Below are 72,089 nucleotides of genomic sequence, written 5' to 3'. Positions count from 1 at the left end.
AGATAATTTTATCATTCTCTTGTTGTATGTGAATGATATGTTAATTGTGGGAAGAAATACTTTTATGATTGACGAGTTTAAGAAAGAGTTGTGTAAGTCTTTTTCTATGAAAGACTTGGGTCATGCCAAATAAATTTTAGGCATAAAAATTACTAGTCATAGAGATGAAAGGAAGATTCGAAGAAGTAAATTGAACGTGTATTAAAGCATTTCAATATGACGAATGTTAATTTTGTTAACACACATATTGTTGGTCACATGAAGTTGACCAAGAAGATGTGTCCTACATCAAGGGAGGAAAAAGATAACATGGTCAAAGTTTCATAGTCCTCAATCATTGGAAGTCTGATGTATGCAATATTATGCACTACACCTGGTATTGTTCATGCAGTTGGTGTTGTCAATAGATTTTTTGACAATTTCGAGAAGATCATTGGAAAAATATGAAGTGGATACTCAAGTATCTTATAGAAAGCTTAGGTTAATGTTTGTATTTTGGAGCACCAAATCCCAATCTTAAAGGTCTATACAAATGTTGATATGGCAGGTGACCTTGATAATAGAAAATTCATTACCGGATATTTGTTTACTTTTTTAGGGGGGGCTATATCATGACAACCGAAGTTGTAGAAGTGTGTTGCACTATCTACAAAGTTGAATATATTGTTGCTACTGAAGCCGTCAAGGAGATGATATGGATCAAGCGATTTCTTCAAGAACTTGGATAGCAACAGATGAAGTATGTTATCTATTGTGATAGTCAGTGTGCAATAGACTTAAGCAAGAAATCCATGTACAATGCAAGGACAAATTACATAGATGACAAATATCATTAAATTTATGAGCAACTAAAGAGTGAATCTCTTACATCAAAAATATTCGTACAAGAAAAGAATCCAACAGATATGTTGTCCAAGACAATACCGAAAGAAAAATTAGAGTTATGCAAAGAAATTATTTGTATGATCTCTCTTTACAGAAAATGAAAATAGTTCCTTCTTGTGAATGGGTCTGGATAGGTTAAAACTTACTCGCAATGATTTCAATATCTGGATATTTGTAGGGTCAAAACACATTATAGATAAACTAAAAGGAAGTTGAGGCAGCAAATGGTGAAATGATAGATTTGGTAGTTGATAAATCGGTAAAATTTGCAACCTTTCTGAAAGTTGCTACATTTGCCTATGTCATCACTAGCATGGATTTGATTTTCTCTTCTTATAAATAGAGTGTTCTTGCTCATTAGATAGAGGGAAAAAAATATTTGAGAGCAACGTGACGTATTCCACAAACTATTATGACAAAAATAGTATTGTGAAGAAAAAATAGAGTGTGTATAATATTTTAGTAAGGTAGTAAATCAAAAGAGTGTTATTCTTTTTGAGTGTGTTGTAGTCACTTTGAATATTCTATTTGTGACTACATAGTGTAAAATTCCTTGTTATAGGGTGTGTTTGGTACCAACGAAAATGTTTTCTTGGAAAACAAGTGAATTCTAACTTATTTTCTCATATTTTGGTTGGTGAGTAGAAAATATTTTTAATGTTTGGTTGATGAATGAAAAATATTTTCTAGGAAATATCTATTACTTTGTTTTCTTGAGACTAAATAATACTCTTTAGGAAAGTAAAATCTGATATGAAAATCAACCCTGTTAATTAGTTTAGGACCCGATCTCGGTCGTTCTGAAAACTAGCCTTGATATTTGACCCAATTCTTTTTTCAATTATTTTTTTTAAAAAAAAATTGACGAGGTCAGCGGGAGCACGAGTGGGATTGGCGTAAATTTTTTTAAAAAAAGATTCAAATATTTTCCAAAAACGTTATTTTCTTAAACAATTTTTTTACGGGAATGACCTGGGTAGGGGGTGATTAGGGTAGGGGATGGCATGAAAATGCAAAAAAAAAAAATTAAAAATAGTTTCCAAGAAAATTGACGGGATGGACTGGGGTGAAGGGGGAGGGGGTAGAAATGACGTAAAAATGATTTTTTAAAAAAATGAAATATTTCCATAAAAATATTTTTAAAAAGTTAGACCAGGGTGGCGAGAGAGGTGGTGGCCTTGTTCGGAGGGAAAAATTGGCGTAAAAATTAATTTTTTTAATGAGCTAATAAGACACTGACTCAAACAACATTCCCCAAAAATAAGGGCCCATTTGGCCATAGATTTTTCAAATAATATTTGTGGAAAAAAATAGATAAATAGTGTTTATCCATAAAATTTGCCATTATTTGAAAAATATTTCAAATTCTCAAATACTAGTTTTTTTTTTTAGTTTTTGGGTCAATCTCATTATTTGGGATGTTTTAAAAATTAAAAATTTACACCAAATTTTAATCTTTTACAAGAACACCCTATAAAGTAGTTGTTTGTGTTGTATTACATATTTTTTTTACGTGAACACCAAAGTAGTTATGAAATAGTTAATTAATATAAAAGTGATTATATGGTGGTTGGCGAAATTGATGAACAATTGGCTCAGGATAATAAAAAGTAATGTGTTTTGTCTACTTCAAAATGTATGGAATGATAGTTGTTGGACTCACTCCAAACTACTAGTATCATGTACACTACTTGTTACTTGTTGCAACAAAGATCAAATTGACTTATAATACAAACTTATGGTTCGTTTTGATAGTTTTTAAAACTTATGAGCATAAATCATATTTTTCTAAAAAATGACTATGACCAAAAAAGAATATTTACAAATATAGAGAAATGGCATAGATTCCCCCTTGAACTTGTACCGAAAAGTCATTTACACGCTTCAACTATCATGACGACCTAATACACACTTTTAATATTCAAAAGTGAATTTAATACCACCATGTTGTGTGCAACACCACTCTCACAGTATATGGTGTGTTACACTCGCTGACACGTCAGCGCCATGTCAGAAATTCTATTTTTTATTTTTTATTTTACTTTCTTTTCTTTGTTACTTAAATTTTATTTTATTAATTACTGTTTACACTAATTAATTTCTAATCAATTATCAAAATTTTCTAATAATTCTATCTTCTTCATTGTAAGATGGGAAAGAATAACTTTTAGCAATGACCACCAAGGAAATTACCCGCAATCTGGGGTTTATTTCGGAGTGAAAGAATTTTTTTCATTTCAAAATGTACCTTCAAGAAGGTTACTTCAGGTTCTTCCATTGATTGTCCATGAAAACTAAGTTTTCATTGTTATTTGTTGCGGATTTTAGTTGTAAATATTTTTCAACTTGTTATTATTTCATGTTTTTTCTGGAGATTTTTAAAAAAAATAGAGATAATAGAAAAATAAGTTTGAAAGAGTTGGTTTGGTTCTTGTGGAATCAAACTAGATGGAAGATGAATTAACATGAATATTTGGTAGGAAGATAATTAGTATAAAATAAAAGTCAAAGATAGTATCTTGGTAGGTGAAGTTTAGGCAAACCATAAAATGGTTTCATATTTTTAACCTTGACATTTTTGACATATAGTGATGTCATGGATGACATCAATAGGATGAATTCATTCCTATAAATAAGTAGCTCTTAATTCATTTTCAAATCATCCTCTCACTTGCCTTCTCACCTTCTAAAGTATTTGTGTTCTCTCTCTTGTAGTATTTCACTTGTATTCTTTGTAGAGTGAAACAAATATTGGTGTAGTTGTTCTTTGGTGGACGTAGAATCATTTTGATCCGAACCACGTTAAATATTGTTGTTCTTACTTGTTCTTTAATTTCACGTTTCCGCCAACAAAGTTTATTTCCATTTTCAATGGATCACTCAATAATTAAAAAATGTTCGCCAAAGCTCAATCAATTGAAACCTTTTGAAATTTAACTCCTTTTTAAAGTAATTTATTTCTTGGTTGTTTCTTGTTAATGGAGTGTGAAGAAAATGAAAGGGCGGGGTTGAAGAAGAAGAGGTGTGGGGTTGGGTTTAAGAAATATTTTGATTTTTCATTTTCTTTTTATTTCAATAATAATGCTCTGACGCGCTGATTTTTTTAAAAATTATTATTATTTTGTCATGTCAGCTTTAGGGGGTTAATAAAATCACTTTTAAATAGCAGAGATGTGTAAGAGGTCGTCATGATAATATAAGCGTATAACTGACTTTTCAGTACAAATTAAAGGAAAAATCTATGCCTTTTCCCAAAAATATATGACTAAGCGCTAGTTAAAGTTGGCCACCGCCTAATTGATTCACGTTTCTTTAACTTAGAACCCTAACCCCACCCCTTCAAGAGATGATATCCAAATAAATAAATTAAGTAGAAATTGTCCCATCCCGCCACATGACAATTAAATTTTGCGTCCGGATGGGAGCGGAAGGGTCTAAAGTTGTGAGAGATTTGCAGAGAACTCTAGAACCTGCTAGACTAATATAGAAGGCTAGAGAATTCCTTAGAATTCTCTGGAATAACTTTGATATTTTCTTGAAAAGATTTAGAAATTCCAAGAATGTGTAGAATTTTCTAGAGAGGGACTAAAGTGTAAATAAAGAGGGACTTGTAAAGTAAATAATATTTACACGTAGGTCCTTAGGAGGTAGTATAAATAGAGGGTGACATTCATTTGCAAGGTATCCAATCTTGAAACAAGCAAACCAAGAAAGTTGTAAGCAATGTTCCAAGCAATAAAAACCTTCTTTCAAAAATTCTCTAAGTCTTCCTTTCATTCTCTTAGCGATCTTAGTATAAAAGGGCTTACTTGAGCTTACAATATCGTGAAAGATTCGTGAGTAAGTTTTCAAATGTCGCACGGATTCTTAGCAAATACTCTAAGTCCGTGATAAAGTGGTATCAGAGTAGGTTTTAGACTAAGGGAATGGCTACTGAAGGAGACATAAACAGCACTAGCACCACCAACGTCCGTATGGATGGTGGAATGAAGAACCGAAAGGGGAAAAACATCAAAAGGGTAATGAGGAGGTGTTGCCCGATCCCACACCTAGCGAAGCGCTAACATCTCATCCATCATCGACGAACGAAGCAAGTGACGATGAATTGGGCGAAGATGTCATAGACGTCACTACTGGAGAAGAATGGGTCGAAAGGGTGGAAGTGGCAAGGCAGGCCGTGGAGATATTAGTCCAGTGCATGAATGTGGCCGACGGCAAGTTCAAGACCCTTGAGGAGAGCAAGAGCATACGAAAGGAGTTGGAGGGTCGCAAGCGGTCCGAGTTTGAGATGAAGAAGGCTATCACTTCCTTGGAGTGTAGGCTTGTGGATGTGCTTAACGCAAAAGAGACCATCACTTCCCTGGAGCGTCAGCTTACAGAAGCGCTTAGAACGATCGAGACCCTGAATGATGAAGTAAAAGCACTCAAAGAAGGCACGGAAGTTAGAGGATCTTCGTCGTTCGATCGAGATAGAAAGACCAGGGTCGAGGCTCCCAGGCCACGTATATTCAAGGGCGTCCGTGACGCTCAAAAGGTGAAAAACATTCTATGGCACTTGGAGAATTACTTTAAGTGTATTCGGGTAAGAAGCAACGAGAACAAGATCAACACTGTCGTGTTGTACTTGTCCGAGATGGCTATGCTATGGTAGAGGCGTAAAGAGTCCGAGATAGGGAAGGTGCGTTGCACCATCAACACTTGGGAGCAATTCCAAGAGGATTTCAAGAAGGCATTCTTATGTAACAACGTCATCTATGAGGCGAAGCGCAAGCTTAGGGAGCTAAAGCAAACGGGTAGCATTCTCGTATATGTCCAAGAGTTCACCACCCTTACGCTTCAGATCCCCAACCTCACAGATGAATATATGTTGTTCCACTTCATGGATGGGCTGCAAAGTTGGTCCAGGACAGAGTTGGAACGTCGACAGATCAGGACTATTGACGAAAACATCACACGGGTCGAAGCGTTGACAGACATCAGGCACGAGAAGACCGAAAGAGCCAAAGGAGATGAGATGAGAGATAGTCATGACCATGGTGGGAGAGATCGTGGCAAAGGCGAGGAACATCGGCCACATCCTAAGAAGCATGATACCTATGAGTCTGATGGCAAGAAGTCTGGATGTCATCGCAACACGGAGAGAAAGACAGAGGTTGCCAAAAGAGGTGGTTGCTACATATGTGGTGGACAGCATGGCTATGCGAGATGCCCCGAGCTGAAGAGCCTTGGTGCTATCCTGCGAGAGCGGAAAGAAAAGGAAGCATATGACCAAGAACAAGGAGCGGAGACGATGCGATTGGGATTGATAGAACTATGCGGAGCTATCACCAAGCAGTCAAAGAAGCCGAGAATATGTAACGTAAAGTATGTCGACATCACGATCAATGGAAGACCTGCTCGCGCTATGGTCGACATAGGTGCAGAGGTCAATATCATGACCAAGACGGAAGTGACAAGGTTGGGGCTGCGTTATAGTCCAAGTAACGCCAAACTTAGGACGGTCAATGCACAACCGACTCCCGTGAGCGAAGTCACTCATGGAGTAAGCATCACGCTAGGTGAGTGTCACTATAAAACTAACTTCATTGTCGCTCCTTTAGATCTCTTTGATATAATTCTTAGGCACGAGTTCTTCCAGGAGTGACACACGGTGACTGATCCTTACCTCCAACAACTTCTTGTCATGGAGAAAGAAGGAACATGCATGGTTCCCATGGTTAAGGCACTGAAGACAGAAGGGCAGATCCGACTAACGGTCATGCAGCTCAAGAAAAATACTAAGAAGGAGAGTTCGACATTTTTAGCCACCATTACAAGTTTGAAAGAAGACAATAGTGCTAAGACGTCCTTTCCACCAGGCAAGAAGACGCTTCCAAGAGGGAACAACGTCGTGATGCCAAAGAAGCCGTCGAGGCGCTTGTCTCCTAGGAAGGAGGTAGATCGTAAGGCCGAGTTTAAAGAGGTAAAGAAGCAATTGAATGAGTTCCGTGAGGGCATTGATCAAGTCAATGGACTATTGGTCGCGCGTACGAGAAGACAAGATTCGGTCGCCGATGAAGTGGCGATGCAACGCGGTCGTCGCATCCATAGGTGGGGGGAGAGTGTCACGTCCCTCCACATGACAATTAAATTTTGCGTCAGGATGGGAGCGAAAGGGTCTAGAATTGTGGAGAGGTTTGCAGAGAACTCTAGAACCTTCTAGACTAATATAGAAGACTAGAGAATTCCTTAGAATTCTCAAGAATAACTTAGATATTTTCTTGAAAAGATTTAGAAATTCCAAGAATGTGTAGATTTTTCTAGAGAGAGACTAAAGTGTAAATAAAGAGGGACTTGTAAAGTAAATAATATTTACACTTAGGTCCTTAGGAGGTAGTATAAATAGGGGGTGACATTCATTTGCAAGGTATCCAAGCTTGAAACAAGCAAACCAAGAAAGTTGTAAGCAATTACCAAGCAATAAAAGTCTTCTTCCGAAAATTTTCAAAGTCTTTCTTTTTTTCTCTTAGCGATCTTAGTATAAAAGGGCTTACTTGAGCTTACAAGATCGTGAAAAAATCGTGAGTAAGTTTTCAAATGCCGCACAGAGTCTTGGCAAATACTCTAAGCCTGTGACGGTAATCCTCCATAAAAACTTGTTCTGCTACCTAAAAGGAAAAGTTTGTACCACCTATGGTATTCCTAACTAGTGATCCATAAAGAGACAACTTTCTACCACTGGAATTTGAGTTGAGTATTACCACTTGCAAGTAGCTTATTTTTGTAAAATAATAATAATAAAAAAAATCACATATGTATTTGGCTATTTTAGATTGCCTGTCAGCCTAGATTTAAATAGAATACAAAAATTACATTCTAGCAAACCACAAGAAAGGTCAACTCAATGTTCAAGAACAAGTCTTCCTTTTTACATTGAGGGGCAGTGTCATAATATAAAAAAGAATGATTTGTTTTGATTTAGCATAAAAAAATTAAAAAAAAGATTTTGAATATTATAATTTTAAATTAAAGTTATGTCAGATATGTCAAAATATCTTTTAATCTTGATTCTTGTGATCTTAAATATATCACGTGAAAAGTTAAATTTTAAAGTAATGCCAAAAAAACATTTGTTTAGAAAAGACAAAGAAAAAAGTAGATGATTTTTTAATCGGAGGGAGTACTCCCTCTATCCCTTTTTATTTGTCTATTTTTTCTTTTATAATTATCTCTAATTACTTGTCTATTTTGACAAATTAAGAAAGGATAATTTTTTTAACCTATTATAGCCTCATTAAATCACTAATGACATTCAAAAATATAAAAAAAAATTATCCACTTCGTAATTAATAAAAATAAAATGATAAACTCATTATATCATTAATTATTTTTTAATAAGTATATCAATCTCAGCAAATAAAAAGGAATGAGGAAGTATTAGTTTACAAATGTTTAACTTTCATCAAATTCTTTCAATTTTTGCTCCCTAGACTCGGGCATCCTCCCCCAAAAAGAAGTAAAAAGTCAAATCTACCACTATCTAATGGCATTTCCAAATTATATTATACGCATTCCAGTAAAGACAAATCTTTGCACAAAATCTGAAGCTAACAACAATGTAGTAAATTAAGAGGAGCTTGTCCATACAAATATTTACTCACGTTCAATATTTATATTATGTATTTGCAATTTTCAAATGTTATTATTTTATTTAAACATATTATAAACATGTATTTTTATTTCATTACAATCATATAATCATCATAAACTATATTAATTTGATACGAACAATTGATCGTCTGCATTCTTAGAAAACTTGTTGGAATTCAGCCTTGGATGCGAAAGGGAAAGGAGAAAAAGTTTCCGATATTCTCCTTTTCTCCTCCATTAATTTCGCTTTACTAGACACAATATTTGTACTCACTCTGATTCTTTTTACAAAGACATTAATTTTTAATTTATTTTATAAAATGATACTACCTTTTTAGCATTTAAATTATTAACTTGGAATTTTTTATTTAATTAACTAATGTGATTAGTGATGGCAAATGAGCGAATTGGGTTAAATGTGCGCGGATTGAAAATGGATAAACATAAAATGGCAATCATTCAACCCATCCATATTTGATATGGGTAAAAATAAATTGGATAATAAATGGGTTGGGTAAACCCATATTTCATGAATAGATAATTCTTTACTTAAGAATTCATTACAGAGGAAATAATTTAGTCTTTTGTTTAGATGCAATTTGTTGAAAATGTTCATTTAGTTTTATTTTATTATAAAAGTAAAAAACAAAACTTTAAAAAATTTCGGGATTAGGGGGGGGGGGGGTCAAGGGGGGGGGGACGATGGCTGGGTAGGGTGTGTCCACGGTAGGGTGAAAAAATAAATATTTGAAGTTGAAAATATTTTTTTAAAATAAACTTAATTTTTTTTATGGGGGTGGGGGTGGGGGTGGAGGTGGGGTTGATGGGGGACGATGATAGGGATGAAAAAATAAAATTTTGAAGTTGAAAATATTTTTTAAAAATAAACTTTATTTTTTATTTTTTGGGAGTGGGGGCGTGAGGGGCTGGTGTGGGGGTGGGTTGGGGTTGAAGGTAGGGGTTAAAAAAATTAAATTTTTTGAATTCAAAATATATTTTTAAAATAAACTTTAAATTTCTTTTTGGAAAGCATGGGGTTAAGGTCGAGAGTTGAAATATTAATAGGATACATATATGAAAGTTTTGAAAAATTGTTTCTAAAACTTGGTAACACAAAATTTTTTGAAATTTTGAAGAAAACTTGTAATATCCATATTTGACCCGTAGTTTATCCATAATATACCCATATTTTAATGGATAAAATATGGGTATAGTTTTAAATATTATCTATATTTAAAATTATTCTTTCAATCCATATTTGATGGACTATTTGAGGGGGGTCAGTATAAAATAGACTTAAATTGACAGCACTGGATGTGATATATAATACTAGAAAAACTCATGACATATTTATATTGTAAATTCTAAGAATATTTTTATGTATTAAAAAAAATTGAAAGTCGTATCCAATAAAACAATGTTTATATAATACGAAACCAAAAGAGTTATTTTATATAGTACTAAATCAAAGTCGTTTTTTATTTAATATGCATTGTTGAAAAAAATAATCAAGTTATCTTTATATGTTATAATAATTATGTTATAATAATAGGCAATCATACTATATTTGATAGTATTAATTAACTTATTCTTTACTTTTATTATTACTCTTATTATTTTAGTCTGATTATCTTCCCTATTTTTTTTAAATCACTAGTTCTGCTTATTTACTTCTTTTTTTCCCAAACATGTTCTAAAAATTAATTGCAGTGTATGTGAAATAAATGTTGTAATCTTGATAGTACAATAAACGGCTACATGTCATTTTCACAACATATGCGAAGGCTAATTCAAGAGGCGAAAGAGACGGTTTATAAGTTCGAACGAATTTCATAAAAAAAAATTAGATTTTGTATTTTTAATTTAAAAAATAATTAAACATATATATATAAATGTCAATTTATGAATTCCTAAAAAAATTAAATGATAATTTTTTTAAAAAAAAAAAAATTAAGCTTTTTATCCTACTCCGTTTCTAAAGTCCGTAGCTTTTAGGTCCTAAAAGCAAGTTACTATATCTTTTTCTGTGCTTCCTCGAAATTGTTCATCAGAAAGTGAAGTGACCATCTCCTCCATTCCTTGTGCACTCGGGGGAACAAAAGATATCTTCTTAAATACACTCTCTTTGCTTTTCTACGTGTAATTTCTTAGGATAATTGTTCGTGTTTGAAAAATTATTTAGTATTATCATTTATGTTTGTTTTAAGATTAAAATTATTTAATTTTATTTATATTTTTTAAAATATATTTGACGCAAAAAAATATTCTCTCTCCTATTAAAACGTTATGTCACATTTTTTAGTTTATTAAAAAAAAAAATTAGATTTTTAATTGTTTGTGCCCATGCTTTTCAATATTATTTATACAATGTTTTGTGTTTTTGTTTGTATTTCTCTGATTTGAAATTTTTTTTAGCTTATTCTATTTTAACTTAATTAGTGGATAATTTTTTCTACAATTATAAAATTTGTTTTGGTTATATCTTTTAGTTTTAAATTCATATTCTTTAGTAATATCTTTTTTAATTTGGATGTCGGTAGTATCTTCTAACTACTTTGAGTATGAAATCAACAATCGATGAAGAAAAGTACTTTAATTATGGACATCTAAATGGACCTCCTTACATTAAATTTGTGCAAACAAAAAGTAACGAACAACTTAAAATATCTATAATCATATTAAAATTTAATGAACTTTCTAAATTCTAACTTAGACATCAGTAGTTTTAAACCTACATGTAAGTTTTAAATTTTACTTCTTTAAAGTTGAGAGTTCCAAATCAATTGACATGATTTTATCTTTACGATTAACAACGAGATTTTTTGTGCAAAGAAAATCACGCACGTAATAAATATCATGTAGTACTAATTAATTACTTTTATAATATATTATTTTTCAAGTTAATAATAAAATCACTTAATTAAATATTACTATCCACGAACTTTGTATTTCAGTTATCTATTATTTTCTTTATCTATCTAAATTATTTTTTTCTTTGTATTAAAATAAACTTCGATTTATAATGGTTGTTAAATTTTTGAAATAAATTAGTATCAGGAGTCTTCATACATTTAAAGAATTAAAAAAATATAATTAATATATCTAAAAACTGTGAAATGACATTTCATTACGAGAGAAATAATTAATATATTTAAAATAATTTTTTTCGCATTTGTTAACTTATAGATATTAAATTAAAAGAGTAAAATTTTAAAATAAAATAAAATAATATAATATGAAATATGTTATTTTACCATTTGGACTAATTTTTAACCAAAATTTCTCACTAAATTCTTTTTCCCAAAGGTTAAAATGACAATATTACATTTATCACTTTCACCTGATTACTTTCTTTTTCTACCTAATTAAAGAACTATTTTGATTTAAATACAAAGTAATAGAAGGAAAATTACAAAGTTACAGAAGAAAATGGTATAATTGTAAAAAGGTATTTTAATTTAGAAATATTTTTAATTTTACTAATTTTTAATATAAAAGAACAACACTTAAAAGGAATAATTTATGCATTACTAAACTTCCATAATTAAATCCTACATAGATAATATTTGCATAATTAATAATCATATATCACATTATTAATATTGGTTATTGCATAATTAATAACCACAACACTAATACTTGTATAACTAATAATCACAATACTAATATCTGTAAAGCTAATACTCACATTACTTATACATGTATTGTTATTCTTACAATAACCTGTATTTATAAGGTTAATAAACAGAAACAGAAATAAGATGAAGCAGAAAAAATATAAAATATAAGAATTAATCCGAGTCCACAGAAACTACTGTGTAACCTTAAGAAATTTAATCCCCTCACTGTACCCAAGGTTATGGATTAATTTCTCCCAAGATAAAACAGATTAAACCTGTTAAAGAAATAGCGGTACCTTAAACTTCTTTAACTTCAACGAACTTAAGAACAACAACAAGTCACACAGACTCAGTCGATCGACACTTTGATTTTATTTGAGAGAAAAATAAATGCAGAGAAAGAAAAATTTCCAGTGTTTGAAAAATCAAAAATTGACTTCCTTTTATAGCCATTTTCAGCAAGGAACATGTCTGTTCAGTGAAATCTGTTCATACCCATTTTATCCTGAAAGTTGTGTCTTTTGAAAAAAATAACAACTTTTCAAAAAAATGTGTCTGTTAGGAAAATAACTACTTTTTGGAAAGTAACGACTTTTCGAAAACGTAACGACTTTTCAGAATGTTACCGTTACCCGCAAATTTATAAGAGATAATATTAACAGGATTTATTTGATTTAACAAAAACTGATTAAATAAATTTTGTCCAAAAAAATTTATCAATCAATCACATCATTTGCCAAATCCAAATCCAAAGTCGAGTCGAGCGAGCGACGACGACGACGGCGCGATGGGGCATCTTCTTCTTAGCTCTTTTAAGAAGTAATGGAAGTGTTTCCTTCTATAAGGACAACAATTTCCATTTCTTTTGCCGATATGGGAGAAATGACTTTTCATTTGCACTTTGCAAATGACTTTTCATTTTCCCTCCAAAGTAGTTCCTCACTTTTCATATTCTCTCTTTTGTTTTCCCATTCACACTTGATAAAACCCAACAATCCCCCACATGAATGGGGAAGGCATATGCATGAAAAAACTTGTGTGTCTTGTAGGTAAAGGTTAATCGCATCTGGATAAGTAGGTTTCCCTTTAAACTTTCCGTAGTGAACATATATCGGATATACTTGGTCAATCGGTAAATTTGATATCTTTGAACCGTCGAGCTTTGGTGTATACCTCGAAAACATATGTCACACAATCAACCCTTGAACTGTTCTTAGTTCTCATTGTTTTGTTCGTTTCATCCATGAACACATCTTGGATAGTAAGGGCTTAAAGAACTGGCCTTACCGGATTCTCCTTGAAGCGGCTTACACTTCACACTTACATAGGTGATTTCTAAATGTGTTATCCCATAGATACACCATTTGATATTCCCTGTATCAAACTTAGAAACCATTAAAAAGTCCTTATGTCTTTATCCTAGTTACTAAACATTGTCTCATCATGAGAATGGACCATAAAATAATAATAATAATTTTTTTTCCTTTGACAATGTTGAACCGTCATCAATGACTTTGTTTTATCTCCTTGAACCTAGATCTTGGTATCTCTAGTCTTCTAGGTAGAGTTACCACCACGATGACTTGTTCTCGGCTATAGTCTCATTCCCGTCGATGATTTCTCAACTCCCTCTCTATTTAGGTCTTTTGTAAGTGGATCTGACACATTATCTTTTGACTTCACATAGTCAATTGTGATAATTCCACTAGAGAGTAGTTGTCTCACAGAGTTATGTCTTCGTCTTATGTGACGAGACTTGTCGTTATACATAATGCTTGCAGCCCTTCCTATTGCAGTTTGACTATCACAATGTATGCATATAGGGTCCATTGATTTGGGCCAAAATGGAATATCTTCTAAGAAATTCCGGAGCCATTCAGCTTCTTCACCTGCCTTGTCTAAATCAATGAATTCAGACTCCATTGTAGAGCGAGCTATACATGTTTGTTTGGATGATTTCCAACATATTGCTCCTCCACCAATAGTAAAAACGTATCCACTTGTGGATTTTGTTTCAGTTTTTGACCCAGTAATCTAATTTGCATCATTATATCCTTCAAGAACGGCTGGATATCTGTTGTAATGTAAAGCATAGTTTTGAGTGTCATCTAAGTATCCCAAAACTCTCTTCATTGCCAACCAATGATTATGATTAGGATTACTTGTGTATCGACTCAGTTTACTGATAGCGCAAGTTATGTCTGGTCGTGTACAATTCATGATATACATTAAGTTTCCCAATACGCTAGCATAGTCCAATTGAGACTGACTTTCGCCTTTATTCTTTGCAAGATGAAGATTTACATCAATTGGAGTCTTCGCCCTTTTAAAATTCAAAAAATTGAATTTTTCAAGTATCTTTTCAATATAATGAGTTTGAGACAATGCTAGACCGTTAGGAGTTTTAAGAATTTTAATTCCTAATATCACATCAGCAACTCCTAAATCTTTCATATCAAACTTACTAGCAAGCATACGCTTTGTAGCTTTTATATTAGCAATATCTTTGCTCATTATAAGCATATCATCTACATATAGGCATAAAATAACTTTCTGATTTGGAGTATCTTTAATGTAAACACATTTATCACATTCATTGATCTTAAATCCATTTGACAACATGGTTTGATCAAACTTTGCATGCCATTGTTTTGGTGCTTGTTTTAGCCCATAAAGTGACTTAATAAGTTTGCACACTTTCTTTTCTTTACCAGGAACTACAAAACCCTCAGGTTGTTCTATGTAAATTTCCTCTTCAAGCTCTCCATTTAAGAAGGCTGTTTTCACACCCATTTGATGAATTTCAAGACCGTATACTGCAGCTAGTGCAATTAACATTCGAATTGATGTAATCCTTGTCACTGGCGAATATGTGTTAAAATAATCAAGACCTTCTTTTTGTCTAAAACCTTTGACAACAAGTCTTGCTGTATATTTGTCAATAGTTCCATCGTCTTTCATCTTCCTTTTAAAGATCCATTTTGAACCCAAGGGTTTGTTCCCTGGAGGAAGATCAATCAACTCGCAAGTATGATTGCTTAAGATTGATTCAATTTCACTATTAACAGCCTCCTTCCAAGAGGTTGAGTCGATAGACAACATTGCTTCCTTGAATGTTTGAGGCTCACTTTCAAGAAGAAATGTTACAAAATCTGATCCAAATGAAGTAGATGTCTTTTGACGTTTACTGCGTCTTGGACTTTCTTCATTTTGTTCATTCTCTTTTGGTTCTTCTCTGGGTTGTTTAGTTCCCCCACTAGATGACTCAAGTCTAGTTTTATACGGATAGATATGTTCAAAAAATTCAACACTATCTGATTCCATTACCGTATTATCATGAATATCCGGATGTTCGGACTTATGAACCAAAAAACGACATGCCTTACTGTTTGTGGCATATCCAATGAATACACAATCCACAGTCTTAGGTTCTATTTTTACCCTCTTAGGTATAGGAACTTGGACTTTGGCTAGACACCCCCACACTTTGAAATATTTCAAATTGGGTTTTCTACCTTTCCATTTCTCATATGGAATTACATTTGTCTTTGAGTGAGGCACTCTGTTAAGTATCTGATTTGCTGTAAGGATAGCTTCCCCCCACAAGTTCTGTGGTAAACCTGAACTTATAAGTAATGCATTCATCATTTCTTTTAAAGTTCAGTTTTTTGTTTCTGCAATTCCATTAGACTGAGGAGTGTAGGGAGCAGTAGTTTGATGGATTATTCCATTTTCTAAACATACTTCTGCAAATGGAGATTCATATTCTCCACCTCTATCACTTCTGATCATTTTGATCTTTTTATCTAACTGATTTTCAACTTCAGTTTTATATTGCCTAAATGCATCTATTGCTTCATCCTTACTATTTAGCAAATAGACATAACAATATCTAGTGCAATCGTCTATAAAAGTTATGAAATATTTTTTCCCACCACGTGATGGTGTTGACTTCATGTCACAAATATCAGTGTGAATCAATTCTAAAGGATTTGAATTTCTTTCAACAAATTTATAAGAATGCTTAGCATACTTAGATTCAACACAAATTTGATATTTTAATTTATTGCACTCAAATTTTGACAAAATATTTAAGTTAATCAGTTTTCGCAAGGTTTTGTTATTAACGTGTCCGAAACGTTCATGCCATAAACATTTAGACTCAAGCAAGTAAGAAGAAGCAAAATCTTTATTCATATCAACTGCAATTACATTGAGTTTGAAAAGGCCATCACTAAGGTAGCCTTTTCCTACATACATATCATTTTTGCTTACTACTACTTTATCAGAAACAAATACATGTTTAAATCCATTCTTGGTCAGAAATGAAATTGAAACTAAATTCTTTCTCAATTCTGAAACATATGAGACCCTATTCAAAGTCACCACCTTGCCTGATGTCATCTTTAATATGACTTTGCCAGTTCCTTCCACCTTTGCAATAGCGGAGTTTGCCATAAACAATTTTTCATCTGTAAGTGCTGGAGTATATGATGAAAATAATTCTTTGTTGGCACAAACATCTCATGAGGCACCAGAATCTATCCACCATTCTCTTGGATTTCCAACCAAGTTACATTCTGAAAGCATTGCACAGAGATCATCCATTTCTCCTTTGGATTCAACCAAGTTTGCTTGATCTTTCTTTTTCTTGTCCTTCTTAGGACCCCACATTCATTAGCCCTATGACCATGTTTACCACAATTAAAGCAGTTTTCATTGAATTTCTTCTTAGGAGGATTGCTTTTTGGACCAGATGCTTTCTTTCTTTTCTTTAATTTTGTGGAATCTTCTTCAACAAAATTTACTCCAGATATTGCTGAATTACCACGTGACCTCTTTTCTGCAGCCTTATTATCCTCTTCGATTCTCAACCTTACTATGAGATCTTCAACAGTCATCTCCTTGCATTTGTGTTTCAAGTAATTTTTAAAGTCCTTCCACAATGGAGGTAACTTTTCAATAATTGCAGCCACTTGAAAAGCATCATTCACAATCAATCCTACATTAAAGGTTATGTGAGTATTAAGGGAAAACTTAATATTTCTAACATAGGCATTAAATAAATTTATACCTTCAGGAAGGAGATCATGGATTATGACCTGCAATTCTTGAACTTGGGTGACGACAGTCTTACTGTCTATCATCTTATAGTCCAGAAAATTTGCCACAATGAATTTCTTCATTCCAGCATCTTCTGTTTTGTACTTCTTTTCTAAAGCATCCCAGAGTTCTTTTGAGGTTTTGACATTGATGTACACATTGTACAGATCATCTTGCAGACCACTCAAAATATAATTTTTACACAAAAAATTTGAGTGTGTCCATGCTTCTGTTACCAAGAATCGTTCATCAGTCGGAGTTTCATCTGGCATAACAGGAACATTCTCATTGATGAACTTCTGCAGACTCAACGTAGTGAGATAGAAGAACATCTTTTGCTGCCATCTCTTAAAGTCGACTGCAGAAAACTTTGCAGGTTTCTCAGCCGGTGCTAAGGCAGCATTTGAACGATTATGTGCAACCGTTGTTGCAGCACTTACTGTTCCAGCATTTGTTTGACTTGAATTAGTCTTTTTTTTCTGTCACAAATGGCAGATAAATTAAGTATTTAAAATACTAACAGTAAAGAACAAATCTTTACACAAACTGTTTCTGATTTAACGATAAAGTTTTATGTTCTTTTAATCGTTAATCGAATGAATTTTAAAAATTCAAGCAGAGTAGAAAACCATAAAGATTTTAATCTCCAGAAACCTCAAATATAGAAACTGTTAAATTTTTTAAGATTGTTATTCTTACAATAACGTGTATTTATATGGTTAATAAGCAGAAACAGAAATAAGATGAAGCAGAAAAAATATAAAATACAAGAATTAATCCGAGTCCACAGAAACTACTGTGTGTCCTTAAGAAATTTAATCCCCTCACTGTACCCAATGTTATGGATTAATTTCTCCCAAGATAAAACGGATTAAACCTGTTAAAGAAATAGCGGTACCTCAAACTTCTTTAACTTCAACGAACTTAAGAACAACAACAAGTCACACAGACTCAGTCGATCGACACTTTGATTTTACTTGAGAGAAAAATAAATGCAGAGAAAGAAAAATTTCCAGTGTTTGAAAAATAAAAAATTGACTTCCTTCTATAGCATTTTCAGCAAGGAACATGTCTGTTTAGTGAAATCTGTTCAGACCCATTTTATACAGAAAGTTGTGTCTTTTGAAAAAAAATAATAACTTTTCGAAAAAATGTGTCTGTAGGGAAAATAACTACTTTTTGGAAAGTAACGACTTTTCGGAAAAGTAACGACTTTTCAGAATGTTACCGTTACCCGCAAATTTATAAGAGATAATATTAATAGGATTTATTTGATTTAACAAAAACTGATTAAATAAATTTATCAATCAATCACACCCGCAAATTTATAAGAGATAATATTAACAGGATTTATTTGATTTAACAAAAACTGATTAAATAAATTTATCAATCAATTAGATCATTTGCCAAATTCAAAGCCAAATCCAAAGCCGAGCCGAGCGAGCAACGACGGCGGCGCGAGGGGGCATCTTCTTCTTAGCTCTTTTAAGAAGTAATGGAAGTGTTTCCTTCTATAAGGACAACAATTTCCATTTCTGTTGCCGATATAGGAGAAATGACTTTTCATTTGCACTTTGCAAATGACTTTTCATTTTCCCTCCAAAGTAGTTTCCTCACTTTTCATATTCTCTTTTTTTTTTCTCATTCACATTTGCTTAAACCCAACATGTATACCTCTATCCTACTACCAAACGACCTCTAAGTTTATTATTTTAATCCTATTAATTGATTGGGTCCTAAATATTTTTACTCACTATATTTTTCAAAGATATTAGCTCAATATTAGTAATAAATTAAGGATATAATAGAAAAAAGAAAATTGTCGTTTGTTGATTTGTCAAAAATGATAAGAAATAAAAATCAAATTAGAAAGGGAAAAATGACATATACACCCCCGAATTAATTGGTATGCAAATACCCTCCTTCATGTTTTTGGATAGTAATGCTCCTAATATCAAAAAACTAGAGCATATATGTCATTCACTCTAACGAAAGACTAAATAGGAACACGTGACATAATCTTATCTGTCGAGAATATTTAATAAATGTCGGTCAGTGGATAAGATTGTGACACGTTTATAACCTTTCGTATAAAGGATATATATGCTCTAATTTTTGGACGAAAGATTTCTGCATATTATTTACGATAGTTCACAAATATATATTTTTTCCCCAATTAGAAAAGATTTGACAAGTTAATATCTAATCATTAAAATTTATTTATTTTAATTTAATTTTATTTATAAAATAAATGATTAGACATGACTTTATTTATTTTCATCTTCGATTTTATTTTAGAAAATAAGTATCAATTTTAGGGGTCATTTGATAGAATATATAAAAATAATACTCCCCCTTATTTTATATTAAGTGAATTTGTGAATCCACATATATTAAGTAAAATATTCAAGGGCTACTATAAATTATATTTTTCATTTTTTTTTTTTTTGAAATGATAAATATAATTTTGTCAATAGTGTGATTCATTTGCTAGAAAAAAAATTGAACTTCAACAAAAAAAAGAACAAATATGAAAAAATTTGCAAAAATCCATTAAGAAATTTGAATATTCATTTGTTTTGAACAATAAAAAATCCTCAAAAATTTAATTGATATAAAATAAAAAACATACTGCTATAAAATAAAGGAAGTACTAAATAAAGTTATAACAATACTCAAATTAATTATGTTGAGACTATATTTTATTCACTTTCTGATTTGATTTATTGAGAGTAATGCTATATAAATTTGTTATAGTTATCCTATAATATTGGACATGTATATAACATGTTAGGTTCAAAAACCTTCCGAATGAAATATTAAATAGTAGTACTATTATTAAAAAATATATTAAATTTTGTAAATACAATACAACCAAACTCCTACTTTTGTATTTCTCTCATAGCATCTTACAAAGGAATTGATTCTCCTCCTTTTATAGAATCTCCCTTTTCATCTTTTCTTCATTATCTAAAGGTAAATACGAAGTGGTCACCCACCTCCGAAGAAAGCATACTTGTTTCTATTTATTTATTTATTTTTATTTACATATTTAATTAAAAAATAATAGAAATAAATGAAGAGAGATTAATTTATAGCAACTCGAAAAAGAAAATTTAAGTTTCTCATTTTTTTATTCGGTGTTTGAAGTTCACATTAGAGATTCAATTAAATTTAAATTGCAGAATGCACGACCCTCTTGAAAGTGACACTTTCAATAAAAAAAATTTCATGTCCAAGACTTGAATCCAAAACTTCTAGTTAAAATGAAACTAGGAGTGTTAAAAATGAATCCAAACAGAGGTAACCTGTCCAAAATCTTAAGGGTTATGTTCAAGATAATTTGAATTGGGTTCAATCTCAATCAATTTAAGCCTAACGCATATTAGAAATTTTTTTAATTAAGTACAATTCAATCTTCAATTTAATCCTGTTTTAAAATTATTTACTAAGTTATCTTCTTATATTAAATGTATGAATAATTATCTATTTAATGTATTTTAGAATTTAATCAATTTATCACTTTTTTTAAAAAAAAAACAATTTTAAACTGAAATTCATATTTTGATTATAAAAGTTAAATATAACTTTATTAAAATTATTGAGATTAATCGAATCAAATTGAACGGATCAAAGCCTAACCAATTTTTAATTCATTTGAGCCAAAGTAAATTTTGACGAATCTAAATCCAACCTAATTTTTTATTCAACTTATTTCATTTCAACTCAACCCGACCATTTAACACAAAACACTGCCCTTTGTCACTACAACCCATGTCGGTAGTTCACTTGGATTTTACTTCTCCGTTTCAGTCCTGCACTTACCCCTATATATGAACACATTTTGTACCTAAAGACATCCTCACTCCTTTACAAAGATCAAAGATGGGTTGTTTATCTACTCTGCTTCTGCTATTTACTCTTGCTTCTTCTTCATTTTCCAGTAAGTTGAATTTAACCACTTATTTCTTTTAGTTAATTATTCTCTACAAAGCTGAATCTGTCGTACTTGTTGTAAATTTCAGGTGCAGAAATCTCATCTCAACTAGGAATATGCTACGGACAACTTGGAAACAATCTCCCAATTCCAAAAAATTCAGTTGACTTAATCAAAGGTCTCAAAGCCAAAAGAGTCAAGATCTATGATACAAATCCACAAATCCTTGATGCTCTTAAAGGCACCAACCTTCAAGTTTCAGTCATGGTACCAAATGAACTCATCAACAATATCTCTACTAATCAAACCTTAGCTGACCAATGGGTAAAAAATAATATTGTACCTTTTTATCCACACACAATGATCCGTTACCTCCTTGTTGGAAATGAAATCCTTAGTAGCCCACCCAATACCACTTGGTTCAACCTTGTGCCTACTATTCGCAAAATTAGATTCTCCGTCAAGAAATTTGGTTTAGGAAAAATTAAAGTCGGTACTCCATTAGCTATCGATATGCTTGAATCGTCTTTTCCACCTTCAAATGGTACATTTAGATCGGACATTTCCGAAAAAGTTATGAAACCATTGTTGCATTTTCTGAATCGAACTAAATCTTTTTTTTTCATTGATGTTTATCCTTATTTTGCTTGGGCTTCTCAACCTACAGTGATTAATCTTGATTACGCCTTGTTAAATTCCAAGAACATTACTGTTTCGGATCCGGGTACGGGTTTGGTTTATACAAATTTACTGGATCAGATGATTGATGCAGTGTATTACGCTATGAAAAGAGTCGGGTACCCGGATGTTCGGTTATTTATTGCAGAAACGGGTTGGCCTAATGCCGGTGGGGTGGATCAAATTGGAGCGAACATCTACAATGCAGCAACGTACAATCGTAATGTGATAAAGAAGTTTACAGTTAAGCCACCTATTGGAACCCCAGCTAAACCTGGAGTTGTTGTGCCGACATTATTATTTGCATTGTATAATGAGAATCAAAAACCGGGTCCAGGTACAGAGAGGCATTTCGGGTTATTGTATCCTAATGGAACAAACATATACGGGATAGACTTGTCTGGTAAGACGCCTGAATCTGAATATAAAGCGTTGCCGAGAGCAAGGAACAATGAACCGTACACAGGGAAAATTTGGTGTGTTGTTAGTAGAAGTGCAAATGCATCGGAGTTGGGTGGAGCAATGTCGTATGCTTGTGGGCAGGGTAATCGGACTTGTGATGAGATCCAACCCGGAGGCAAATGTTACAATCCGAATTCTTTGGTGTCGCATGCTAATTATGCATTCAGTTCCTATTGGTCTCAATTTAAGTCTTCTGGTGGAACTTGTTATTTCAATGGGCTTACCATTCCTACGAAAAAAGATCCAAGTAAGTTATTTAATGAATTTTCAAATATCTAACTCGAGGCTTGAATTGTTATTTATAGATTGATATATAGTCATTTAATAATTTATGGCTGTTATTATATTTAATAATAATATGGGTTCTTGTATTTTTGCAGGTTACGGATCTTGCAAGTTTCCAAGCGTCACACTTTAAAAATGGGTCAAATGGAAGCTACGGTGGCAGATGCGTACATTAATTGCATTCTTTTCTATATACGGTAGAATAGAGTTACACAAAATTGTCTAATTGTGGAACTCAAGATTGTTATTTATTTTTCTAAATTATTTTTCCATTAGATTTGTGTTCTTCCGTTATAGAAGAAAAGAACCTAACATATTTAATTAGAAGAATGTTACATTTTAATAAGTTTCCTTTTTCTAACGCTAGTTGTCCATTTTAATAGTACTCTCTTCGTTTAAAAAAAGATAATTTTATTTGATCTGAAACGAAGTTTAAGAAACTTTTAATTTTGTGATTCTAAATTAAAATTATGCGATATCAAAATGTTATTTTATTTTGTGGTCTTAAATATGCCACGTGAATAATTAAAATTAAAAGTGTTGCCAAAAAAAGAAAAGAGTCGTTCTTTTTTAAACGGAGAGAATATTATATTACTCACATCGTCGGGTATTGTTTGTACCGATATCTATTTATTGAGTCAAAATTTAAGAATTTTGACTAATATTTTAAGATATATTTTTTATAATATTAATGCAAAATATTGCAATTATACCACTTTTCATATAATTTTTGAATATCTAAATTTTTTATTTAAAATGTCAAATTAATGTTATCTATTTAACTTTTAAAGTTAATCAAATTGACTTTCAAAAAGCAACATAACAAATAAAAGGGGATATAGAAAGTATCTTTTAACTTTATTAAATTTAATATTTTGAAAAATGTGTAAGATAATACTAAATAGTATTTTCTCTATTCCATTTTATTCTACATTATTTTTATTTAATATTTTCTTAAATCAACTTTATTAATAAATGATAAGATTAATTAACTATCATGTCAACGATATAATAGGCAAAACATGATGATTCATACATAAGTTTTAAAAAAACAAATATTATGGTCTAACTATTTATAGATAAAATATAGAATAAAGAACAAAAAGAATACTACTATTCAACAAGAATAAAATAGATCAAAATTATTTCTTCACTTTTTAAATTAAACAAATATTATTAAATAAATATTTTTAATATAAAATTATAATAATTATTGAACGAAGAGAATAATAAACAATAATTATGTACACTGAAGGGGATTCAATACATAAATGCTGTTATTATTTTCAATGGGCCGCAAATCCACTTGTCATAAAATTTGTACTTTAGCATTTCATTAATTTACACAATACTCCATTTTTTGCTAATTTTTATTTGTCCACTTCCGATTTGGTACTTCCCTTGGAAAAGCAACTAATATGAATATTTTTATGATAATAATTAATTGGGGTATACTCTTATTTCTTGGGAATGATAAAATAATGTCAAGAGAGTAATACATGAAAAAGTATTGTTATTTTTATATATAAAACATGTAAAGGTAAAAATATGTTATCTTTTGGCATATTTTTTTAAGAGTTAGACAACGGTTATATGATGTTTTCACTGAAAAGTGTTGCTGGCACATGCAATTATTTGCTGCTTTCTATATGAAAAAAGGAAAATCTCACCCCACTATCTGTAACGGCTATCTTTTCTTCAGTATCACCCGGTGAAAAATTTTATGGTGTATATGAGTTAATGCCATGTAATAGTTATATAAGAAAATATTTTAATGGAAAAAAAGTATATTTTTAAGTTTTATGTCTTTTCAATCTCTCTTTTTTTTTCCTCACTCCTTTACCCCACCTTTTATTTACCCCCTCTCTTTGATATGAAGTACTACTTGATGTTATTATTTTTTAATCTTAATATATTTCATTATATAAATTTAAATTAATACAATAAAAAGATCAAAGAAACGTAGAGTACTATATTAAAAGAAAAAATAACTTAAATATACAACTATAATTTTTATATTCTTCAATTTTCTCTACTTTTTTAAATATTACATAATTCTTTTTTTTTATTTTAGTGTAAATTTTTAGATAAATTACATTCTCTCTCTTATAATACACATTTACTCATTTTAATGTCTATTTTTTCTCCATTAAAACACTCAACCTCTTAAATCAGTTTTTGAATTTTAAATTATATCCATTTAAACACTCAAAACCTTTTAATCAGCTTTTTGATTTTGAATTAAATTTAATTAATTTTAAATAATAGACCAAATTTTGAAATTTTGAATTCAAAATTCGAAAAATTTGAAGTTTAAAAAAGTAAAAATATCAGGAAGCAGGACAACTTCCATTAACTCCTACCGTCTTCTTCTTACTCCATCAAGTTTCAATTCTTTTTTTTCCTTAATCAGCTTCATTTATCTTAACCCATTACATTTTTTTCTTTTCTTCTTTTTATTCTTAATTCATCATCGTCTATTTCTTCCTAATCTGTAATTGTTTGAAACCAACATCTTTTTATTATTAACCCATCATCAATTCATATATTCTTCTCTTTTTTATTTTTGTTAATTGTTCTATTACATCATAGTAATGGATCCGTTAATTAATAGAAGGATATATGATTCTGACGATGAAAATTGAAAAGAAAATAGTAAAAAGTCTTTGCATGATCCTATTAATCTTCAGAAGGATTCAAACAAAGACTCTAGCGAAATATCAAAATCAAAAGGTTGTCAAAATACAACAAAAAAGAAAAAAAGAAGCAGCAAACATTGTTGTTAGGCCTACATTGTCTCGGGTTAGTATTTTGGTACTTAAAAATGTTGTTTAAGTTAGTAAAAATTTTAAGGAATCAAGTGTGCTTGCTGATACATTTGAATAAGTGTGTATAGTGCTTTAGATGGTGAATTGATACATGAATTTGTTGTGTATCATAATATTTTATATGTATCATGAAGTTTTTGAAAATTATTATAATGTATCATTCAATAAGATTATTAAATGCGTCATCAACTGTGCTTAATGATACATATAAAATCTGTGTGTATAGTGTTTAGTCAATGCACTGATACATGTAGTAGATATGTATCACATGTTTTGTATGTAGTATGAATCCCTGAAAAATGATATCATGTATCAGTAAGGTATTAGTTGTTTAGTTGATGTACTGATACATGTTTTGAAATTTGTTATAATGTATCATTCATTAAGTTTAATAAATGCTTCATCAGCTGTACTTGATGATACATATAGAATCAGTCTGTATGTTGTTTAGTCGATGTTTATGATACATGTATTAGACATGTATCACATGTTATAATGTTCTATTTAATTCACTGATACATGTTGTAGACATGTATCACATGTTTTTCATGTAGTATGAAATTCTGAAAACTGAAACCATATATCAGTAAGTTATTAGTTGTTTATTTAGTATTTATATTTCTATATCGTTTTAATTTGCTGTTTTATTTTCAAATTGCAGCCACTAAAGTACAAGATTAAAAAGATACCAACACATCCCATAAGGTTTGCTGTCAATTTTAACAACAATTTCCTAAAGGACTTTGAAAAATACATAGGGGAGAATGTTATCCAAATGTTTAAGGATACAATTTTTGGACCCTTTTTAGACATTTCTAAATGTAATTTTCAGGGCTAAATAACTAAGTGCTTATTGCTTTTAGAATTGGAACAAAGCAACCCTAATGTGTTGCATATTAGACATTCCAACGAGTGTGTCCTGAAATTTGGTATAGATGAATTTGCATTATTAACAGGACGTAAGGTCAGAGGAAATACCAATGATTTCAAATACCCAGAACAAACTAATTGTATGCTTTTTCAAAAGTATTTCCCTGGTGCAGTCACTAGTGTTACAAAACATCAACTAGTTCAACGGTTTAAGATGGGTAATTGGGAGAACAATCAGGATGCACTCCAAATGTCTATACTGTTCTTTATTCATACATTTGTATTAGCGACTCTTGATAATACAACTATATCTATTGTCGACTTTCTAATGGTTGAAGATGGTAGATATCAACATTTTCCTTGGGGTTAGCTATCATTTTCCAAACTAATTGGTTCACTTACACAGGGTTTTGACGTTAGTAAAAAGTTGTGATGCCATATGCACTAAATTTTTGGATATACGAATGTGCATCCAATTTAAATTCTGAAATAGCTGTGAGAGAACACAATGTCATCCCAAGAATATGCAATTGGAGAGTTGTGTCTAAAAAGGCAAAGTTTTAAATGCTTATGTCTACCATTTTCCAAGAGGTAAAATTTTATTTTTGTATATGGAATATCGTTATTTATGTCTTTGTGATACATTATGAAATATTACTGTATCTAACAGTTAAATTATCTTATGTGTTTGTGATACATTCAGAATGCATGTTCAAACATTGTCCCAACAGCAGAGGAAATTGAAGCTTTTGATCTTGCTCAAGTTGAACATGCTTATTCTACATCAATACCATTAGTACAACCAAACGAGGAAGATGATTTAGATAATTTCTCCACAAAACCGCCCGAACAGTTATTGAGGACATATTCTAGAGTGTCTGATACATCCACCACCACCAAAAAGAAGAAAATAATTGATTATTCAAAAAAAGAAGGTGTCAGAACAGAACCAGCCTGATCAATCAAATGTGTCTCCGACACCGGATGATGATGTACATGTTTCCATGTCAAGTCTGCCTCAACATTCGAATGCTAATGATGTACATGGTTCTGTTCCACAAGTATCATCGAAATCGGCTGCTGATGTACATGGTTCTGTTTCAAACGTTTCTCCGAACCCGGCTGCTGATGTTCATGGATATGCAAATTCACAGAATGTCAACAATATAATTCCTCATATTGAAGAGTTGAAAGGACATTTGAAAACTTACGTAAGTAAATTATTTTGTTATTTTTAAACAAACTTTTTTTTATCCTAAATGTATCTACAATTTTTAGGTTGACAAGAAATTTGAGGAACTGATTATTTTGATAAAAGCAAATCACTCCCAGCTGATGCAATCTATAGGCAAAGAGAACACCAATTTTCAGGCTAATACAAGCACATTTCAGTCTGACAAACAAACATCTCAGCAAATACCAATTGATCTCGATGATATGGGTGGTGTAGCTGAGGATGGTGGTGGTTTTTCTGGTAAAAATGGTGAGCATCATATCGTAGACGATGCAGGGGATGTCGATGTGGATAGTGTTGGTGTTTCCGTAAATGAGGGTGAACAAATATTCAGTGATAATCCAAAGGTAATGTTTATGATACATTGGGTATGTTGTGTATCATGCACATATAGTCAATGCTTTGTATCATGATCACTTTCTTTTCTCATTTTATATTCTGTCATGTATCATGCATATTTACTCAATACTATGTATCATGTGATTATAATCAATGCTACGTATCAGCACAAATTATATTAACAATTTTTATTTCAAAACTGCATATTCAGGATGGTGACACACATCAGTCGTACCAAGATTTAAATGAACATATCATGGACCAAGACGTTGATGACAATGTTCAGCACAACATCCCTCATGTGTTGCCCGAAGAAATAACAACGGATGCATCAGTACATTTTTCAATTTTGATGTATGACACACAATTTCATTACACACAAATTTATTTTAAAAAGCATTACATCATATTATACAGGATTCTTCAACTTCAACAACAATATCGCCATCAACTCAAGCAGCAATAGATGCGCTTATCAACGATTTGGGTAAAGATCCTACTAATGCTTGACCATTATATTCTTACGATCCGCAGAATATAACTAGTAGCCAGTACTTGTTGACCGACAGTCAATTACCCACTGATATTCCAATAACGGAGATTGCTGTTAAAACTGATGCAGTCACTTCTGCGCATAGAAATAGAATGCCTCCGAGAAGGATTCAATCTCCATATTGTACTTCTATTGGGTCAAGCGAGAAGGGAAAAGAGAAATTGAAGGATATGGCTCGACTCCATTTCCCGTTCGAAGGATGTGGCATTACAGATAAAGTTTCACCGAAACTTATTGAGGAGTACACGAATTGGTTGTTAAGGGGGCTTCTAAAAAATCATAACAATAAGTAAGTTTTATACATTTTTTTTTGCAAGTGTTAGGCGTAATCATTTTTTATACAACTAATTCATGATACGTTGTTATATAAAAATTGTAATTAAGTGAGTGTTATATATCATGTACATACATTGAAAACTTATGTATCATATATGCAGGAACCCATCGGACGATAAATACAGATCAAAATCTTCTTCTTTTGGATTTACGATGATGAAATTTGTGGTTGCTTTTTCAATGCACAAGAATTTGTTTTATGCCATGTCACAGCCAAACAAATGTTGGTCTGATGAGGTAATAATATTAAACTATTTATGAAATATGTATCAGTCATAACTATATTATAACATCATGATACATTCTGTAGAAGTATGATACTATCTAATTAGTAATGATACATTATGTATAAGTATCATACTATTTAATTTGAAAAAGTATCATACTATATTCACATAATTATATTTCATTTTTTATATTGTTTAGATGTATATCATTTCTTACTATGTTTTCATTTTGTTTATAGCACATCGATGTGATTTTTTACTACCTTCGTAAAAAATTAAAACTTTGCAGCATGGATCAATACAAATACACAACAACCTACTGTTTGTTCATGTCACATGTAAAAAACTGTTATGATAGATATTACATGGACAATGATGATGATAGTCTTACTACACAAGAACATATTGATCGCGCTTCAGTTGTATCTGTACATGAGAGGTCAATAATTAACATCATCAAAGAGTTTCGAATACCAATTGCTTTACCATGGCATCTTGTAGATGAGGTATACATCCCAATTAACTGTGATCAAGAATTCCATTGGGTGTTGGCTGTTGTTGAGTTGAAAAACAAGTTGATAAGGGTTTTTGACTCATCAATTAGCACAAGGAAAAAAACAATTCCTCATGAGATCAAGATGTTGTCTAAAATGCTTCCTTCATACCTACTTGACAGTGGATTTTTTGAAGAATATGAACGCACAAAATTTGCTGATTGTCATGCATATAAAGACAACAATACTGGTTCACTTCTGGAGCCTCAAGTTCCTTTCATGATTGAATTTGCACAAGACATCCCTACACAGGAATGCGATAGCCTGTAAGTATCAAGAATTTTTCATTTGCCCTTTTTAATGTATCATTAAGTTTTTAATTTATTCTGTATTTTTTTGTAGAGACTGTGGGTTATATGTTACTGCATTTGCCGAGTATATCAGTGACCAAATCAATATATCATATGCTGATTTTAGTCCTTATTACCTGCGTCAAAGATATGGAGCATTGCTGTGGAGTTATGAAAGTGAGAAGGCTAAGTGCGAATATGTTAGCGACAATGATGATCCACAAAAATCCAGGGGCGTAGTCACACCACCACCAGAAGAAGATTTAGTTCACATAGTGTAGCATTTCATGATAAAACGATGTTTTAATGTTATATTTATTATTTTTATATGTCATTGAACAACTATTTTTATCCTTTTTAATGTTATTTTTTTGGTTTTGTCAATTTCCATGAATATTTTTTTTAACATTACGTAACAAATATGTTTATATTGAAAATATAAATATCAGACATATTATAGCCCCACACAGGTTTAAATCATTTAATAAAGTATAGTCAAAGTATTTATAATTAAACATAGACATTTAGATTTTTAAATTTTTTATTTAATGGAGATGTACACTGGGCAAAACCAAATGATACATATATACCAAACACACACTAAAAATAACTGATACATTGGCTAAACCGTATGTATAATGTACAATATGTTACCCTATAATCCTTAAATTTTACATGATATATAGGTAAATTGAATAGCATATTCATATGAATTGGTATTATTTTTTAAAAGTAAAGTTATATACTGTATATTTCAAGAAAAGCATAACAAAAAAAGCATTACACAAGTTAAATTATATAAATTCACATGATACATGATTTATAGTCATTGTAAAGTACACAATAACCTCAATAATATTTTTATATTTTTTATCTAATGGAGATGCATCATTGTGCAAACCAATGATACACACTAAAAGTACATGATACATTAGATAAACAATTTGTACCAAAAACACACAATAAAAGTACATGATACACTAGCTAAACCATATGTATCATGTACATTATGTTACCTAATAATTCTTAAATTTATATATCTTACTGTAACATAAGATTTATAAAATATAAAACAAATATTGACACAAGTATATTTATCAACACCAATAATAACAAAGTATTTATAATCAAAGGCACGACTTCAAATTTAATTACCACATGTTTGTAAGTTTATTTATCTAAACACAAAGTGTTCAATTTGCAGTTGTAATGAAAACTGAAATTCATTAAACTGTTTACTTATAAATTATTCTTGATATCATAGAAACATTACGACTAATTCACTTCTCTTTTGGGTAGAAAGTACAAGTTCTTCTGTTGTGCCCTTCTTGTCCACATTGTCCACAACAGTTTGTGTTCACCGAAATCTTTTCATCTGCATTCTTTGTTCTTCTTTTTCTTGGTCGTCCAGATGATCTTCTGTATCTAGGTGGATACACAGTTTCAGCTACCACGTATTTAGGATCTGACCAATCTTCCTTATCTGGCATTGGTACTATTGGAATTTCATATGTTTTTGCCAACGCATCAGGCTTGTAATAATCAGAGCAATACGGATTCATATCGATGACATTCTTTTTTTTCAATATAGCGAGTGCATGTGAACAAGGTATCTCATCTAGTTGAAATCTACCACAACAACATACTTTCCGCTCAAGACAAACAATATATCTTCTTCCATTTTCATAAACTGAGAAAATAAACTCACATGATGGAACAACCTGTGTACATTAAAAATTTTAAATATATAACTTTTAAAAAAAAAATCATGTTAAAAAAAGCATAATGATACACTGGATTAGATACATATAATATAAAGTATTGTATAATGATACATACCTCCATTTTTGAACTTTTAGCCGCGTTTATAATCAACAATTCCTCAAATTTTTTACACAATGTGTCCTTTGTGTATGAGGCTACTTCTCTGTTTTTGCAATGCCAAGATCCAAAAAGAATTCTAACCTCTTCCAAGAATTCTAATATTGTTAATTGGTGTGCTTCAACAAGACAACCATTGATACATTCTGCAATGTTGGAAGTCATCATTCTACCTCTGTTTACTGTTGCATGAACTCTTGACCACTTCTCGTAACCTGCATATTCAAGGTACTCCTTAACCCTGTGATCAATCCTATCAACCTTAGCCATCAACTTATCAAAATCTTCTTTTCTATATGCCTTGGCCATAGAGTAGAATAGATCACTTATGGCCTTTTTGCTCCTTTTGAAGTTTTCACATACATTCTTCCAAAGATGCCAGATGCATGCATAATGAGGTACATCGGGGAACACAATCCTAACACTCTTCATGATACTCTCATTTCTATTTGAAACAACACACATATCTTTTCTATCGCCAAATGCATGTTTGAACTGTTCGAAAAACCATGTCCACGAACAATTATTTTCGGTGTCAACAACACCATATGCCAATGAAAATATGCAACCTGATTACACACACATTATATTATTTGATACGTAATATATAAAAAGACATCATTACTATAAATAAAAAATACCTGCACCATCAAGTTTGCTTGCTGATACAAATGTCCCTTTGTAAGCTCCACTCAGATGTGCACCATCCACAACAACTACTGGTCTGCAGTATTTAAATCCCCTAATGAATGGTCTTAAGGCGATGAACATATACATAAATTCATCCTCTTCAGTCTTATGCATTCTTATATAAGAATCTGGATACACAGTTTTTAACATGTGTATGTATCGCGGCATCCGTCTATATCCTGCAGATGGTTTTCTCCTAATCATGGAGAGTGCACGTTCTTTAGCACGCCATGCTTGCTGGTAAGATATTTCAACCCCATAATATTCTCTAATATCATCAATTATATCTCTTGGTGTATAAATTCGTTTATAATTGACCAATTTTGGAGCTGTCACTCCACTTACAAATCCGACTGTTGCTTGAACTTTTGTTAATACCCTTTCCCTCATCGGACACGTATGTTCACTATTGAAATTTCTAACAATGAATATATCAGATTTTTTCCTGCACGACGCCTTCATAGTCCAACCACATTTGTCTGAAAAGCATACAAACACATAGCTGCATACATTTTTAAGCATATTAATACACATATCAAATGCATCATATAATATATTCAACAATAATGTTTAAAGTAATCAAACAATGAATTACACAAAAAGTATCAACCAATTTTTAAGAAAAGTATCAAAATTTAATGAAAAGTATCCTCTAGTTGTGATATGACTGTTTAAACTGATACAGTGCTTACTATATCAGTATTAGTATATTCAAGTATCAAAAATAGTTATTTCAATGTATCAAAAACAAATTTCTGAAATGATGATACATTAAAATATAAAAGAACATATGAAACATGCAGGTTTTCATATAAAATAGTAATGTTTCATGTACTAATTAAATTATAAAACAACACCTGATACATTAAAATATCAAAACACTGTCATACCTTTGTTGATCAGACCTCTTTACTTTGCAATTGAAGTTGTTCTTTATCTTATATTTCGTCATCACATCTACAAGTGTTGCTTTATCCTTATATATCTGACCTGTTTTCACATCAATAATATCTGAATTGATTACAACATTTGCAACTCCAACTTCTGCATTTTCATGTGACTCAAATAAGCTAGTTTCAACCATTGCCAAAGCCTGTGTATCATTTGTTGTGCCTTCTACACACGTTATTTCTCTACTTCTTTCATCAAATTTATGTACAGTACCACTATTCTTTTCAATTGTGTCAATATATAATGGATACACTGAAAATCCAGGCTCGTTTTTCAGTTCAAAATATAGTTTAACACTCATATCGTTCTTAAGTTTCATCAGACAGGAGTTACCTTCTACAATGTATCGAATTTCGATTTCTTTCCTTGATACATCAATATCCAACTCGGCTGCAATTGCTGCTTTGAGATTAGAAAACGAAATTGAATCTCCAACAACGATTCCATCGATTTTGTAACTTTCATACTGCAATTCGTTCACCCAAATTCCGGAATGTCTCATCAAAATCGAAGTATTCATTTTGAAAAACCCACTGTAACAACAATAAAATTTCTGTAGTTCCAATTTTAACAGACTATTTAAAAAATTTGTTTTCAAAATAGATGATATAATCTTTGATTTTCAAATTTTGAAATTAATATCCAATTAAGTGCTGATTTAATGCTGATTAATGATCTGTTACCACAAATTAAGCTGTTTTAGTAACAACATTAACTTTACCGTTTTTCTCCCCTATTTTTTCTTAACAGTTTTAAATTACCATGTATCACTACAGTCTAAAGTATCACGGCTCAATAAATTTAAGAGATTTTTTGTAATTAGTAAACTTGTCGGGACAGAATGTAATTATTGAATTACACTATGAGATTCCTTAAATTTATACATATTAAAATTAGCATTTCATTACCTATTAAATAAATATTTATTTCATTGCCTTTTTATAGCTCATAATATTCATATGCCAAAAGTCAAATCAAAATAAATATATTAATACTAATTTAAATTTAAAGTGAAATAATTACGTACTTAAAAAAAGTTAAACTAAGATATGTTACCTCATTAAAAAGTAATTCTTTTAGTTTTAAAATAAACATAAATAGTTATTTAAATTATATAATCTAATTTTTTTTTACTCACTCCATCATTTCATTCAACTATTTTTCTCAAAATTCAAGCTATAAAATGTATTTTTTTTCATATGCTAACATGATAAAAATTGCAACTTAGAGTATTTTTTGTTGAATTGCAACTTATGTGGGAAGGATTACTTATAAACAAACATTATAAGTTGTAGTTCTTATATTAACATAAAAAATAAAATATACTTTAAAATATCAATAAAAATTTACATTGTTTGATTTCAAGAATAAAAAAATATTTTATAAATTGACGGAAGAGTATTTATATATTTAAATGTTTGTGAAATTTTTTAATTTTGAGTTACATGAAGATAGTACAAAAACTTCTGTAATTATTTGTATAATGAAAATAAAAATATAATTTAATTTGTCAATTTATAAATAATTTTTAATAATTATTTTTAGAAATGTAAATACTCAATACATGAAGAAAAATAATATCAAAATGTTCAAAATACGATGAATTAGACTAAATTTCATATTTTTTTATAAATAAAATTATTTTTAAAAAAGATGGAAAAAAAGAAGAGATGTTGAAAAATTGAAGATTTCAATCAAATAGAAAAAATAAAAAAGGAAGAGAGGGAAATGAATTCGGCCCATTTTTATGAAAATAGGACCCAATAATCCACTTGCAAATTTTAAGAGGAACCTCATACAACTTTTGTCTACCACATCATATCAATCCCTCATCTATTATAAATTTTTTCCACCAAAATTAACTTTATTAGAGAATCTTTTCTTTCTAGGAAATACAAGATTTATTAGTCCACTAGTGGGCCAATAGCAAATAGTAAATAATATGCTTTTTATTTTTTTAAAATTGTTTGATCATGTTATCTGAAATTATGATATATTAAATAAAGTTAGAATTTTTTTTTAATTAAAGTTAGAAGTTTTATTTAGACAGACGATGTAACTTTATTAGAGAATCTTTTCTTTCTATGACATACAAGATTTATTAGTCCACTAGTGGACCAATAGCAAATAATAGAAAATATGCTTTTTTAGACTATTTGATCATGTGATATGAAACTATGATATATGAGATAAAGTTAGAAGTTTTTTATTAAAATTAAAGTTAGAAGTTTTATTTGGACAAAAGATATGACATATTTGATTGTATATTTCTCATAAACATAAGAATTTCATAAGTTGTAAAATTATTAAAATAGCCTAAATTATTTATTTAATCTTACCAAATAAATAAAAATTCATAAAATTGCATAATAAATTATTACAAAGCTATTTGTTCTCCATTAAGTAACTGTCTCATCTAATTTTGATTGATCAAACTTTAATTCAGTTAAAAAATTGAACATAAATTATACTGCACTAGTATTTAATATAATCCTCCCATATAGTGTGAACAAATTCTCACGTTGAACATGTATATCTCAATCACGTATGTTTGGTAGTTGTTATTATATTATGTATTACTTTATGATTATTATTTGGTAGTGAATTTTTATGAATCTTAAAATATAACAATAAATAAAATTTTCAACTCTTAAGAGATTTTCTTAAGATTTTCTATTATCTCATGATTATAAATGAAAAGATAAAATCAACCAAATACTGATTTTAAATCAAAAAATGAAATTACATATCTGTTTGTATGCATTTAAAAATATAGACAAATCAATATTGTTACTTTGAGTCATTTGTTTGTCAATATCATTTATAAATGTATTTTTTATGCTCATAAATTATAAACATTTCATTATTTCTTTGGTATTCTCGCAAATATTTATGTAACACAATACAAGTTATGATAATTTTTACTTATATGTCAATATCATGATAGTTCATGCCTTATTTCACTTTTGTGCAATTACACATTTTCAGTGCATTAGTGTAGTGTTAAAATCGAACATATTGGAAGTAGCAATTATCAAACATAAATCACCAATATTATATTTTCTTATTAAATTGCTTTAAACATTTTTATATGTAGCTGAGAAAGAGTTTTTTTTTTAATTATGAAAAACCAAAAATGTGTTACCCTCTTCGTTCTTATTTATATTCACCAAATCAATTCCTTCTTTATCATTTATGTTCACAATTTTTAAAGTGATAGTAAATTTTTTGTTGGTGATAATAATAAATTTTAAAAAGTAATGATGTGATTATGAATTGTAGAGAAAATAGCCAAATGCCCACTCAACATTATATCCAGATTTTTCAACTACACACTTAAACTTCACGTGAGTCCTGTCAACCCCTGAATTGTTTAAAAATGAAATAATTATACCCTCAAAAAGCCATGACCAGATCTATGGTGACATGTGAATTTCACGCATTTGACACATGGAGAAGTCATCAAATACACACACACACACACACACACACAGAGAGAGAGAGAGATCTCGAGTATAAAAATAGTTTAACTTTTTTTGCTATATTTATTTTTTATTTTTATTTTATTTTATGATAAAGAGTTTTTTTAAAATTTATTAATACTAAAAAAAGTACAATAAATTTTCTCTAACCTTTTGAGATATTAACTTCAATTTATTAAGATGACAATTATTTACGCTCAAATAATTTAAGTGAGAAAATAGTGAACATGAGGATAAAATTTTTATTTTCCTAGCTAGTTAAAAATGTTATAAAAAATAATGTTCTCCGTTAATTATCTACCTTGACTCAATTATATGAAATAGAAAATCTCATAATAACTCTATGGTATAATTTGAACACTTTTTTTTTTGTAAACTTTTAAACCACACACAAAATTAGGTAAGAAGCAATGAACCTAAAAATAATTCCTGCATTACTAATCCCTGAATTACCAATCCCTGCATTACTAAACTCTATATTACTAATATCCCTGCATTATTGATCTTTGTACCAAATGACCCCTTAATGGATTAGGTGATCTTCACTTGTTCTTATAATTGTCTTGTTCCTTTTTACTCGTTAGTGTCCATGATTTGCTCCTCAACCAAATACCTGGTAATCAAGAGTTTTGATCAGTTATTAGCACAAAATAAGCATTTGAGAATACTAAATCTATACAAATGAAACTCTAAATGACTCCAATTTGTTGACTCATCAACAACCCTAGCTTAAACTCTTGTTTGTCCTCAAGTCAAATTAGAGTTCAACAGTGAAAAAAGAATGTCTCAAACAATGGTACAGAAGGCTCACTCACGGATGCACACAAGAAGATTCAACTTATTCATGCAAGGATAAATTGTGCACTAAAAGATTCATGTTATGACTCACCATTCTCAAAGATTCTCAAATTTGCAATACTTGCTTCAAATGCAAGTTAAAGCTCAACAAAGGTTATCAAATATCCTCACACAAAGAATGATTCCATATTCACACAATGGTTCAATAATTTATAGCTTCGGAATAAAAAACAACACTCACACTCACAAACATGAACATAATGCATGATTTCACGGATAGGTTTTCCCTTATTTCCAATCAACACTTGTTTATGTTCACTCAAGATAAAAAAGGACTCTTTAAAGTTTGTAATGGGGCTTAGTGTAAGGGTATTGTCATTTAGGATCAGTGGTTGTTATCCTCATGAAATGTGGAGTGAACACTCATTTTCTTCCCTTTCCCTCATCATTCTCATTTATGCTCAAAAGTCACCCAATTATTCTTTATCCATGGAATATAGGATACCGCATATTCTTTTGCACTTTCACAACTTTATTTCAAGCTTTTTCATTCTTTTTTTGTTTTTCTCTCTTTTTTGTATGGAAGCCTTCCATCTTTCTCAAAACCATGGGTCAAAAGGGACTTCTGTGTAGTTCTTAATCTACCTTCTCTTTTCACCACACCCCCAACAGAGGCTTTTGGCCTAAGTTGGACATGAATATAGACCAAAAATCATGAGGATTAAGAGTGATGGATCAAGAAAGGTCACAATTTCATCAAGTTTCTTCGAAGAAAAGGGTAAGGCTCAAAGAGTGTTCAAACAAGAATGCCACAATCACAAGGTTGGCCACAAAAGAGGTATAATGTCAAATTGCTTCACGCATCTTTAAAGTTGTCTAGGATCATTTCTAGAGATTTCATCACTTAGTCAATCGGACTAACGAGATAAATTCTAGGTGTCGTCATACATAGTTCACGGTAAGCTCATATCACACAAGTTATTGACATCAATGTTAAAAAAAGGCTCCACACTCTTGCTAGTGTAAGACTCAATTTCATAATTAGGTAGGAACAATGATATGTAATAAATTCACATATTGCCTATGCAACTTCATTTGTCCTTATCATAGATGCAAATTCATTTTTGTTTGACTATGAGCACTATTTAAGTTATCTATATTGATCAAGGCTGATACTCAAATTTGCAAGAGAACAACCACATTCAAACATAATCAATAAGTGGCAGAAAAGTTTTTGGAAGGGCCAAAAATCTTTATAATTAAAGCAAAGATCCACAAGCTCAAACATCCACAAAAACAGTGTTAAACACAATATATAGCTCAAAACCCCAATATATACAGAAAAATAATCACACAAGGTGGGCCTCACTCCACCATAAAACAGAAGTCATTTATCCTCAAATGCAAGCAATAAATATCCAATAGTAAAATAAAACAAGAGAGAGAGAGAGGTAAAAAGATATCACAGTCGCTCTGTCTATTTTTGCATCAATACCGAGAGTAGTACTTTAATCTTGGGCATTAGTGCCATGAGTCAACTCATAAGAAATAACATCTCCACTGGGGCTGTAAAGGTGCATCCGCCAAAGATATCAGCACAACTGCATCTATCATGGACTCCTCACTCTTTATAATGCCCTCGTAAGAAGCCTCCTCAGCAACCCCAAACATCTCCTCATCCGTTTCAACCTCGGACTCAGTATCAACTACTTCCTCAACTCAAACATCATCTCTAGTGGTAGCCAGAGGAGTGTCTTGCTGAACTAGCACATCAGGAATATCCACCATCCCAAATATCATGGACATATCGATGAACTACAGTTGATCCACATCACTCCTGAGTGCACCAAGAAAGGCTTTAAAAGTCATCACCTCCTCGGTGGCCCCTTGGTCGCGCTCACCACTATCCTAATCACAAAGGCATCAACGGTAGCACTCAAGGGTGTCACAACATCTGCAAGAGATGCCTGGAATAAAGGCCTCAAGTCTGGCAACATGATGATCCGTAGAATAGGCTAACTTCCCCAATATGGAGTAATGCAGCCTAAGTGAGCGAGGGCTGAGAAACGACAATGATATCAGCTCTAGGAGGCAATGCAGAAGCATAGGAACTAGGATGTCAACAGGAATAACATTGGAAGTACCTGAACGCCCAGGGGCCTAAGTAGATAAAGGTGCATATGCAGGTAATGTGTATGTGTCCACAACTAGTGAATAGTCCACTGGGGCTGCCTTGTTCCTCTCCACCTCATCCTTAAATAATCATAATCCATACAATAGGCTAACTTCCCGCATCTGGAGTAATGCAGCCTAAAAGAGCGGGGGCCAAGAAACACAGCTTTGGGAGGCAATGTAGAAGTAGAGGAACTACCTTCTTCTTCTCAGCCTCATCTTTAAATACTCCACCTCGATTCTCTAATATTAGTACAAGATGTGGGAACCTCTTCCATATCCTTCTTTCGCATCTCCATGAACTACTTGAGTCCTCAATTTGGACTCATTTAGGACTTTATTTGAATAGAATTAGTGTCTTCAAATGCATATTTTGTGGCAGTAACTAATGTAAATCCAGGAGTAACTTGGCAAATCGCCAACTAGATCGGCGATCCTAATTTAATTCCTCATTTGGACCTCCACAATAACTGGAGGTACTATAAAACTCAGTTGGGTAAGTGACCACTCAACATATCGCTGAGTAGATAGTAGAGTCTGAGAAATGTCGTCGAATGGGCCAAAATTGGACGGTTTTTAAATGGCCAAAGATTTAAACTTCAAACTCCTTCACTTTATATCTTCTCGAACTTACACTCTCACTCTATTGTCTATATATTTGCATTTCTTTAGTATTTTAGTCATTGATTTGTGCTCGAATCAGGATTACATTACCGCCTAGCATTTAAATCTTATCTTAATCGTCATAAAAGGTTGGTTTTCTGAACCCCAAGTTTATTTCTCTAATCATGCACTGATTTGAAAATGTTATTATTGTGTTAATGTGTGTTGGGCCTCTCAGATTTCTTTTCTTGTTGAAATCTCGTATTTATTTGCTTAAAAAAAATTAAATTTTGTGGGGTTGCTTGCATGTTTATTGGATCTAGTTGGGTGAAGTCTAAGTAACCCATAGTTGTGCCAAGTGATGAAATTTCCCCAATGATAAAGTGTGGATGTCATTCTTAATGGAAAAAGTCGTCAAATGACAAAATTTGGCGAAACTGGGAGAAGTTTGAGTACCCAGGGGTGATGGGTGCTATGGGTCTTAGTTTAGTTTGAATTATGCATGCTTTGGTTTTGGTTTTGTTGGTAGTGGGGTTGAATTTGAGAAGTTGGGTGGAAAGTAGGCACGTAACTCTTAGTGTGCACCCCTTAGCTCTTTTAGCATCTAACTTTTGGCGAACTAACCTGGCTCGCCGAAGGATGTTGGCGATTCGCCGAAAGACATTCCCATCGCCAATTTGTCAGTTTTATAGGATTTTTGAGCCAATATCTTAGACGAGCCCAATCTAGCTCGCCAAAGTAATTCGGCAGCTTGCCGATTGGTTCGGTGACTCTATCTGCAATAGTTTTTCTAAGATTTGGTTGAATGTTTTCTAACTTTTTCCTAATGTTATGCAGACATGGTATGGACAAATATTGACATGCCACCCCGGAAAAGAGTACATGAAATTATTGTAAATGAAGGGGAATCAAATCCTCCCAAGAAGGGTAGGCAAGAACCTCCACCAGGTAACAAAGGCAAGGGCAAGAGACTCATATATGATAGAGTCACTATTGGCTCGCATGGTGCTTTATCTAAGTTTAAGGATGAGAAAACACTAAAGTTTTGGAGGGATGACATCTGTGCCAGATATCGCCCTGACTCAGCTAAATTCCTATGATTCCCACACAAGCAAATGTTGTGCCAACTCCCCTATTCCACCGTTCATTCCTCCTCTAGGATTCTGAACTTGTTAAAAGGTTATGGATTGTGAACTATTCTTGAGGAGATTCTGTTATCTGTAGAGGGTCATGATGGCAAATACTCCCGCATGAGGAACACCCTCCACTTCCACAAATTTGAGAAGTTCACCAGGATCCAAGGCTCTTATATTTCATCATGAGTTCGGGAGTTCTACTCTGCATATGGTGAACTGGTCTCTAAAAGCAAGAAGAAGTTCAATGTGTTAAGAATAGTGAAGTCGGTCATGGTTTGGATAAAGAAGGTCGCATACAATGATGCCATATTAACAATGTACTTGACAGAGCTCTAGGTGTTGCATTGGACTTTGAGGACTACCCATAACGTACTCCTTGGATGATCTGAAGAGATTGTTGGCACTGTTGATTTCCAATACCACTCCAAGGTGGATCAAGGCTGGGTCTATATCAAGAAGATGTACTTTATAATTGTTGCTCATTTCTGGTTTTGATTTATCAGCAGCACCATCATATCATCCATGACCGAGTCGTTCCTCCTTCACCCTAAGGTATCCTACCTTAGGATGATCATGCCCACAAAGAGTATTGACATAGGGTTTATCTTAGAGCAGGATATGGACATAAGGGCGAAGCAGAGGTAGACCTACCTACCATTCTCGTTCTTGATTGCGAACTTGTACCGGTGTGACTTAGGTAGTTAATAGAGATTTTTAGGTTACTTTTTCATTTTCTACAAACATTCAGTGTATAGAGGTTGACTACACTAGAAAAGAGGCTGGAAGGAGGAGGGCAGCTCCAGTGGACAATCCTGAGAGGTGAATATAGATTTGGTACCTATATAAGTATTTATGCCTCCTCCGGCCTCTGGGGCTTCAGGTACTTCTGCCCCTACTCTTCTTCACATACTCCAAGCACATCTACTTCCTCCCAATAAACAAAGATACTCAGGTAATGATCGTAAAGATGGGTATCTGTCTCATACAGCTGACGTGAGGGAAACATGACTTGAGAAATACATATCATGGATGGTTGAGAATGTCATCCGTGCTGCACTTACCTCCTCCAAACTTATAGTGACATTTCCACCGAGAGAGTTGAGGCTTAAGAGAGAAGGTAAAGGGAGGCCTCTGAGATGACGGCTTTGAAGGCCGAAATAGGTGACTTGATGAAGGATTTAGACTAGATTCTACTGACTTCACTTATTTTTGGAGGCCTCAAATGAAATGTATGCCCCCAAGACTTTACAGGTTCCTCTGGTCACCACTAAAGATGCACATAGGGATAATAGAGAAGCTGATGACTCGAAGGCAGAGACCAATGAGGAGCAGATCAAGGAACATGATGATGGGGTCTTTGATTATTTGGAAGATTTGGAGGATGCCATAGTTGAGACTGCGCGCCATATGTTTCTTATAGACATCACCATAGAAAGGACTAGCAGAGTTGGTTCTTCAATTATGACTTAGGGTACTAAGGCCTGAGATCAGACTGATGCACCGAACACTGATGCCCAGACAGACAGAGCGAATGAGTAGAAAGGATTCTTCTTTAGCTTCCTCTCTATCTTACTTTTTTTCACTTTTGGTTATTTTTATTTGTATTTGAGGACAAATGACTTTATTTATGTGCCACCTATTGTCTGTAATTAATGTGGTTGTTCTCTTGAAAATTTGAGTATCAGTTTTGATCAATAGCGATGACTTAAATAGTGTTCATAATCAAGCAAAAATGATGTGCGACTACGATGAGGCCAAATGAAGTTGCATAGGCAATATGTGAACTCTTTGCATCTTGTTGTAACTTGCAAGTTATCAAATTGAGTCTCTTGTGATGAACATTGCACACTAGAGAAAGTGTGAAGTCTTGTTTGATATTGGTGTCAATGCCTTGTGTTATGAGCTTGTCGTGAACCATGCATGATGACACCTTGAATTTTCCCAATTGGTCTGGTTGACTAAGTGATGCAATATCTTTATATGATCTTATTCATCTTTAAAAAAGTGTAAATAATTTGACATTATACTTCTTTTGTGGTCAACCTCGTGAGTACATAAACTCTGTTTGAACACCCTTTGAGCCTTAACCTTTTTCTTGAAAGAAACTTGATGACACACCCATAATTCTCATGATTTGTGGTTTGTTTTAATAGCCAACTTAGTTGGGGTGTGGTAAAAATAGAAGATAAATCAAAAACTGCAACGGAGTTCCTCTTGACCTATGGTTTTGAGAAAAATTGAACCCCTCCATACAAAAAAAAAGAGAAAAGAAAAATGAATTAAATTTTTTGGAATAAAGATGTGAAAATGAAAATAAATTGGGGTTCCCAACAGTCCATGGAAGATGAATAATGGGATGACTTCTGAGCAGAAATGAAAAAGATAAAGAAATGGGAAGGAAGTGTTTTTCACACCATATTTCAAGAGGATAATATTTATTGAGCCTAAATGATCGTACCTATGCACTCATCACTATTACAAGCCTTGAAAACCCTTTTTAATATTGAGTGAGTTGAAACTAGGGTTGATTGGAAAATATAAGCAAACCCATGGGTGAAGTCATGTATTGTCTTCATCTTTGTGAGTGTGAGCATTACGATTGATTCTGGATCTTTAAATTGATGAACTATTATGTGTGAATGTGGAATCCTTCTTTGTGTGAGGGAATTTGAGTCATTTGTCACAAGTATTCCGAATTTGAGATTCTTTGATAATGGTGAGCCATAACTTGAATATGTGAGTGCACAAATGATCCTTGTATGAGTAAGTTCAGTCTTGTTGTGTGGATTCATGATTGAATCTTGTGTATCACTGTTTGAGACATCCTTTTGAACCGTTCAATTGAGTTTTATTTGTGGACAAGCAAATGTTTAAATTTGGGGTGTTGATGAGTCCTCAATTTGGACACATTTAGGACTTTATTTTAATAGAATTAGTGTCCTCGAATGCATATTTTGTGCCAAATCCTTGAGTTTTAGGTATTTCGATTGGAGAACAAAGCATGAAAACTAATGAGCAAAAAGGAACAAGGCAACTGAAGAAAAAAAATAAAAGAAGGCATGAGGATCGCCTAAACCATTCGATGAGTCGCCGAATGGCCAAGATTTCTCCTAATGTTCCAGTGTGCCAAGCTCTGAAGTATAAAATCAAATCAGCGATATAAAAGAGTAGTCGGTGAGTTGCCGAAATCTTTTGTGATGCAGTACCTTATCGCCAAAAGTTATAGAACTTGAAGATGTTGAAGGCCAAGTAGAAAGGCGATGGAATTGACCAAACGACATATCGTCGAGTGGATCTACGATCCCAATTTATGGCGCCGAGGGTTGTTCGTACCACACTTTTTGACGACTACAAGTACTTTTAAAAGAATCTTAAATGAAACTTTTACCAAAGTTATAAGAGTAATTAATTAATAAGGGATATATGGGTAAATATAGAAATACGTAACGGATATATTGGTCTTGTAAAAATTAATTTTCTGCTTCTATGTCTGTTTTTTTCCCAGAAAGCAGAAACTTTTAGCTTCTTTCCAATTGCACAAAAAAGCAGACGCAAATTTATTGATTATAGTCAAACACTTTCTTATTAAAAAAATATATTTTTCTCAAAATAATTGTTTTTGTCCCTCCAACAGCAATACCAAGCAGGCTCTAAGGCTAGGTCACTTATGCTTCAATTTTATGACAAAGTAGTATCATAAAGTGACATGTTAGGACATAACAAACTTTAACAAGTAGGAGTTTGTCTATGCGAGACCATATCATAACATGAAATAGTGAGATGAAATCAGTGTTTGGAAATGTGATTTCATGTTGATTCGATCTAGTGATTTCACATAATGAGATAGTGTTATGAACCTAGAGTACCCCCAGACGTAATCGGTGTGGCCGACCATGACTTATACAAGACGTTAGCATTTCTCATCGCATAATAGATAGGATAAAAGAGGAAAATTTAAAACTTTTAATTTGAAGTTCAATTTCACTTCATATATCAAAATAGAAAGATAACTTGTCTCATATTGCCATCTAGACATAAGAGTATGATATTGGACTTAGACCTTACATAATTACAAGTCTTATAAAAATTTTTACAACAAAGCCCTTTAAATAGGATAAGTAGAACAATGTATTTTAATATAAGCAAAACAACTAAAGCTAGAATCATTTTGTCCTCGAACTTGAGGACTCACCAACCTGGGAAACAATCCAAGCTTCTTAAGAAAATGGCGTTGAATCAACTCAATGGCCGATCCTATATTTGTGCAGAAAATAGAAGAGATATGAGTTATTACGAACCACATGTACTAAGTATGGAAACATATGCAAGTGAACCATTTGAAAAAATGCACCACAAGACATTTTGTTATAAGCATGCTATGTTAACTTTAAAAGCCTTTATGCACATTATAAGAATCATATACAAGTCCATATCACAACAACAACAAGACATATTCTTATTCAAGCGTAACATCAAAATAGAACCATAGTCAACATTTAATATTTAGAATCCATTTCATCAAATATGTCACAAGTCTCTACTTATAACCCCAATCCAAGTCTACTAGTGCAATATGTATGTGAAGCCCCATAACCTCACATAAACCAAATAAACTAACAAAGAGATCATAAGCATTGTGTTTTACCTCATACATTATCATATTAAGTGTTGTCAATACCATACACACCAATTTTGACCAACATCATGTATATCAAGTGAAATCAATATCATACCTATCATATGAAACCAACATCATGCATTTTATTCATAACGTATATACATAAATAAACTACCTTAGAGTTTCCCTCAAGAACCACTTGTGCAATGTAAAAGCCTCATATCCTTACCTACACTAAGTGACACCACTTAAGTAGTCCTAGTTAGTGTAAATCTTCATAGTTTCATTCATTCATTTTAACATTCGGGAAACTTCTCCATACCTGCATTGACCATGTTGGCTACATGGAACCGTTATCATCCCCTCACACTGAAATGAGGGTGTCCTACTTGTCAAGGTAAGACATAAACATTCATATAACATTTAGGTGGATCCACTAGCAAAGGTTTCCAATGTGGGCACATAGTTAAGGAACTAGGAGGTTGTTGCTAGAAACCCTCTTTATACTGATTTAGAATTGTAGTTTCCACGTCATGAGAACATCGGGTGAACCTATCTTCCTTTATGAAGGAACACCTCTCATTGTCAAGTTAACTCGGTGCTAAGCTAAATTCCATTTTTGAAGTATCTTTAAGTCTTCCTTAACATAAATTTGTAACATAGGTTTTATGAGTTTATCTCCTCATATAACATGATCATATCTCATAGGTTTTAGGATAGGAAAATCCTTTAATCACAACCTAATATCATGTGAGAACATTACTTCATAGCATAGTCATAAGATGTACATGAGAATTACCTTCAACCCCTAATAATAGCACAACTATCATCATCTCACAATTATCATATTCATTGAATGATCATACATCCATAACTTCATCATTCATACTTCAATTAATCAACATTACCAAAGATAAACCAACAATACTACAATAGAATGATCACGACCTAGAAGATCTTACAAATGGACTCCAAGAACTCTTTCAAGACTTCATCCCGAATCCAAGATATTTACCCATCAAATATTTTATAATTATCATATAAAAGTCAATTATACAAGAACATACTTCATTACATCACCTCTAATAATTAATTAACATAATTCAAGAGTTAGGGTTAAGAGAAGAGGGACATTCATGGGTCTATAAGGAATTAGGCAAAAAACCTAAGATAATAACTCAAATTATTCATGAAAAGTTTAAAGGTGAGCCACAAATTTCAGTGATTTCTAGAAAGTTGGGAGAACATTGAAAAATCAGTTTGAAAGAACCTCTTGTGTAAAGGAGTCCCAAGAATGATACGTTACAATACCTTGTCAATCCTTAAAGATTAATGGAGAAAATACTTGTCCTTGAGCCCTACTTGAATCTTAATCATCTTCTTCAAAGGGGTCGTTGTGTAGTGAAACAATCTATAGAGAAGTGAGAGCAATTGGATTTTTAATTTGGGGATTTGTTTTAATGTGGGAATGAGTGTAAAATGACTTAAAGTCAATATACTAATCCTATAAAATACCCAAAACACCCTCACTTGGTTGGACTTTATAATTGAGTCTAACTTGACTTTTTTGGAGTTTTCATCGCGGAATAAATCTGTGTTGCAGAGGTGTTCCCAGAAGTTTTCACGAAATTAATTTTGGGATTAGAACCTGAATATTTTGATCCTAAAAATATATTTTTACCTATTTAATGTATTTTTACGAGATTTGTCCTTCATGCGACACTCTCAAGCCATCACAAGACCTAAGAACACCTACTAGATCAATTTCACTAGTTTCTAGACATCATGGTCGTTTCTTGACGTTTATGCTCTAATACTTCAAAATCATGTTAATTACATTAGTTTAGGTCAAGAGACATCGTTTAATCATTTTTAAGTCATTATTCATTATGTTAGGCTCTAGCCTAGGTAATTGTATTTTTGGAGTGTTTCATATAAAATCTCATACTCTCCAAAAAAATCATGATTTGGGAATTTCATATCATGCTTAGAATTTTTTTAAAAATACAAAAAAATGATCCACGAGTTTATATTTTTTTTAAAACATGTAAACAAAATTTAGAGAAAATGGTCAATAGCCCCTCTAATCTATAGACGGTACCTAATTACACATTCATACTTTACGAGGGCCCTATTAGCCCCCTGGATTTATAAAACTAAAATTATTAACTCCCTAAATGCTTACCTGGCAAAGTGAGTGTATTTCACTCTCTTTGAGAGAGTGAGCAGCCAAAACAATATTAACATTTTTTTAAAAATATCTCTTTTCAATAAATATATTTATTTTTTAAAAAATTGTTCTTATTTTTTTCTTTCTTCTCCGTAGCAATTGTTTTACTTAAAAAAATAAAAATACTACTGATTATTGGTTTAAATGAGAAAAAATTGACTAGGTTTCGAAAAATCAATTAATCTTATTGTTTAAGAAAAACCGACCTTCAAAATCGGAGTCGCCACTTGATTTTTGATAGAATCAAGAAAAACTTCAAAAGATTTAAAAACAGATTAAAAATCATTTGAAAAGGGTTCGAAGTTCAATGTACATCTCGAGAAGGTGTTAGGCCCTCGGGATGCCCGCTAACTTGCGGTTGACCGGCGATTTGACTAAATGACTTTTAAAATAAAATTTTTAACTAAGTAAAGAGAAAATTCATTTTGATATTTTTTATTTCATTCTTTTTACTTTTTTTTTCTTAAGGAAAATGTTTAGAGGGAATTAATTTAAGGAAAACTAAATGGTGATAAAAGTGAATAAAATAGTAAAATTTAAAATAATGAAAAATGGCTACTCTTTAGGAGATTATTAAAATTCTACCAAAACACTAATTAATTCAAACAAATAATAAATAAAGAGAGAAAAATATTTGAACTTGGGTTTGATTGCCCAAATCCATCCAATTGGGCTTTGGCCCACCTGTCCTAATCTATTTACTTAGATTTGGGCCCTTTTTTTAAAAAAAAAACCTGCAAAAACAAATGGTCATTGGGCCTGTTAATAAAAGGGGACTGAAGGGCCTTGACCCAATTTCCTGAAAAAGGAGACATAAAGTATACAAACGATGTATACTGTTGTATACAGTGTATATCAGCATCCATTTTGGACCTTTTGAGCCCTGCACCTGTTTAAATACATATTTTCATTATTTTTCCCTGTATTGCCCTGCGTATTTGTACTTGTATCATTTTTTTAAAACTTACTTAACAAGTGTATATCATCACCCGATAATGTATACTGATGTATACGGGCTGCACCCTACGTCCGCATTGTTTGCCTAATTCCGAATTTTAATTAGAATAGGCGTTCCTCTATGTTCCCCTGCCAATCATATTTTTTGAGCATATATATAGTATATCATACCTGTATATCTGTGTATACAGGCTATATATAAGCCTGTTTTTCAACTTTTGGAAGTTGAAAACTCCTTTCCAGAAACGTAATTGCCCTGTCGTCAATTCAGATTTTGAGTTTGGGCCTCTTGTGGATTTTTGACCTGTATCACAGTGTATATATTGTGTATAAACCATATACACAGCTTCAAAACAAAAATCGCAGCCAAATGCCTGCAATCCGCTACTTCCAGCAGCTCTCCAATGGTTTTGCTTTCGACCTGTACATCCTCTCAGGGGGTTGGCTGACTCGGGAAAAGTGTTTTGAGCCTTTATGGCTCAACGAGGAATGCAAGAATGGAATCCAAAGTGGACTCGAATCGATGTCACACAAGAAAACAAAACAAAAAAAAAATAGTTAGCAAGGTGGAATGACAACATCTAAAAAAGAAGAAAGAAAAAAAAAAGGATTTCACCTTCTTCGGGGCAGCGAGCTAGAGACGAAACGAGCAAAGGGATGACCTTCCACTACACAACTTCGAATTCAAATGATAATCAAAAACCCCGCAATCCTTCTGTTTTTAATTCAACTTCAATAGATAAATAGGTGTGCTTAAACTATTGTAAAATCTTTCTATGAATAAACTCTTTCAATAATTCTTTTCTTTTCTATCACAAGATGTAAAAAAAAAAATTCTCTCCAAAAACCATCCCTTTCTTTTTTTTCTTCTTTTTCTTCTCTTTTTCTTTCTCCCTCTTTTCTTCTTTTCTCTCAACCAACCCCCTAACAATAAAGAAGATGGGGATTATTTATAAGGCAAATTATGGCCAAAAGAGGGGGAAATTTATTTAAAATTTGAATTTTGAATTTTGAATTTTAAAAAGGGTAAGGTTGGAGGGAAAGGGAAAAGGGGAATTGGGTTGGGAATTAATTAAAACGGAATGGGCTATGTAATTGGGCCTGGGTGTTTGAAAATAAAGTGGGCCTGGAAGGGAATGAGGTGGGCTGGAAATTTATTAGGCTTGGGGTTTGGGAGAAGTGTTGGGTTGCTGAAGTGGGCTGGGAGAAGAAGAAATACAAATGGGCCTGGAAATTAAAGGGAGTGTGTAAGTGGCCCAAAACTAAGATCTTTTGGTGGATTTAAAGAATGGGTTAAATTTGATAAATAGCCAAATTGAGTTAAGATAATAAATTCGGCTAAACCTTAAATAAAACGAATTTGTATTAATTAATCAACGAGCTTCTTTAATTTAGTAATATAATTATTATAATTGTAAAATAGTGGTTCAAAATATAGCCATAATTTAAACTATATTAGCTAAATAGAATACTTACTAAAATTAAAATATTTTTGAGTTGGTTTTTTGAATAATCATAAAATATACTAATTATATACATAATTATGTAAAATATATGTATTATTCAAAAGTTATAAGAAATGACAAAACTATTCAAAATGACACAAACTTTATTTTTTTCCTTAAAAATTTATAAAACTAATTATTTTAAATTGCTTGGAAAATTTAAGAAGCTCATGAATTAATTTCTATCGGAGATGGTCAAAATTGGGTGTCAACAGCAATATAAATCAAATCTTTTCATTTTTCACCATCTCTAACTCATTGTTGTCACCACCATCTCCACCCGAGTTTGTCATTATTGATTTCAAACAAATTTTCAAACTCATGTAAAACTCTTGCAAAGCCAATTAACCTTAATCAATTGTAGATAAATTTACATATATTTATATCACCCCAAAATACATTAGATCTGATTTGAAAAAAATCAACCTGGATTTACTTTTTATTAAAAATAAAAAACTAATAAAATAATGAATTCTTTGGGTACAAAGTGTACATTATCTTACATATAATTTTCAATGTATATTGTAACACCCTAGAAAATTTTACAGTAAGACCCAAATCATTCTTTGTAGTGAGTAATAATTTACCGAAGAATTTAAATTTTCTGAAGTGTTAAGGTCACTAAATGTAGCTCCTTGAGTTCCAAGAAGAACCAAAGATAAAAGCATTCAAGTCATTCGTAAGTTTTTCTTATGTTTTAGATAAACTTCAAATGACCATAACTTTCAGTACAAGATGAGTAGGAGACTCATAAGATGTTAAATAAAATCTCTTTGAATCCTCTTCTCAACGCCGCCGAGTTTGCTAAAATTCGAGCTATAAGTAAAAAGTTATGATTGATATAGTTATGACTGATATACTAACGACACACAAACCTGGCAGCAGCTCTGCGATGGCTCTGCTGTACGGAGCTAATACAGACCTAACACAACTTGCTGAAAAATTATTCCGACTCCCAGGTCTTTTTAGTTATTTTTTTAGGGGTATTTTAGTCCAAAAAACCCTAAGGAGGTCATCTAAGTTTCCCTAAATGTGTAGAAAAATTGGTTTTCATAAATCAAACTCTCTCATCGACTTCGAAAATTCTATGCTCAAGGAATTCAGGAAACGCTAAGGCTAGGGTTCACCTTTCAAGATTTTCCTTCAAGTTGCTTCAAGAAGATGGTTCTTTCAGAAATATAAACTTCCATAGTTTTAGGTTTGTTCATACATACACCAATCATGTTAATTTCAACGTTAAATTCGTTCTAGAAAGTTCAAAGTTTAGTGTACTTTATATATGTTCTTTAATTTGCTTTCGTTCTTGAATTGGGATGATATTGAGAAGTTTTTGAGATTATTTTTCCATCTATAGAGTTGTTTTGAGTCAGATTCAAGTGAACATGTGTTAGGTATCTGAATCTACGCAGATCTTGAGCAAAAAAAAATAATCAAATTTAGGCAAATTGGGGTTCGAAAATGAAGAAGGAAAAGTCGGGAAAATCAAACAGCCCAGTCTGCGTCACAGACCATCCTACCCATTCATAATTTTTTTCTTCGCATTGCAGAGAGGTCACAGACCTCTCCGCCTCAAAAGTTACTTCACGACCAAATATTAAAATGCATCTCCGCATCACGGACATGCTTCTGGGCAGTGATTTATTTTATCGTTTCTCATGTTTAACTATCTAAAAGAAATACTAAACATCACAATATTTTTCCTATCACATATCACAACCTTGAATTCATAAATCAAATTCAAGGAAGAGTTGAGGGTCAAGTTTTGTTATTTCTTTCAAACATTTTTGAGAATGTCCCTTGGAGTCCTTTTGTGGAGTCTTCAACAAAATCTAGTAATTTTTTTCAAGACTCAAGAAAGTGAGTATGAAAATGACAAGAATGTATTCACGAGTCTACTTTTTCATCACAATATCCTTTATATCATGAACCATAACTCTTGAATTCATAATTCACATTAAAAAAAGAGCTAAGAGTAGAGTTCAAGAAAGCCTTATAGTTCAATTGTGAATCCTTTGAGATCAAATATTGATTTAAACTAAGTTGTGAGGAAGTAAGTAAAAGAATGGAGAGTCGTATACATAAGGCGTGCTATATGATGGCAAAGTATAGGACAATTTTGGTAGTGTGGGCAAGATGCAATATCATCACTTAGGCTCATAGTGGTGGTTGTCGGTTAGAGAAACTCTCACAGAGTTATATTATATTTTATTGTATGTAAATTGAGTTGGTATTGTATTCTTCAAACACTGAGTTGATTTCTACTTATTTAAAAGTTTTTAAATATTGCATGTGTATTATTGCTTTAAATTGAGTTGAGTACCCATAGTTGATTATCCAGAGTAGAGTAGAGTATCTTTGAGTTGAGTATCTAATCTCTGATTTAGAATCTTATCCTTGAGTACTTCTGGGTTGAGTAAGTTGAGTAGTTTTGAATACTCTTGAGTTGAGTAAGTTTGGAAAGAGGTAAGTATGTTTCCTTTTGTCATCAAGTTCCAAGCTTATATTTATTTTTTAGAATCCCCTTTACATGCTTATAATTCCACGTACTGAGTCATTTGGCCTGCATCCTTTCATGAAGTAGATACAAGTATTTAGGGTCATCAACATGAGATCGGTTGATACCCTATGGAGTTAGAGTTAGTTATGGTAAGCCTCCTTGCTCCTAGGGATTTTATTTACTTTTTAGTTTTGTCAAGATGTCGTGGGTCTTGTCCCGACTTCTATATTTTTCATTTAGGATATTCATAAATAGACAATAGAGTTTGAGAAGTCTTCGTTTATTTTGTAAAATGTTTTTAAGACTTAAGTTGTCTATTAAGGGGCGAGTTGAATATAATATATTATTTAGAGTATTCTTTTGAGTTAAAGCCTTGCATTTAAGTTTTTTTAATTTATTAAGTTTTTGTATGCTTGAGTTAGTTTTCCGCTTGTAGTCAGCCAGGATGAGGGTTCACTTGGGGACCAGTAAGGATTCTCGAGTGTCAGCCACGTCCAGGATGTAGGCTTGGATCATGACATATACAAAAGTGCACATTATACAAATGAACACATTGTGACTCCAACCATTTGACAAAATTGTGCTCAATCTCTCCGTGGAGTTCAAGGATTTTGAACATTTCTCCCATATTGACCGATTAAATGTTGGTACTACACCTCATTTGGGAGGCATCACTAGAAATTGCAGAATGGGGCCCAACAATTTTCTTCTTTCTTTCCTCTAAAGAACTAGCATCTTGGAGGACCTGGGTTTACTTCAAGTTCAATTTTTTTTACTATTAGATCTTTTAGTTATCAATCTCAAATCTCATCCAATACACTACATCTCAGAAATTGTCTCTATAAATCTCGTTAATTCATCAATCGTCGGTGAATCAGGCTTTTCCTCTTGGAAATTATTAAGGATGGTGTGGAAGACATCATAGGATCCACCTCTTCGTCTTCCTTGAGAACATCGGTAACCTCCATTAATGGCAAAATTATGCCTTGTTCGTCCCCTATCCCTTATTCCTTCACTTTTTTAATTTGTTTTTTTAGGTTTTCAAATTAATGACCAAATATCACGGAATGAGATCTGCAATTCACCTATCTTCTTGAAAGACCCAGTTTTGATGGACATATAATGTTCTAGTAATGGTTTAAATGGTGAAAGTGCTTTGGTGATGGGAGGATGGGTGAAAATATAAAAGAAAAGGGTAAAGAAATATATATATATATATATATATATATATATATATATATATATATATATATATATATATGCTCTTGTTTTAGACTACTTGTGTAATGTTTAATGCACTTTTGTTAGGAGGCAATATTGTACTTGGGAATTGTTCTTAAATTCATTCATCAACATTAGCATATTAATCGGATTATAATATTTAATATGAATAATAAATAAATTAAATAACTAATATTTTAGAAACTAAATTATATCTAAATAATAAAATTTGTAAGCTAATTTATTTAAATAAGTTTATTAGTATATATATAAAATATAAAATGTAAGATTAAAAAAATAAACAAAATGATTAAAAGGATTTGAGGGGGTATTTTTGTCTTTATATAGATTAGTCCCATGGTAATAGAGCTAATACCATCAAATGGAGTTATACACTCTCTAATACCATGTAGGGTGCATAACTAATCCCTGGATTGATAATACATAAACCCAAAATTCCTACCAAACATAGTATTAAATAATACTACACATAATACTTGGAAAATTTCTCTTAATACTCCCTACAAAACGACTCCTAAGAGAAAAAACTAAGTGGCTTTTACCTCGCCCAAAGTTCCAGTGTGCCAAGCCCTGAAAGAGAAATTAAATTCACAAAAGAAATAAGTAGTCAGCATGTCACTGAACGATTAGACGATGCAGTGATTAGATCGCCCAAAGTTACAAAACTTGAGGATACTGAAGGCCAAAGCAAAAAGGCAATGAAACTGACCAAGGGGAGGATCGCTGTGTTAATTGGCGATACATACTTACTACACTGAATGGTTCCCCGCAACATATTTTTTGCTACTATAAATACATTTTTGAATGTATTAGAGTGGAGAGTTTTGGAGAATATAGAATTGTTTTATGAAAATTTGAGTGAGAACTTTGAGTATTGAGACAATATTTTCCTTAACTTTGAGGAATTGAAGTTTTCCATTTTTCACAAATTGGAATTCTTTGAGTTTCTTCAATTTGGACCTTTTTAATGAAGAAATTAATCTTACCCAGTTTATTGAAACACAATTTAGTAATGATTTCTATATTTTTATGATGTTTAGCTAAAACCCCAATTCTTAGGGTGTGATTATGTAATTGTGGGTTGATTTAGCTTGGGGCCATTGTCAAATGTTAGTATATATGTTGTTTAAAAGTGATTTCAATGTCATTGTCACTTAATTTAAAGGGTTGTAGTTGCAACTGCAACTCTACCTTTGTGTTTTTTGCTTGCTCGAGAGAGAGGTTTCAAAACCAAGATTTATTGAATTGATGGTATGTGGGTATCGGGTTTTCACGTGTTCAGCTCGGGAGAGTGAAAATCCTAAACTCTTTTCCACACATTCAGCTCGAGAGAGTGAATGGACTAAAACGTAGGATGTTCTTAGTTGTTGCTTGTTGGTGTTCGAGAGAAACAAACTTGATTCAAGATAAATTGTTCAAGAGAAATTTTATCCCACTAATGTCTAGATAATTCACTTACTTACAAATATTTGCTAACAATTTCACTCACCCACATGTCTACATTAGCCTATAATCCAATCACATCTCAAGAACCAGTCTCATTACTTGTTAATGAGTGTTATTTTATGTTGTTATTGCTGATAATGACAACCAAATCCCTACTTTCATTATTTGACATTTGTGTCACCCCCTAATTTAAACTAGGATTTTATTCGCAAATTTTTTCCTATAATTGACTTGAACATATCCATACTTTGCTGTTGAATCTTCAATACACACCACTCCATGTGGTAACGATCCCAACTCAAATGGTTGAGTTATATACTGACTAACGGTCATTGACTCTTAAAATTAGATTAAGTGTCTTTGATAACATTATTCAATAAAATACCTGTAGTGGAGTGCCCATGAAAGAGCATGATCATATAATGATAACTTGGTTGACAAAGTCTGACAAGTATGGGATGATCATGGTCATTGTAAACAAATTCTTAAAATATGCTAGCTTGATGCCATCCACACCCTGTTGCACTATGAGAACTAGGCTGTTAGACTATTCTTCAAGAATGTGCTAAAGTATTGAGGCTTGCCAAGACGTATCATCAGCAATTGAGACCCACGTTTCATAAGAAGCTTTTGAGGGAATTGTTCAATATACTTGACATAGAGCAGTGCTTCTAAACTAGTTTCCACTAATAGAGGGATGGCCAAAAAGAGCAATTGATACCCCCATTTCATTAAATAAAGTTATTGATTTTCTTATTTTTGTGATTTATTGCATGCTCAACCTTGATCATAGTAGTAAGTCACACCAATGGTTCAGTTAAGACAAATAATGATTCTAAGGTCGATCACGCCTACGGTATAGGATCATACCGTAACAAGAAAAAAGAACAATAAAGTGTGTGTGAATTTAAAAGCATCGTACCCTGATGATGTTTAGTAAGTGCAATTGGCTCTATACAAAACATCAACGATTTCAGAGGATAATTGTGGACTTCTATTGAAGGTATTAATGAAAGAATTTGAGAAGAAATAAAGAGAATTTGACGGAGATTGAAAGGGGTGTAAAAAACATCATACCTGAAAGGTTTAAAACAATTTGGGTATGAGTTTTACACAACTTCAAAAACATAGGAAGAAAATGTTCAATATCATTAAAGAAGTTGCTAAAGGAAAGATGTTTGAAACATAAAATGATATTTGGTAAAATGGATTTGGTTAAACTTATTGAGGTACAAACGGTGAACAAACCGTTTTATTTTGAACATGTGTATGGAAATGGGTATGTTAAATGGTAAAAATATGAAAATTTAGTTAAAAGAAATTTCTTACTTAGTTTAGTGCCGCATCTCGAGTGTTCTCTTTACACATATATATACTAGAGTGGCAAGGCCCGTGCTTAACACGTGACCAATATTGACTTGTTTGTACACAAATTCTTTTGAAAGTGAAAAAAGGGTAAAATTACAAGTACAGATAGTTGACTGGAGCAGTTTTTGCCTTGTAGAAATGATTACAAAAATCAAAAGTTATGATATTCACTGAAAATTTTGTAGGCAAATGAAAATATTTACTAGGAAATTAACATCCAAAGAAAAGAGCATGTAATATCCTGACAATTTCTAAGCTAAGACCTAAACCATTCATCAATTGTGTATAACGTCGTATTGGGTGATTCTTTTAAATTTTTCTTAGGTTTTAATTTTAACTTTAGTGTGGAAACGGTTTTGGACATGTATTATGGTCACTAAAATCCCCTAGGACAAAGCTAAGCTGAAAACCTCCTTAGTGATTATGTTTTAATATAAGATTCTACTTAATTCAACTTTAATCGATTATATATCTCGGAAAAAAATGAGTTAGGTAGACCATGACCTCCCAAACTAAATTTCTATGTGACCTCTTACCAACACTACTAAGTTTGCCTCACCTTTGAAGACTTGCTGCACTTTTTTCCAGCAATTTTCTGCATGCGTTCTAGGGTTATTTTGGTCCTTACCCAAACCTTCTAACCTTATCCGAAGTTAAATTTGAGTTTTAACTTACGACATCATTTAAATAACTAGTTTTCATCTAAAAACATCAAATTTAAACATTCAAGTTTATAGAAATTCTCTTACAACATACCTAGGGTTCCATTTCTCTATTAATTAAAAGAACCCTGAAACCATCAAGTCAAAAATTCGAGATACAAAGAGAAACTTCCATCTAAGGTTTTCCAAAGTTCTTCCATTATAAGAACTTCATAAAATAGATTTTTTTTCTTCTAAAGATCAAGCCCTAAGATTCTAAGTAGAAATATTTCCTCCAATAAAGCTATTATTCTTCCTCGAGTTAAAGATAAATGAAGTTTCCTCTAAAGTTTTCAGTCTAATAGCTTTATAATAAGGTATGTAAGGATTTTGTACGGAAGGAAAAAGTTCATCCTCACCCCCTATATCTAATTTCTATCAGTAAAGGATAATCTAGGGTTACATCCTTTGTTTTGAAATTCATGAGATAAGTTTTGTTGTTAAGTTTTGAATTCTAATCCCGATTATTGAGTTGCTATATATCTTGTATTGAGATTCTTAAATTGATTATTCATGAATATTTTCAGCATGAGCCCTAGTATATAATCAATTATTGAGTTATTATTGGGAATCTTTTTAACCAAATAATTGTCTTAAGCTAATTTTTTGAGAGCAAAGATGAGTTTTGAGAGGAGTTGTATACATTATTTGAGAAAGAGTATAAGAAAACTAAATATTCTCAAATATATCATTATTATAGTGATAAAATAAAAACCTTGACTTCTAAATGAGTTGATGAGTTCAGAGATATTTCAGAGTAGTTACATTGCTTAAGAAGATATTTTGAGCAATTACCTCAAATTGAGAAAGATAATATTTTATACATTTTATCACGAGTATAAATATTTATTGGATGAGTATTGAATAACGATATGGCAATGAGTACAAATCAAATAAAATTCCTATCAAACCATGTATCCTATTTGAGTAAATATTCATAGTTTTTAGGTGGCTCCTTATTGACTTAGAGTTGAGTATTAATGCATCCACTTAGTTTAGGTGTTTTATAACCCGACAAGGTATATGCCAATTCTAGCTGCGTGGATGAGACGCTGTATCTCCAAGTAGCTCACAGTGATTGTTGTCGATTAGAGAATCTCCCAAATAAGAGTAAAGAACATGTTATTATATTTTTATGTACATCATTAAGTTAACGTATTCCAGTTATGAATCCTTAAATATTTTCATGTCTTATTATTTCTGTTTGTTGAGTTTAGTTGAGGTGAGTAATCTTCCAACCTTATTAGTTCAATTATTTATTAATCAGTTTTATTACATATTTGTAATTTAATGTGCTAATATAATTTGACCTGCATCTTTATATGATATAGATATAGGTGTTCAGAGACGCTCTGTTAGATCACTTCTCACGTTTTGCGAGCTTTGGTAAGACTTCATTGCATTCTATTGGACTCTACTCCTTTATTTCAGTTCACTACTTTTGAGGAATCGTAGGTTTTGTCCCGACATCTATGTTGAATTATAGAGGCTTCATAGATAATTAGTGTTAAGTTTCTCTTAGGATTTTCTTTGAACTATTTTGAAAAACTATTATTAATTTTCATAGTATTTTCAAACAGATTTATACTATGAGATAGTTTGAGTTTTGAAATTCAAATTATGTTTTAAAGCTTAACCCTAGTTGAGTTAGTCTTTTGCTAAGTAGTAATTCAGGCCAAGGATTCTCTCAGGGATCAACAGTAGTTCTGAGTGTGAATTACGTCCAGGGTGTAGCTCGAGCTATGACAAACTTGGTATAAAAATGTACAGAGTTCAACTCTATTAGAGTTTTATGAAGGCATGTTAGGAGGTTATTCTTTATGGTTTTTAGGGCCGCACTTCTATAAATGAGGAGCTACAATCATCTAATAAATGTTTTCCTTCTAACATTATCTAAATCATGCAATACAAATGTGCCATAAGTAACTTATTCAAACTCGTGTGCTTCTCTAATTCGTTTGACCACCCCTCATACTTAAGGTGGTTGGAATAGTAGATCCCAGATAATTATCGATGAGTTACTCTCATAAAATTCTTCATAAATTTAATATACTAAAGAAGGTCTTGAGAGAAGCCAGTGAGTGAGCTTAAGTGTTTTGATCCAAAAGAATGCAACCTTATTCATATGAATCGTGCATTCGAGTCAAAAGAGAAATGCAATCCTAGACTCTCTTCTCCAAACCTTGTTTAAGGTGAGACCCTTATGAGAAAAGTGTATTTTAGAATGATTGTATCGTATTTTCACCCAAAAGATAGTGCAATTTGTGATGTTATGAGCTAGTTGTAGTAGAAGTTATCAGAGTTAAAAGAATGCATTTATAGGTTTAGTAATCTACAAAAGAGAGATAGTGATCAAGTAAATTATATTGTTCTAGTCATGCACCTAATAAGTTACTAATGAGGAGTTTTGTATTATGGGAAGTCTAAGAAGTGATATTTTTTTTGTAGATAGATGAATAGTTACTAGTCAGGCTGAGTTTGAGTATACTTTAACTAGAAAGGAGTTTATGATGATGTGTCAAGGCATTAATATTGACTAAGTATATGTGTTGTATAGAAGAGCTAAGTATTCATGATGAGATAAGTCTAAGCTAGGTTTATTAGTTTGGAAAGAAGAACTCAATGGTATTTTGAGGATAATTGATGCTTATCGTGACTAATGACACTAAAGTACGGTATGAGTGTCTATGATCGTCGATAGTTTAGTAACCCAACAAAGAGTGGGGTCATGTCCTAAGGGAGCGGTTTCGCAAAGATGTAGTTAAAGTAGAATTTCATTCTAATTCATCATAGCTAAATTGATTTACGAATAAAAACATGTCAAATCAAAGGGGCGACACGAAAGTGTCAAATATCAAGGGGGGGGGGATTTTTCACAAGTATAGTAAAATAAAAAAAAACAACAAGAAAATCAAGTATGAGAAGAATTCTTGGGGTGTGACCGCATTACAAGTTGACATAAGCAGTTGGGTACATTCTTTCGCTAGAAAATTGGTAAGATAAAGGTGAATAGGCTAAGCTTTAGATAGAAATAAGTTCCATCTGGGACATCTTACCCTGTTTCAAATGTGTTCCTCTAAGACACTCATTTGATGCATAAAGGCCAGCCTCACCTCACCCCACTTCACTCACTCTATGGAGCAAAATGTTAGGATATGAGTCTAGGGCTCACCCTGAAGCTCACCCTTTCAGGCTGAGCCTCATGTCGACCCACTTCTTAGGCCATAAGTCTAGCGATCTTGGTTTTGTAACCTCTCTCTAAGGTTTGCCAAAAATACATGGGTGGATTTGTATTTGCAACTAAAACCTATTAAATTAAACCACAACCACTAGGTTAAATCACTCTTAAAATAAATCTAACCTATCCTCAAGAAGGATCCAATAATAATATCAATACATATTTTCTAAATCACACCCAAGGAATGTGGTTTTTAGCCACACATCAAGCCAAAAAATTACACCTAAAATGATAATGAAATCAAATGGTTATAAGAAAGTAAACCTTAATATGAGAAAAAGAATAAGAGTAAGAAGACCCATTTCCAACGTGGGGAGATGAAACCCTTACTTCTTCAAGTCTCCTACAAAACTCTCTCCAAACATGAGATAAAATACCAAAACTAAAGTTAAAAAAAGTGAAAATCAACAATAATGTTTTGACTCTCTAAAAATAACACCTACAACTAGTATTTATAACTTTCATATTAAGTGTTGTGGCGGATCGTTCATTCAACGAGGTTAGTCGCGATTGCCAAATGACTCAGCGATTCACCCTTCTTCTGGTTCATCGCCTTTTATGCGTTGCCTTAGCATGTTTGTTTCTTAGATCGTTGAGTGGTATATATTTGCTTCGCAGAAGTGATGAGAGACATGCCGAATGCTCCTTTCATCGCCTTTTGATCATCTTCTTTCAAGGCTTCACGTTATGGAACAAAGGGCGGAGTGCTTCCCTTCGACGATTCGCCAAGTGTGATTGGCAAAGCTCATGCTTGAATTTTTACGTTCTTTCCAGCCTTTTTAATCCTTTTTACGCGTAAGTGTCCATGCTTCCTCTAAAACTTCAAATACCTAAAACTTAAGAGTTTTCATCAGATATTGAGACAAAATAAGCATTTGAGGACACTATTTCTATCAGTATAAAGCTCTAAAGGAGTCCAATTTCTTGACTCATCAACACCCCAAACTTAAACTTTTGCTGATCCTCAAGTAAAACTCAAGTTCATCAGTTCAAATAGGATGTCTAAAATAGTGCTACACAAGACTCAATCATTAACATACACAATAAGACATAAACTACTCATGCAAAAATCAATTATGTACTCAAAGACTCAAGTTGTGACATTACCAAAGATTCTCATGCTCATAAAACTTGCTACTAATGCAAGTTCAATCTCTACAATAGTATCATAATGCCCTCACAAAATAATGATTCCATATTCGCTTACATAATTTAATCATTTTAAGATAATGAAGGTATAAGATGCAACACTCACACTCAGAAAGAGGAGCACAATGCATGTTTTTACCCATAGGTTTGCCCTTATTTTTCAATAAATCTTCGATTTGTCTTACTAAAGATCAAAAAGGTTTTTCTAAAGCTTGTAATGGGGCTGAGTGTAAAGGTATGATCATTTAGGCTTAGTGACTAAAAATATTCATGAACTGTGGAGCTTTCACCACCTTCTTTTCTTCATCTTCTTTTATTAGTTTTTCTCTTTAGTTCTTCTAAATCATCCTATTATTTCACTCTATGGATTGCTTGAAAACCCAAATTTCGTTTGGACCTTTATTCCATAATCTTTCTTTTTCATTCTTTTTGTTTCTATTTTTTCTTTCTTCTTTTTTTATATGGAGGATTTCCATTTATTTTCCATACCAAGGTTATGGAGACTTTTCTTGAACTTCTTGACTTCTCCGTTTCCTTTTCACCACACCCCCCAACTTAAGCTTTTTGCTTAAGTTGGATATTCACTAAATCACAAGTCTTGAGGATTATAGGTAGTGGATAGAGTAAATTCTAGGGCTAGTCAAGTTTTCTTCCAAAGAATGATAAGGTTTCAGGGGTGTTCAAAAGAGTTTCACACGCTCACAAGTAGGTCACAAAAGAGGTATATATCAAATGTGGCTCACACTAGTTAAAATTTCCTTAGATCATTTCAAGAGGACACCTTCTAAATCAATTAGACTAACTAGGCAAATTCTAGGTTTATTAATGCATGGTTCAAAGTAAGCACATCACACAAGGCATTGAAACTAAAGTCAAACAAGACTACACACTTTCTTTACTGTGCAATGATAATCACAAGAGAAATCAATTTGATACATGTCTTATCAAAATAAGATGCAAAGAGTTCACATATTGTCAATGTAACTTCACTTGGTCTCATTGTAGCCATATATTCATATTTATTCGATTGAGAGCAGTATTTAAGTCATTGGTATTGATCAAAACCGAGACTTAACTTATGTACAAGAACAACCACTTTCAACACAAGAGGTGGCAAAAGTTTTTTGAAAAATGGAAATTTTTCGGAAGGGTCAAAATCGTTTGCAATTAAAAAAAACATAAATGAGACATAAGCTCGCAAAGCATTTTTAAAACACAACTTAAAAAAAAAGACAACCCAATTGTATACGCAAAATCCAAATTTCTGTAACAAGAAAACAAGGTGATCCTCACCCCACTACCAAAAAAATATTTGTCCTCAGATATAAACAACGGTAGTATCTAGAATCAACGAAAGGTTTGAAAAAGATAGGGGTGAAAAAATGTCTTGTCTATGCAGCCTCTCATCCTTTCAGGGATGAATTCACCTGGAGCTCGACAAGGGCCCCCGAGCATTATCATCTTGTTTTCATCCTTTTTTATTATCTTAGCTTCGGTAGCAATATTAGCTGCAATTATTTTGCCTATTTGATGAGCTTCCCCGAAGGCATGTATAGCATTAACGAAACCTCAAGTCTATGGAGGCACATTAGGGTTGAATGGGAATTTGTCTTTTGGCCCTTACTTTCATGGTGTATTTCCTTTGTCTGGCTAGCTTCACTCTTTTTTCCTCGTATTTAAACTCTCGTGCTCTTATGTGACTGGGTGGATCATTTCTCCATGTGACTTTTAGTTTATCCATTTAGGCAAAAACTTCGATGACAAGTTAGGTAGTAATCTAAAAAGGGGCAATAGAGGTTTTGACTGTAGAGTCACTTCACCAAGATAATTTTTAACGTGTTAATTCTGTCAGGGTCTTTATTAAAAAGATGTACAAATGATATAAGGGTACATGCAAAAGGCGAACAACGACTCTTTCGGTGAGTCGCCGAGTGTAATTTGCAACTAAATTTGACCGCTGAAAGTTACAAATCATCCAATACATAAACCATCCAGTTAAAGGCAAAATAGTTATGTTTAGGTGAACCGTCGAGCAGTTCGGCGAGCTGCACTCATCTTGCCAAACATCCTATGTTCCTATTTTCATTCCATTCTTTCAAATTCAACCTCGAAACCCATGATAATGCAATTCAAACCTTTTCAACATCAATTTTAATGAAGACCCAAAGCATTTCCACAATCCAAACACATAATAATTCAGCTAAAAGCATGATCGAGTAATATTTTACAAATTACGCAAGAAATATCAAGTAATGACCGATAATATATGCTATACCATCAACTCAAAGACTTAGAAAAGATTTGTCATTATCAATCATTATCTAAATGAGTACAAATTTTGATAAAATAACTGAATTAGATTGTAGTGACATTCTAGGCAGCAATACGATCAAAATCCAACACTTTAAATACTCTAAAATGCAAGAAATATAACTACTAGAGTGCGAGTGTGAGTTTGTAAATAGGACAAAGTGAAAAAAGTGAAATGAAATAGAAATTTTAAACCTGTGTCTTTTGATCGTCCAATTTCTGCTGATTTGGCGATGTTAGTCGTCTCGCCTAAAAAGCGTCAAATGTCTAATTTCATTGCCACATATAATAGAATTTTCATTTCATATGGGTGTCACATCAATGGTCTTTTTTAAGACCGTCAACTGGATTGGCGATGCGCTGATGAAATTCTCATTCAACCAAGTTATACAAACTCAACCTTTAAGATGTATTGAGTCAAACGACAGGAATGATCGGGCATACTAAACTTGTCGGCGATCTACCAAATGTAAATGTTGCTCGCCTACATACATCAAGCACTTTTCGTACTCAATATTTACAAACAACACACTATTATGTTATCAAGATATCAAAAAGCAAGTAAAGGGTCTTGTGTTGCCTCTCAAATAGCGCTTTAGTTAACGTCGTGACACGACACAAGTAAACCTTCAAACCTCACCCTTGGGGTTATCCATTGTATAACTAGGTAAACCCTCCTACTATCTCAGGTTGAGATGAAACGAAATATGACTCATTTGGGTCTCTAACTACTTGATTGAAACTGAATGAGAGGTGACGGTCTGGCTAAGGGTGGATACGTCTTTTTTCATGCCTTTCAGCATCTTGTCCGACCCTTCAACTTTGTGGAGGATATGCGAGAGTATGTCCTCAAACCTTCTACCTTCTAAATCCTTAGGCTTCTGACACTCGTGGGGAGGCACGTATCGATCGTTCTCCCCACCTTTCCAATTCAAATTACGGTCTCTCCATTCAATCTTTATCTTTCCATCCTTAATTTGTACCCCAACCTTTATTTCCATCTTATCTAAGGTAGTTTGACCGATAGCCACCGCCTTGATTGGCTATAAAGTTAACCTCCTCATTATACATAGCTTCAAACTTCATTTCCTCAGAACTAGTGCTCCAAACACCCACAATATATATGCTACGAGAGCTATACCCTATGAAATTATTTTATAGAATATCAAGTTGTGTCATAATCTTGGCCTTGTTTAGGTCTCTCTCATTGTCCTTTTCAATCTGCTCCTTCGATAGATGAAATGTGACACGAGAGACCTGGTCCTCACGAGTGTACCACGCTCTGCTGATGATTGTCATGACATCAAGAAGTTGAGTTGCTACTGCGTATGGTTACTTCATTAGGCCTTCGATTTAGAGTTATTCAGCGAACCATTGTTTACCGAATCCAAACTACGATAAAAGTACTGAAGGAGCACATTATCAGGAAAACCATGGGTTGGTCATTGTAGTAACAAATTTTTAAACCGTAGCCAAGTTTCGTATAGAGGCTCTCCATTCAGGTGCTTAAAGTTTTGAATTCTATCTCAAATAGTCATCATCTTTGAGGGAGGAAAAAATCGCACATTGAATTTTGTGGTAATTTGGCTAACCACTTACAAGCTTCCCCCATCAGGGAAAATGAGAATAATTACAGTCTTGAGAGATGTTTTTGAAAGAGAATTTCCCACAAAAATATACGAAGTTTCGGAGATGCTCATGGGGATCCTCATAAGCCAATTCACTGAAGAGTCCTTTAAGTTGCAAGAGTTACAACATAGTGCTCTTTATATGGAATACTGCATTCCCTTCGGCTGGGGGTAAGTGGATGGCTCCAACACCTCCCATGAGATGGGGTCATTTATATTTGGCTCTTGGACATGTTGAGGTTACCTATTTTATCTTGGTGTCCCACCTGGCTACCATTATTGCCATTTACACTCATAGTTCATGCTTACAACATAATCACTTAGGAAAATGAAAATTAAGTAAGTAGACTATCAATAATAAGAATAAAAACTCTATTGAACTACATAATCACATGACACCACTCCCCGACAAAGACGCCATTTTGATGATTATCGTGACCAATGACACTAACCTATAGTATGAGTGTCTACAATAGTCGATAGTTTAGTAACCCAACAAGGTTTGATGTCGTGTCCTAAAGGAGCAGTTTCGAGAAAATGTAGTTAAATTAGAATTTTTCATTCTAATTAGTCATAGCTATAGAGATTTACAAATAAAAATATGTCAAATCAAAGGGGCGAAACGAAAGTGTCAAATATCAACGAGGGGTTTTTATCACAAGTATAGAAAAAACAACAAGAAGATCAAGTATGAGGAAAAGTTCTTGGGGAGTGACAACTATACAAGTTGAGATAGGAAGTTGGGTACATGCTTTTGATAGGAGTTTTTCAAGATAATGATGACTAGGCTAAGCTTTAGATAGAAATAAGTTTCCTCTCATTCAACTTACCCTGTTTCAAATGTGTTCCTATTGGGCACCCGTTTGACGCATGAAGACCAACCTATGCCTTACCCCACTCACACTCTCGAGCTGAGTGTTAGGATATGGGACTAGGCCTCACCCTCTCGAGATAAACCTCATGTCGACCCACTCCTTAGGCCATCAGTCTAGCCATTTTGGTTTTGCGAACTCATTATCGGGCAAGAAGAAAATACATGGGTAGCTTTGTGTTTGTAACTACAAACCCATTAAATTTAATCACAACCACTAGGTCAAATCATTATTAAAATACATGTAACCTATCAACAAGCAAGACAGAATAATATCAACACATATTTGCTAAATCACACCCTAAGAAAAGGGGTTTTTAGCCACAAATAAAATAATAAAAATTACACCTAAAATGATAATGAAATCAGATGGGTATAAGACATTAAACGCAAAGGAAAAAGAACAGAGAAGACCCACTTCCAACTTGGGAAAGATGAAACCCTTCTTCAAGTTTCCCACAAAACCTCTTCCAAACATGAGAAAAATACAAAAACTAAAGTTCTAAAATTGAAAATTAATAATTGGAATCTTCTAAAAATAACACCTACAGTTAATATTTATAGCTTTCATATTACGTGTTGAGATGGACCATTCAGCAAGGTTAGTCAGGAGCACTAAATGACTCGGTGATTCTCCCTTCTTCTGGTTCATCACGTTTTTTATTTTGTCTTCATCATGTTAATGAACTTATCTGCTTCTCGGATCTTTTTAGCAACACAACGAATGCTTCGTTTATCGCCTATTGATCCACTTTCTCAGGGCTTCACGTACTCGAACAAAGGACGGAGTGCTTCTTTTCAGTGATTCACCAAGTGTGATGGGCAAAGCTCATGCTTCAGCTTTTATGTTCTTTTTAGTGATTTTGTTCCTTTTCCCGTGTAAGTGTCCATGCTTCCACTAAATCTTCAAATACTTAAAATTTAAGAGTTTTCATTAGATATTGAGACAAAATAAACATTTGATGACACTATTTCTATCAATATAAATCCCTTAATGAGTCCAATTTAAGGAATAATCAATAATTAAACTAATTAAGTAATGATGTATAGTAAGTGGGTAAATAGGGCTTAAGTTGTGAAAAGGAATGTGAAAGTAATATGTGAATAGGTAGGTTTTGAGATAAGATTGATTACTTGTGATGACGTCTTAGAGGATGAGTGCTTCTTAATTTTATAGAATATCATACGTAGCAAAAAATGTGAGCATATTTATGTCTGTGTTTAGTACTATAGAGACTAAGTTTGAATTTGAAATGGGTGTCGTGATGAAAATAATGAAAACACGAGGGTTATAATTTTTATCTTGAGATTTTATTTATTAGATTTCACATAAAGTAGGTGAGGAATTAAGGTGTCAGGTGAAAAGAATGTGAGTGGTACAAATATGGTGTTTATGACCCTTAAATGAGGATTGTGAAGTATGGATAAGCCACTAGAATAACAAGAGCATTAAAAGGTGTACGAGAGATCGTATGTAGTCAGATGTGATTTTAATTAAGTTTATGATTTTTCATGCCTAGATAGTATAATTGATTTATTGATGTGGAGTAGGATGATGTAAGCATCAGCTATTATCCTTAAAAGTTTGGCCGAAGGGACCATATGTAGCCAAAGATTAACCTCTTAAATATAAATCAAGTTTCCTCAAGTTAGGTAGTATGAACTTAAAAGTTCAATATTTATAGGCTAAGAAGGAGAAGTTAGACTATTAAGAGTTAGATTAAGCTACTTTATAAGAAAATGCAGATAAATATTATAGAATGACTTCTATAGAAGCAAGAAAAAGTTAAGTGAAACATCTAAAAAATATGCCTTAGAAGGAATCTTAGTACCTACATATAGAGAGATCAATATCCACGAGATTAGCATTTCCTCGGATATTAACGTATGAATATAGACTACTTAAGAGAAGATGTAACAATGCATTGTTTTAAAGTATCAGCTTCAAACCTAAAGGGGAGATGATAAGATGAGAAATCATGTCACGTGTTAAGAATCAAATAGTGATGTGTTCAAAAAGAGTTACAATGTTATATCAATTCATTTATACTCTAGCGTATTCCTTAAGATTTAGTCGATACAACATCCAATTGAGGTTTCTAATATAATATTTGTGTTGTGTTCATAAAATTAAGACATATTCACATCCATGATCTATTCCCAAATATGGGAAAATACTTTAGCTCATTAATCTCAATCTTACTCCATAATGTTATAGATATCAGCCTCACGATGTGAACCTATTCATATAAACAATCATGTCTCATAGTATGCTTAGTCACACAAATTCATGATTTACTCGCAATGACTAGCAACATAGTGTTATATCACGCATATTCTTATATCACATGTCTTGAAAGAATCGTACTTATGATATTTTGCTCAAAAGCTCTTCAATGATCTTCTTTTGTTTTGATAGTGATGTTAATGATATTGATTGAGTAATGATAAATACAAGAGGGTTGATGTTTCTAGTAGTGTTAGTGATGATTTTCTTATTCCATCTAAGGTTATAAATCTAGAGGAAGAATAAGATGAAGTTTTAGTAATAGCTAGATGAGGTAGTTATGTTCTTAATAGTATTGCGTAAAATTTCATTTGGTGGAGATGATAAGAACATTTAAAATTCTTAAAGTTGACTATCAGGAGCCATTGAGTTGTTTAAGTACTAGGTTTGAAAGCTAGCAGGCATATCGCTTAAGGCATAGAAGTTCTATTCTGACATCATTCCCAAATATCCATGTTTCATTTGAAATAGCTTCTGATAGAGCGTTATCATAATCAAACCCATATTGTTCCTGACTTATGTATTATAGATAGTTCCAAACTCTTAGCATGCATTAATTCTGCCAATATGTTGTACTAGTTATTAATTTTTCTTCGATGCTTAGTTTAACTTTCATTAGAGGATAAATGATAACAAGTGAGAGATTGTAATGCCTCAACAATTTCTAAGCTTACACCTAAACCATTTTTCATTTGTGTATAAGGTTGTATCATGTGATTATTATATTGTTCTTAGGTGTTAATGTCAATGTTTTAGTGTAGGAATGGTTTTGAATATGAATTAAGGTCACTAGACTTCCCTAACGCAAAGTCAAATATAAAAGCTTCTTTACCATTTAAGTTTCGATATAAGATTCTACTTAGGTTAACTTCAATTGATCATATCTTTCGAAACATAATGATTAGGTAGTCCACAATCTACAAAATTAAATATCTGAGTCTTTTTTTCCAACACCACTAAATTTTCTGCATTTCGAGTTTGGAACAAAAAGTTATGTCTATTTTAGTGAAGCCCTTTTAGGTAGTCAAAGTTCTATTATGACAACTACGACTGGTGGAATATTCCATGGACCGTAGAGACATTCGTGAAGGCTTGATGCACTTTTTTTCTGCACATGTTCTATGGTAATGTTGGTCATTTTCCAAGCTTTTTAACCCTATTCTAAGTCATTTTTTTTGGTATTATAACCGAGTGTATCATTCAACTAACTAGTTTTCATCTCAAAATCATCAATCTAACCATTCAAATATTTAGAAATTATCTTAAGACTTACCAAGGGTTTCTCTTCTACACCGATAACCCAAAAACCTTCAAGTCAAAAATTAAATGCAAAGAGAAACTTCCCATCCAAGATTCATCTTCTCTAAGAACATCATAAAAGATTGTCTTCTCTTAAAACCAAGTCCTGAGATTCTAATAACATCAAAGATTACCTCAGAGAAATCTAATCTTCTTCCTTGAGCTCAAGATAAATGAAGTCCACACAAATGTTTTCAGTCTAATGACTTCATAATCAGGTAAGAAGGATATCATAGTAATGGACTGAGTTTTTCCTCATGCTCTACATCTACTTTCTATCAGTAAGGATAATCTAGGGTTACATTCTTAGTTTTGAAAATTCTTCAAATAAGTTTTGTTGTTGAGTTCAAAATTCTAATACCGACTATTGTGTTGCTATATATCTTGTATTGAGATTCTTGAATTGATTATTCATGTCTATTTTTCAGCATAAAACCTATTATTTGAGCATTCATTGAGTTATTATTGAGAATCGTTTTAACCAAACAATTATCTTAAACTGGTTTTCTGATAAAGCAAAGATGAGTTTTCAAAGGAGTTTTCTACATGATTTGAGCAAAAGTATAAGGAAACTGAGTATTACCAAATTTATCATGTTTACATTGGGAAAAGAGAAACTTTTATTTCTAAATGAGTTGATTAGTTTAGAAATATTTCAGAGTAGTTACCTCGCTTAAGAGGAAATTTCGAGCAACTACCTCATAATGAGAAAAAGTATCTTTTATTGATTTAAGCATGAGTATATATATATATATATATATATATATATATATATATATATATATATATATATATATATATGGAAGTAGTATTGAGCACCGATTTAGGGATGATTTCATACAACTCACATTCCTCATGAATCATGTAGCCAACATGGATACAGGACCATACTTTTTGGATGACACCTTATTGCTTTCGAGCAAAGCTTAAGTTGATCTATACCCCGATGAGGTATAAGACAATACTACCAGCATGGGTGATATGTTGTATCATCAAGTAACTCATAGTGATGATTGTCGGTTAGAGAATCTCCCAAATAAGAGTAAAGAGTATGTTATTATATTTTTATATACTTCCGTTAGTTACATTTTTCATTTATGAAGCTTTAAATATTTTCATCTCTTATTATTGTTTTGTATTGAGTTGAGTTGATGTGAGTATCCTTTTGGCTTTATTAGTTTAATTATTTATTCATTCATC

At 32.4% G+C, this 72,089-nt stretch overlaps 2 protein-coding genes and 1 long non-coding RNA gene across 3 annotated transcripts; 1 reads left to right on the top strand and 2 right to left on the bottom strand.

Annotated features, from left to right (window-relative positions):
• Positions 1–20,968: 20,968 nt before the first annotated feature.
• LOC101263456 (probable glucan endo-1,3-beta-glucosidase A6) lies at positions 20,969–22,945 on the top strand. The gene is made up of 3 exons (XM_004246993.5): positions 20,969–21,180; positions 21,263–22,561; positions 22,695–22,945. Exons 1-3 carry the CDS (start codon positions 21,123–21,125, stop codon positions 22,730–22,732), a joined length of 1,395 nt encoding a protein of 464 aa, XP_004247041.1. The 5' UTR covers positions 20,969–21,122; the 3' UTR covers positions 22,733–22,945.
• Positions 22,946–31,110: 8,165 nt separating this feature from the next.
• Positions 31,111–33,872, bottom strand: LOC101247656 (uncharacterized). Its single transcript, XM_069289511.1, has 4 exons — positions 33,292–33,872; positions 32,353–32,903; positions 31,670–32,280; positions 31,111–31,551 (listed from the first exon to the last, which is right to left on the bottom strand). Exons 1-4 carry the CDS (start codon positions 33,870–33,872, stop codon positions 31,111–31,113), a joined length of 2,184 nt encoding a protein of 727 aa, XP_069145612.1.
• An 11,632-nt stretch (positions 33,873–45,504) lies between these two features.
• Positions 45,505–50,275, bottom strand: LOC104649221 (uncharacterized). The gene is made up of 2 exons (XR_003248163.2): positions 47,473–50,275; positions 45,505–45,797 (listed from the first exon to the last, which is right to left on the bottom strand). It is a non-coding gene; the product is annotated as an uncharacterized lncRNA (long non-coding RNA).
• Between the last annotated feature and the right edge of the window lie 21,814 nt (positions 50,276–72,089).

This window comes from Solanum lycopersicum, chromosome 9 (assembly GCF_036512215.1).
Source record: "Solanum lycopersicum chromosome 9, SLM_r2.1".
NCBI lineage: Eukaryota > Viridiplantae > Streptophyta > Magnoliopsida > Solanales > Solanaceae > Solanum > Solanum lycopersicum.
Note: the sequence above shows the minus strand (reverse complement) of the source record. Positions and strands in the feature narration are given on the sequence as shown.

Bases quoted from the DNA above. Each gene is read 5' to 3' on its own strand.
- LOC101263456 (XM_004246993.5), top strand. From the start codon at position 21,123: ATGGGTTGTTTATCTACTCTGCTTCTGCTATTTACTCTTGCTTCTTCT. The intron at 21,181-21,262 runs GTAAGTTGAATT...TGTAAATTTCAG, and splicing joins TGCTTCTTCTTCATTTTCCA to GTGCAGAAATCTCATCTCAA. The intron at 22,562-22,694 runs GTAAGTTATTTA...GTATTTTTGCAG, and splicing joins TCCTACGAAAAAAGATCCAA to GTTACGGATCTTGCAAGTTT.
- LOC101247656 (XM_069289511.1), bottom strand. From the start codon at position 33,872: ATGAATACTTCGATTTTGATGAGACATTCCGGAATTTGGGTGAACGAA. The intron at 32,904-33,291 runs GTATGACAGTGT...AAATGTATGCAG, and splicing joins AAGAGGTCTGATCAACAAAG to CTATGTGTTTGTATGCTTTT. The intron at 32,281-32,352 runs GTATTTTTTATT...GTGTGTAATCAG, and splicing joins AAGCAAACTTGATGGTGCAG to GTTGCATATTTTCATTGGCA.